The sequence below is a fragment of the Phoenix dactylifera genome, chromosome 5, assembly GCF_051530095.1.
Source record: "Phoenix dactylifera cultivar Ajwa chromosome 5, Ajwa_hap1_PhDact_Kaust_v1.1, whole genome shotgun sequence".
Taxonomy (NCBI): domain Eukaryota; kingdom Viridiplantae; phylum Streptophyta; class Magnoliopsida; order Arecales; family Arecaceae; genus Phoenix; species Phoenix dactylifera.
The window spans coordinates 9,329,667-9,401,566 of record NC_143194.1 but is presented as its reverse complement, the minus strand read 5'-3'; the positions used below and the strand labels follow the sequence as shown (position 1 = coordinate 9,401,566).

The 71,900-nt window shown below is 38.0% G+C and overlaps 4 protein-coding genes across 5 annotated transcripts; 1 reads left to right on the top strand and 3 right to left on the bottom strand.

Annotated features, from left to right (window-relative positions):
* The first annotated feature begins 16,549 nt into the window (after positions 1 to 16,549).
* Positions 16,550 to 18,099, top strand: LOC103722727 (EPIDERMAL PATTERNING FACTOR-like protein 4). The gene is made up of 2 exons (XM_008813389.4): positions 16,550 to 16,865; positions 17,655 to 18,099. The coding sequence occupies exons 1-2, from the start codon at positions 16,793 to 16,795 to the stop codon at positions 17,924 to 17,926; spliced, it is 345 nt and encodes a 114-aa protein (XP_008811611.1). The 5' UTR covers positions 16,550 to 16,792; the 3' UTR covers positions 17,927 to 18,099.
* A 7,050-nt stretch (positions 18,100 to 25,149) lies between these two features.
* LOC103722726 (uncharacterized) lies at positions 25,150 to 34,016 on the bottom strand. Of its 2 annotated transcripts, XM_008813388.5 has the most exons (6): positions 33,876 to 34,016; positions 31,883 to 31,972; positions 31,238 to 31,355; positions 30,966 to 31,118; positions 26,363 to 26,473; positions 25,150 to 25,533 (listed from the first exon to the last, which is right to left on the bottom strand). In XM_008813388.5, the coding sequence occupies exons 2-6, from the start codon at positions 31,888 to 31,890 to the stop codon at positions 25,372 to 25,374; spliced, it is 552 nt and encodes a 183-aa protein (XP_008811610.3). In that variant the 5' UTR covers positions 31,891 to 31,972; positions 33,876 to 34,016; the 3' UTR covers positions 25,150 to 25,371. The 2 variants fall into 2 exon arrangements, with proteins under 2 accessions (XP_008811610.3, XP_017702066.3); XM_017846577.5 differs by lacking the exon at positions 33,876 to 34,016 and having other exon boundaries at positions 31,883 to 32,021.
* Positions 34,017 to 46,537: 12,521 nt separating this feature from the next.
* Positions 46,538 to 51,310, bottom strand: LOC120111776 (uncharacterized). The gene is made up of 6 exons (XM_088722953.1): positions 51,061 to 51,310; positions 50,069 to 50,215; positions 48,145 to 48,275; positions 47,955 to 48,108; positions 47,724 to 47,813; positions 46,538 to 47,590 (listed from the first exon to the last, which is right to left on the bottom strand). The coding sequence occupies exons 1-6, from the start codon at positions 51,137 to 51,139 to the stop codon at positions 47,526 to 47,528; spliced, it is 666 nt and encodes a 221-aa protein (XP_088579079.1). The 5' UTR covers positions 51,140 to 51,310; the 3' UTR covers positions 46,538 to 47,525.
* A 7,265-nt stretch (positions 51,311 to 58,575) lies between these two features.
* LOC103697862 (uncharacterized) lies at positions 58,576 to 63,493 on the bottom strand. Its single transcript, XM_039128914.3, has 6 exons — positions 63,254 to 63,493; positions 62,098 to 62,247; positions 59,523 to 59,606; positions 59,272 to 59,397; positions 59,034 to 59,138; positions 58,576 to 58,922 (listed from the first exon to the last, which is right to left on the bottom strand). The coding sequence occupies exons 1-6, from the start codon at positions 63,354 to 63,356 to the stop codon at positions 58,849 to 58,851; spliced, it is 642 nt and encodes a 213-aa protein (XP_038984842.2). The 5' UTR covers positions 63,357 to 63,493; the 3' UTR covers positions 58,576 to 58,848.
* Positions 63,494 to 71,900: the final 8,407 nt, after the last annotated feature.

Here is a 71,900-nt window from a genome sequence, read left to right as displayed (position 1 = left end):
TGTCTCGGGAGATACAATTAACCCCTGTCCTTCAAAAACAGATGCATTTGGCCTTAACACTCCCTAGCTACTAGTTTAAACGCTTCCCTGGGCTCCATCCATTAGATTCGAGATGAATTTCATTGATCCTATTTCTTACAGAGCCACTTCACTTTTTTCCTCAAGCATGTAAAGTCTCCTATGTAGTTTTTTGATGGAAGAAACCCTCCTATGTAGTTGAATCCCATTAACCAGCTCGAGCTCATTTTTGTTTATTTTTAAAATTAAATAACTTGTTATTAATTTTGAAATAACTATTGAAGGTCATAGCGGAACCCAGTGCTTTTTTGCTTTTTTGTTACAATTAGAATAGGGAGCAAGCTTCAAAAAAAGAAAAAAAGGAAAAGGGGAGTACAAAGCAAGAACCGAAACACTAACTTCTCAAGAAATTGCACCCATAAGCCTTAGCCTCAACTAATGTTTTGAGCTGAACTGGAATTAAAGAATCTTCCATGTAATCTACATCTCCGGAATTTTTTTTCGTTAGCCAGCCAATCTGTTGCTTGATTGCGTCCACGGAATATATAAGAAGCCTTAAATATCTGAACAACCTCTTCAATTTGCCGTCTCTTTGAATAGAGGTAGGTGAAGAGGACCAGAATTAAAGGAGAAGTTAATCTATTGTACCACTGCTTGAGAATCACCTTCTACCTATAGTTGAGCTGAGTGGCCTTGACGTGCAAGTACCTTCACAGGCTGCTTTTGTAGTTCACTGTAGTGTTTTTTAGACTAATTAATGGCACCGATCTGTGTTAGTTGCATGGTTCCTTCAGAAAAATAGAATAAAATATTATTTTTTGTTGGGAGAGAGGGGTAGTGCTCCCAGGCTATATTTGTTTGTGGTTGGCGTGTGGCGTACTTGAAAGGGAGAGAGCCGAGCAGAGGCCTTTGATAAGAAAGGTCTTCTTTATATATGATCGTGTGTATGTGTGTTGTCCTCTCAAGAGATGCTAAAGCTAGAGCTGGAAGTGGACCTGAGCCAGCCCATAGCCTATTTGGCTGGGCCGACTTTAGGTCGGAGTATGGGCTAGACTCGGCTGAATTTGGAGTTGATTTGGGCTCAAAATTAGAGCTCATATACTTTTCGAGCCGAACTCAGATAGTTATGTGGCTCTAGCTTGAGCCTAAATTTAGGTCCGAAGCTGATCCGGTATATGGCTTGAGATTTGGCATGAAAACTTTACATATGATGTGGTCTGATAGTACCAAACCCACTGATGCAGGGCCCAATGGAAGATTGGATTTGCCTAATCGCCTATGAATTGGAGTTTGTTGGGCTTTTCGAAGTCCCGAATACCCCCAATCGCTTAAACATCTTCAATCAATTATGGTTCTAACATCTTCTGATCCTTGATTGCCTCTATGGCTCCATGCCTCCACCAGTCTACCACCTCCGGTAGCCAATCGTCAATCCACCTCCATCGCATTCACCCTCTTTCCCCTCCCCCCTCTCCAAAAATACATCAGATCTTCCCATTATACAGGTCATTGTTCTCCAACACCGGTAGCTACTTTACACCATCTCCGAGCTCCAGCTGGTAGACCCCCATCCCATTCAAGTAGAACAACCCCTAGTGCTGCTCCATCCCTAGCTTGGGTCTCTAGTTCTCGTTGTAGAGCATGAACACCCCGGCTGCACTAGCATCCCCACTACTAGTAGCTTCGAGAGCCATCGGACTAGATTTCGGTTGTACATCAATGCGTTGTATATATTCAATCACTAGCATTGGGCCACCCGGTCTCAGTGATGGCTAGTCGGACTCCGTCAAACCCTAGCTTCGCCATTGCTACCACCATGAAGTCCAGTGTTTGGTCAAATAGATTGGTGTAGGTGAGATTAATTTTGAGATCGAGGTAATTGGTAGCAGAATTACCTCGAAAGAGGGTGTAGCCGAGAGAGATGGAGGAGGAACTGGAGTCCTAGACAAAGTAGGGGTTAGCGTCGACAAAGTAGAAGAACAGGGTGTGGTGCCCTAACTGGTCAGCTAAAGTTAAAATTGAAAGATTAAACTACAATCAAGTTTCGGCTAGCCTTATTTTTGGCCCAAACAGATTATTCAAACTAGTTCAATCATGTTTAGGATAAGCTTGGGCTTGGGTTAGGCTTGAGGCTGGATTATCCAAAAAATTTTAAGCCTAAGCTTACCTTGAAGCCTAAAAGAAATTTTTGAGTTAGGCTCGGGTAGGGGAATGTTTCAACCCGGCCTGGCTCATCTCCAAACCTAGCAAGAGCATTGATTTTAGCTTTCATATATTTTTCTTTGAATAAAATATTTTCCTCTCTCTAGTTTTTATTATTTTTTTTTATTTTTTCTTGCTTGGAATGGTATTTTTTCTTGATGACCCTAGGTAGTGGTTCTGATTCGCCAAAGGATTGTGCTGTTCTACATATTATTAGGCAGTGCGCAGACTTGATTGTTAGTGATTTTCAAAGTTATTATTCAGCATATTTCTAGAGGTTTCATCAAGTCGTTGCAAAACTGTGCAAATGTGTGAACTCTATTCTGATGTGATATTTAGATTATGATGGCCGATTGCACCGGCATCAACATAACCATTTTTGCTACAACTAGCTTGTTCACTCCGTTAATTGAATAAATACTAATTATCCAATGTGAATTCTATGGTCAAACCATATTTGATGGGATAAGAATTGTTGGATATCTTGAAAGAATTAAAAATGATACCTACAATGGTAATGTGGATTCTCTAAGCTGTGGTAGATCGCGAGAATTGTCTTCGTATCCAGAATATAGAGGAGCTGAAGAAGATATAAAATATTCTTGTCACTATCCACTCAAGATCTAAAAAGATGAAATATTAAAATATTCTCAAATTGTCTAAAGAGTGAGTTGTTGTTCTAGATTTCCAAGCTGATCTAGATAAAGTCCCAGACTAGTTCAAAGCTAAAGATTTGAAGTAGAGAAGCAAGATTAGTTAAAGGCCTAATTGAGTTTAAAGAAACTTTTAAAGCATAGCAAGATTGATCAACTCAAAGAAAAATCAAGTTCAGAAGAAACTCTGGAGCAAGTGGAGTCCTGTTGGATGGATATTATATTTAAAAGAGATCATAATTGAAGAGCCAGTTTATTTTGAAGTTACCCAGGAAGAGTCAAAGGATGCTTCAATTAATCTGATCATAGAGATCTACATCGATGAGTCAGTCATGTCAATATGAGACTTATGTGGAAGCTATTCAAGAAGTGAATGCTTGTTGTAAAGATTTAGTCAGCCATGAGAATAAATAACCGACTAAGTCTGAAGTAACTTCAAAGATTAAGCAGCAAGTAGATATGCTTCGTGTTCATAATTTATATTGTGCCTTGATATTCGTCAAGGTCTTGACATGCTAGTTAAATTTGAAATTGCATCAGAGTTTGAACAGTTAGAAGACTCTATATACAAGGATTTGATTCTATATTAAGAAGGTGCTAATTATATACAAATATATAAAGCTACAATTGCAGAAAATAAATTATGCAGTGTTCTAATTATCAATGGGATGAAAGAGCTTGTTAGTTCTAGAGCTGCTCAGGTGGAGACAGATGAATATGGTCAAGTTTTTTATTGCTAATTTCATTTATGTGCAGGTGATGGCTAGTACTATATCAGCAGTCATTGCAGATGAAAGCTACCAGGGCTCTTTGTCTCCTGTTCAGCCCTAAAATGGGACCTGTTTCTCTGACCCAACAGTCATGAGAGATGGGCCAAGATCTTGAGCCCAAATGACATCCATTGTGAATAGATTAGGTTGGAAAATGCATGATCTATAATTTGTGTCAAGGCCTAGCATTCTATACTTACTATGATATAACTGCAATAGGTTCGAATTTGGTCACATATAGCATTGGACATTATCACAATTTTATTATTTAGATCTTGTCTCCTATCTGTGCATTCCATTTTTTTGATATAAATCCCATCTATCGTCTGTATATTCTTCATACTTTTTAATTACTCATTTTACTATGATCAATTATGTTAATAAGAAGTATATTCTAATGGTGAATTAAAAAAATAATAATAATAAAATGAGTCACATATCCTTTCCTCGAGAATCTCTTTCTCTAGGTATCTCTTATTCTTAATTTTCATTCCTCAACTATAGGCAAGATTTGAACGTGGTTCATTAGGTACTATAATCCATTAACTTTACCAATTGTACTAGTCGAACTCATGCGCATGCAAAGATCTATTCTCAAAAATTTATCCCATTGGCTGAAAACTGACTCTTTATAAGAGAAAAAATAAGAAAAAAATGGTGCTGTTATGTTCATATTGTGTAAAAACGAAAATGTTTCTAATCAAATGACATCACAACCATTCTTGCACCATTCAGCACACCAAAGTTTTAGCAGAACTTAACATGTAAATAGTTTAGGTTTTGGCCCAAGAACTAATCAATTTGAAACCATCCAAATTGTGTGAGAACTTTGTCCTTCAAGTTAGATTTAAACTGATATAATTGAATCTGATCTACAATACTTAAGTAACTTATATTATTTTTCAGGGGGACTATTTTCACTAGTTTCATTCCAGTTGGTCAGTTTTAGCTGCAAGCTAGACTTACTCCATATGAGTAAATTGGTGTGCATTTTATAAGTCCGACGTTCATCAAGTAGTTCAGCACTCTCTATCTTATGAGAGATATTTGAGGTTTGATTCTCACATTAACTGTATTAGAATATCTGACATATAATTGATTTGAAGATTTGTCATATTAAACAAAACATGTTGTAGTATATGTGGAACTAGAGAACTTCTGGAAGCTGTAACTTTTCACATAAATATTAGATTCTTGTCATAATAAACTCATTAGATAAGTGTATTCAAGATCAACAGCTATTATATATTGACATCTTTTGATTAAATTTTTATAAATTTCAGACAAAATTTGTAGCCATAGTTTGATGACGATTGTTTTTTGATTTGTAGCCACAGCTTAATGGTTTTTTTTTCCAATTTTTGAAATTTAAATCATATATTAAGACCCTCTAATTAGTTGAGTATATGATTATAGGGTCAGAATTCGACCACTTTATATAGCTTGCAAAGGATTCCAAGTGTAGCTTTTATGACTCGGCTATTTATATGAAGTAAAAATCTATCTTCGTGTATTTCCACCCAAATTTTCTTTTTTTTTCTTTAATCTCTCTTTGGTTTCTTCTTCTCTCTTCTTCTATGTCAATATTTTCTTACTTCTCAAGTTCTTAAACATCTTTTTGAGATTGTTGAGGTTTTCAAGAAAGAACTATGGTATTATTATTCTTCTTGCTGATGCTGGTATTGTTATTGTTATATTATTATTTATACAGTAAAATGGAAGAGTATATCACAACCATCATCATCACATTCATATATTCACAAGCCTAAGAGGAGACTATCCCTCTGTGATCTTGGACATTGGACCATCTCACATTTAAGAGGTGGGATTCCCATGGTTAGGGTTGTCTCTGTTGATGGGTTTGTTCATCCACAGCATCTGGCATTTCCTCTCTCATGTGATGTACAAAAGGGAAAGCAAAGGACATCCACAATGCTTGTGGGTTCTGAGTGAAGGTTCATCTGTTGCATAGGGATATGGGATGTGGTCTGTTGAGTGTTAAAATTTTCTGTACTTAAAGGGAGAAGGGCTTCAGATGTGGCCAAAGTGGATTGACAAAGGAAATAGGGAGATACCAAACTACACTTGTTTAATTGCTGCTGCGCTAATACTTTTTTAAGCCAACTAGTATGTAGAAAACTTGATGCAGGAACAAGTTATTCTAGATGTGCATCGTATTTGGATCGTCGCTTGGGTGTGCCCAAATTACAGTGGATCCAAAATTTTCAGCACTTAGTTACATTGGATCCTTAATTTGGGTTTGTAATTTGCTGATTTGTGTTTGATGATTGAGTCCATGTAATTGAGTGCCAAGTGGAAATTAGATGGCATGAAGATCAAAGCATGATGTGAAGCATTTGGCTTGGTCAAAGTTGAGTTGTCCTAGGAGTCCTAGATTATCTCTATTGTCAAGAGATTAGGAGTTGTTTATTTGGTCCATGTGTCATTTGGAAAAGAGTCCTAATTGATTTGGACTTTCTTCCATGCCTCATGAAGAGTCCTAGATTATTTAGAGTTTTATTTATTGAGTCCATGTGTCGTTTGAAAGAGGCCTAACTTATTTGGACTCTTAGTCCATGTATCTTTAAAGAGTCCTAGTTATTTGGGAGTCTTAGTTGGTTTAGTGGATTTCGTCAGTTGATTTCGTTAGCTGATTTGTCAATTAATTTCGTCAGCTAACTTCGTCAGTTGATTTCGTCAGCTGATTTGTCAGTTGATTTCGTCAGCTAACTTTGTCAGTTGATTTCGTCAGTTGATTTCGTCAAATGTTTGATTTGATTTAAAAGAGTCTATGTTTAGTTGGAGTCCTAAAATTCTGGTTGTAAGAGTTTATATTTTTCTAACCTCTTACTCTATATAATGGAAAGTTTGAAGAATAAAATCATAGAATATTTTGGGGTTTTCAATTTCTTTTGAGATTAAGAGGTGGGAGACTTCTTTTTCCTTCTTTAGTGAGACTCTAAAGATTTCTTCTTTCTAAGTGAGATGCCTTGGAAACCCTTGGTGAGACGTCAAGGTTCTTCATTGGTAGAAGCGGGAAAGATGAAACTCCTTCTCCTTCTTCATGCCAACCTCGGGTTCTTGAATGAAAGTGAGACTCTTTCAATCAAGATCTATTTATTTTTCTTATATCTTTCTTGCATCCATCATCACCACGCTCTAACTCTAGCCCTAGTCTAATTATTCGCCACTTTCTTAACTTGGCCACCATCCATAGAATCTCTTCATCATCATCATCATCATTTTCCTTCATCCTTCCATCAATTAAAATCCTAACTGCCACTTGAGAAAAACAAAAGAGAGAACAATGATCAGCCCTTTCGTCCGAGTCCACCATATAAACCCCACTCCCGTTCTGCATCAATTGGTATCAGAGCAACCATCCCATCACGGTTCTACGTCAAAACTACTCCTGAGATCTGAAATTCCGGGTTTGAGAACTTAGGATGTAAGAATATATAGCTTGTTTCCCACTAGATGTTATTGGTGGAGCACTTTCATGTCACCTAATAATCTAAGCTCAATCATTGTCATGTGTTGTTTGGCAATTAGAAATAATTTGTGATATTTTGGATTTTTTTTTCTCAAGATCAAGAAGGGTTAATTCCCACTCGTAATTCAATACCAGCTAGATTAGAGCTAGATTAGGCTCAGGGGTCGAAGGGGGAGGCTAAGACATCCAAAATCAATTAAACCTCCGGCGTCGTACCTAGAGAGCAATAGAGGGTATCATCCAAACTAAAGTTTCTCGGTTACCTTGAAGCTTATCCAGATGGTTGAACATTTATAATCATTAAGTCGTTTTTAAGATGAATTTGGCCTATGTGGAGATGCAACATACTTGCATCTGTTCTTAGTTTGCACCGTAATATTTCAACATCAAATGCATCCGCTAGAGGTTGACTGCGGATATGACTCGAGTCATCCAGATATACAATATCAATCTCATGGCAGTCTTTGTTTTCTTAAAAAAAAAAAATGCGCAAATACTAACAAATTAGGGGATCATTTAAGACTTTCTGAGTGAGCTTTTACTTACAAAAATTATAAAAATGCATTTCACTTATAGCGAGATCTACCTTAATATATGCTAACCTATTACGCCATTTTAATCTTTCTTCACCAAACATTTTATTATTATTATCGTTGTTGTTATCATCGTCGTTGTAATTTTTTTTTTTGAATATATTTCATGTAGGGATAGCCAAGTTAATTAGGTCAAGGCTAGATTGATTTTATTATATTTTATTTTGAGAATTATGATAGGAGAAAATTTAGTTGAAACCCAAGTGTTTTCTCCAAACACCAAATGATTTTATCAACAACAGTAGATAACCACCGATTTAAGACTAGATTAAACATGACAAGCAATCAAAGAGAGAAGTTCTTCCCTCGACTTTCGGCTCATGTCCGAACATTTATATACCATCTCAAGCTAAGCTGAAGCTAATTTCAACCCAATACATGATGAACATGAACAAGTCAAAACATAGGGTTGATCCGGCCGAGTCCTATGAATACCAAACCAACCTTGGGTCCCTAGGCTGGGCTGGACCCATTTACAGTAGTGCTTCCTATGCACTCTATGTACAACCAAGAGATAGGAATACATGTGATACCTACCTAGAGTTGAAGACAAGATGTGGTAAATAAATCCCTAAGGTAAAGACAGGATGTGGTAAAATATATAACAAAGGTAAATATAGAAAGCAATCTGCAGACTATACTGGCTCATATGAATGCATACATGGGACATCATGTCCAACATTTCAATCTGCTGGAGTGTGGAGGAGAACTTTGGTATATTTGTTGGTGGTTGGAGGGTAGGAACCATCGATTCAGTATGAGACTAGACAAGAGGAAAGGCCAAAATGGCAAAGAGTGAATCACATGCTTGCGTGGACGTACGAAACATCTACAGCCATGGCTAGGTTTTGCCGTACAGCCGGTACAAGCCTTGGATACGTTGTCCCATCATCACCATGGCACCCAAGGCATGGAGTAATGCATAAATAATTAAAAAATTCCACTTTGGGAAACTTTACGTTAGGATAACCCCTGTTCGAGGGATATCCACATGTGGATGCAAAGTGAGGATTGTAGGATACGACGAAGGAAACACATGCATCCCAAAAATTTAGAGATACTACGTACAAATCTTTTTTTTTTTCCCTTTGAACAGAAGATTCTGGCAAATTTAAGGAAGGTGTTATCCAAGTATGGAATTAATCTATGGACACATGATTCTAGCATCCAAAGATGCCCAATTACCTTTCTTTGTGGAAAGAGGAATTGATTGTTCTAAGTTAAAAGCTGTTTCTTTCCCTTTAGTTATTGGAGAATTATTAAAGATCAAGAATTTTCTTCTTAAAATACTTCTTTACTTTTATACACTCTCAATTTTTTCGTAATCACATGCATGTACATTCGGTTGAAGTGAATATTAATTAACTCATTAGGTGATCAAATGGCATTATTTCAATTAGGTGTTCAAATGGGAAAAAACGCACTTCTTGTAGCTGCATGCACACACTAACAATTATTGTCGATATATAATAGAAGAGCAAAGGCCGGATCTTGTCTCCGTAAACTGTATCTTATACATGACATATCATAACTACCTCTCGACAAGCACCCATGGATAGGCAACCGAATAAATATAGATAATTTATGCTATGACACTTAGGCATCAATCTAATGCAAAATATTATTTTGAAATCAATGTAGAGTATCCCGATATTTATTTCATCGCTGGATTATTTTGGGATTGATCATAGAGAAGCGAATTTTACTGTTGATTGCCTAGCATTGCCTAGCTGGAAGATATTTTTTTTCAGATTACTCTGCGGACTTTGCCATCCATTCAGAGCTTCAAATGCGGTTGAAATGGTTACTATAGGATTTGTTTACTTTCAATTCTCCAGAATAATTTGTTCTGAGTTTCTTCTTCTGTATTGTAATTTTTCTTCCACTTGTATCCAAGAAAAAACAAAAAATCAATGCATATTATAATTTATGGATTGGAAATTGTTTAGCAAGCTCGAGGAGTTCCAAACTAGCAATGATATTTGTTTGAAATGCTATAATCTAGAACAATAAACTATTAGATTCACCAATTCAGGATAGAGCAAGTGGCAATCAAAATAATTAATAAAAATAAAAGAAAAATGTAAAAATTGAAGAGAAAACTATTTTTAAAGAAAATATAAAATTAAAAGCTAAACAACATGCTCGGATTATCACTCTTTACAGGATGCCACACCAAGTCACAAAATGCTTTCTCTCTTAAAAAAAAAAAAGAAACAAAAAGAAAACAAAAAAAGCAAGCCCCTCAAAACAGCAAATGAAACCGCCGAGCATATAGCCTGAGACCGCTATCCCTCTCAAACAAAGAGATCCTAAGCAAAAAAACAAAAAACAAAAAACAAAGAGACAGAAAATAATATATTTATATTATTATCTAAACCCACCGAAGGATTTCTACGAGGAATAGGCTTGAATCCATTGAGCCCAGACCCACTTTAACTAACGTGGTCCAATACTTCCCCTCCTTATAAATTTCATGGTAATGATGCCAAATTTATTGTGCAAAGCTTCAAACTGCCCAACCGCTCGTCTTTTTGATAAAAATATCCACCGGCTGATTCTTTTTGTGAAAACTAGAATCAAACTAAGTTATTCATCTGTAATTTTTTTTCTAATAAAATGACGAAGAATCTTGCCGTGCTTCGTCCTCGGCATGGGACACTATATTTCTCGCCAATTGGATAAGACTTTCATTATCACAGTAAACGAAAACAATATAATCAATATCTAAACCTAAATCATCATGCAATTTTATGAACCAAGTCAATTTCTAAATTGCTGTTGTAATGGTATAGTATTCTGCATCTATAAAAGACAATACAATAATAGATTATCTTTTATTTCACTAGGAAACAATGCCAGATTTTAATTTGAAAGAATAACCAATGGTAAACCTGCATGTATCAACATTACCAACATAATCTTCATCTATAAGACCTGCTAACTCGATTCAATAATTTTTTAGTATGTCAAACACTATAATCAACAATTTCAGTACTATATCTCGAGATTCATGAAATTGTATCAAGATGTGACTGCCAAGAATTCTTTCTATCTCGGCCCACAATGCTAAATATATAAGAAATATCTTTTATCTCAGGATGGTCAAGTAATTTAAATTTTCTATTACCTATCTATTCACGGTAAGCTCATCTAGGACTTTCCATTGTAAACGTTGTTCCAAATGACTGTTGTTTTATTATCATGGAATCTAAACTCGCAGTTGAGGACTGATAATATGTGTTGAATGTTTTGAGATAAATATCACATACGAGGAGGCTTACTCAGACTGGGTTGCGGACTAGATAGCGTCGTATATAGCCAACCACTCTAAAGGTACTCTATAGGTCGAAAAGAATGTGAGCTGCCTAAAATATTCTAAATTTTTTTAATATTTTAATTTTTTTGAATGTATTCATATTAGAATAGTATAAATTATCTGTTTGCACAGAGCAGACAAATACCCCATCACTAAAGCAGTCTTTGATATAGGATTGTTAGCGAAGACCAGGGCTGGATAAAAATTATGAATACAACCACTTTCCTCTCATTCTCATTTAGGGTTCTTTGCGATTAATACAAGAGCAAGTATGCAGCATCTGATTCACCGAGAAAAGCAGAGACATTGGTCACAAAAAACCGGGAGAAACAGGAAAAAAAGAGAGAAAAAAAACTCAGGCCGGAAAAGGCCTCTGGGTCCGCTTCATTCAATAAGCCGTCGCGGTCACCGTGGATTCTTCCGTGGCCCCCGCTGCCCTTCGCAGCATCACGGATAGACCAAGATCACTCCTGAAAGCTCAATTATTCTCATTCTCTCTCTCATCTGCATCGTTGTGGCCGTACGAGACAGAGGGGCCACATGCACACATTCACACGAGTGACAGCTACGGCTCCTTTACTGCAATCTGTGTTCCGGTGGGTCCCTTCATTCCTTCTCCTTTTCTTACCGTGATACTTTTTTTTTTTTTCACAATTTTTTCAATGGGGCAGCAATGGCAGTATGGCACCCTTGTGTCGTTTAAATTTGGTGCATGGTTCCAGTCTAGGATCGCTACGTGCTGGAACTACGAAGAACTATGATAAGTTTAGAAGGAAAAGCAACGCAGTTGATGCTCAAGTAGTTGCACTATAAAGATCCACGTGCATGGATATTAGCGGGCCATGCTAACGTACGTAGAAGTTTTCTTTGAACCTTTATGATTCGTTGCTTTTGTTGATTAATTTAGCTTTGCTTAGGAAGTAGTAATCAGCAATTCTCATGCAAATATTATGAATGTCCGACGATATTATCCATTATGTATTTAGTGTACTAGTTGAAATTTGGAGCAGAAGAAAGCACAGGAGCTATTGCCTTTGCTTATCATTCTAGTTTCGAGATGAACAATGTGATAGGAATAATTCTTCTAGCATGTAATCAGAGAGACCAGTGCAACTCATATGATTTGTTGCCAAACAGAAGGTTGATTGAAATTGGAATTACCAAATCAGCATTGTTACAGGCTAAAAATTTTATGTGCACAAATAATGGGCATCCTAAAACTTTTTATTTTCCTTTCAAGATATTGTGGTCTATCTGAAAATGTAACTTTAAGATTCTAGATATGTCAATGTTAAGGACTCATGAAGGCATCCTTATTCCTCCAGTTTCCATGCATTCTCATGATCTTTACATTCCCTTGCACTTTTTTTTTCTGTGGAAACATCATATATATATATATATATATATATATATATATATATATATATATATATATATATATATATATATATATATATATATATATATATATATATATATATATATATATATATAGTTGGTGTACTCAAACATCTAGCTAGGCCCAAAATATCCTGGTGATCATATTTAATTAGGTAATACTCTTTCTCATGCCACACCATTTCTATTAACAGCTACTAAGACGGTTGCTACTGCGAACATCGATGGTATATGTTGTGGTTCAAGTTTGGCCGGAGGGTGACCACGCCAGTGAAGTCGAGGGAGCCGCCGTTGGTTGGAAGGAGAAGACGAGAGCCACCTTCTGCGCGACGGCCGTGGACCTGCACAAAGCCTCACCGGTGTTCCCGGTGAGGGCTCTCCGACGATCAAATTAGGATGGGATCCGTTTAGTCCAGCCAAAAGAAGGTCCTTTAAAAGTTATATGACCGAGCTATTTATAATCCCGGTGGAGAGGCCCAGGTGGCAGAGGCACCGCCGGCCCTCATCATGAGGGAGCGTGGCTCTGAGCCGGATAGCGCGCAACTTAGGCTAGTTGGTGGCGTGTAGTAATGCTTGTTTTTGAGAACGGTAGGGTGTTGACAGTCGCAGCAGGGTATGGCCGGAGTAGTCAAGGTGCTGTCTAACTGTTGAGGGCCGGCTATGAAGATATAGCACGGTAGTGTTATAATATACGGCCACGTAGGTGGGCATAGGTGCACATATGGGTGCGGTCGTTGGCGAAGCTGAACTCGTAGGGAGGTCACATTATATGTTTGACGAGGTCGGCTTGACGGGTGCCGTAAGTAGCTGAGCTTTCCGGTTCCGAGGTGTGCTCGGTGGAGCGCCCCGAGCTCGAAGGTCGGGGCGTACTGCTGAGGTAGGCGCCCCGAGCTTGGTCGGGGCGGGTCGGCGAATGTTGGAAGCTACCCTGAGCTTGGTCGGCGGAGTCGGTGAATATCTGAAGTTGGTGGAGCATTTGGCGGAGTCCCAAAGTCGAGCTGTCTCTGGGCCGAAGTGAAGATTCAGCCGATTGGCGTTGACGTTTATTGGGCGGAAACTGGGCGGCCTTTTAGTTATGGGCCGGATGATCTTTTTTTTTTTTCCTTATCAGTATATATATTAAACGCATAAACGTAGAAGATAAAGATTCGGTTAGAATTGAGGCTTGAAGTCAGTATGCACCATGAAGCTATTCAAACTATTATCTGCAGTTGGAAATGGATTCTCTACTCATCTTATCATCGTCATCATCATTTTTTTAAGAAAAAAAATCAATTTAAAATGATTACATTAAATACCATTTTTTCTATCATCATCATTATTATTTTTTCCAGCTTTTTAATTTACCAATCTACCAGTCCAGGATACGGAGCAACTACATGCACTGGTTATCAAACAATGCCATTATTTTAACAGACTTTGTTAATCAGCATGTATGTTTTGAAACAAAGGCTTATTTTTGGGTCTAATTTTAAACCTTCATTAACGAAAATAAAAATCCATGTTAAGTAAGGCAACTGGAGCGACAATGATTTTCCCAAGGACTTATTGCGTTTTTCTCAACTTTGTAACATGTTCCAGCGAGAGACTTTACCTGAGTCGTGTCAGAAAAATAGTTTAAGAGTCGTACCAAACTAGTGCACACACCTTTCAAAGCGTGTGGCTGCTCTTGAGTCATTCATCCAAACAGCAATAATTAATTAATTGTTAGATACATTCCTCTGTGCCACAGTTTTTTCTCCCATATTATCTTTAACTTTTTATTTAATTTTTTTATTAAAATAATTTAAGATGTCTTAATAGTTTAAAATAACTTTTTATTTAATTTTTTTTTTATAGTCTCTGGTGAAGCATCCTTTAAGATAGTTTTGTATCATGTCCAAGCTTAAGAATATGCCACCATGACCATACTGGTGATATTAATATATTATTGCCTATTTAATAAATCTATTTAATAGATTTGATAATTTTATTTTAATATGATGATTTATAATGTTTAGTTAATATTTTCTATGACATGCATTGCATGTGCCAATTGCTAGCATATGGAAATAAACTTTTCAAATAACATGCTTATCTACTAATTTATTATAGTAATTGTTTTTTAACCTTTCATATTCTACTTGACAAAAACAAACTTTTAAAATCCAGAATCTTTACCCCATCTAAAATAATATGTTTTGTTTTATAAATGATATTTAGAAAAAAAAAATCTTCTTTGCGAATAATGACTCAAATAAAGATGGCAATTTTTTCATTATTTCTGGAGTGGAACCCTTTTTTTTTTTTGTTCGTTGTTCTCTATTTCTCATTAGGGCAACTAAGAACGGCCATTAGCATAGTCTAATGATTTAGTCTTGAAAATTCCTTTTTATGGCCAATGCACCCATGCAAAGATCAACATTTCTATTGTAATGGTAAATAGTAGTTCAGGAGAAGGCTTAGTTGTGGATGCTACCATCATCGAACCTTGCTTAAAGTTTCTGCCACACAAAATCTCTCATAGTAAAAGATGTAATGGAGGAAAATCTTCTTTCAATGCATGGTTAAAGTTTTTCTTAAATGAGGTGGATCTAAATCTAATGAGCTAAAAGCATAACATTGAGCAGTGCAATCTAAGGGTATTTATAGGATGATCTTAAAAAGAGCCAGACATATCCTAAATGAATCATTCATTTGGAGGCTAATGCATCGAATGCAACCATGAAAGAGGACAAGTCCACAGTGTTTCCACCCTTTATGGTGCCTTTCTTTACTGTGGATTTGACAGAATTCCTTTATAGGATCAACTTGATCGCCTGCGTAGCTAAACTGTTATCAGCCAAGTTTGGCTAACGTTTAACATTCACTGGCTAGACGTTACAAAGGTCACTTTAAAGAAGAAAAGAAAACAGAAAAATGTAGATAAAATTATATTGAAACTAATAAAAAAACTGGTCTAAAAGCTTCTTATAGTTGGCATAAAATATGACTCCATACCTATACCGGTGGTGGAATTAGAGCTGGTTGACTACCATCGCCCATCAGGGTAGATAAGAGGTATAATTCAGTGTTCTACCTAGGGTTACAATTTTTAATCTTTTAAGAGAAATGGAAAGAGACCATCCTATAATTATCTAGGTTCCTACTTGAGAAAGACATTCCTAGATTTGAATTCAAAGTATACTAACATGGAATATTTCATAATAATATTGATTTTTTTAATTTTTAAAGAAACCGGAGGAGACTCAACCATTGTATAATTACCTAGATCCTTGTATTTAAGAATATATTTCCAAGATTTGAATTCAAAACCTTTATCTAATTGCTAAATAGATAGGTATGACTATTAGGACAAAATCCAACTTCATTGTAGCTTATTAATTTGGGAGAAGAAACTTTAATTAAAAAAGTTGATTTGCAAGACTGATGGTCTAACCTGGTGACTAATTGAGCTAAGCAGGCAGTCAAATACCAACTACTATAGATATAATTTTAGTTTTCAAACTCATCAGATTATTCTTGCTTCGAATCTGATCGAATTAGACCTGACTTGAGTAGACCTAATTCGATATATTTTATATTTTAAATATTAATGACCTATCATCTTAAGTTGTCCAAACTAGTCCACAAACTTTTAGATGAAATATAAATGAAACTTTAATTAAACTTTTATTAAATTAGTCCAAATTTCTTGGAATCCAATATAAATTAAAATTGATCTAACCCAGCTCGCTTACCCTCTTATCATACGATACAATTATGTTTTAACATCTAATTAATCAAGATAAAGTTCCAAACCTCAAACATATATTGAAAAATATTTCAAGGTGTCCATAAAATCAACATGAAAAATATATTAAGTTCACAACTGCTAACTTAGCAATTTTATAAACCAATAGAAATTTTACATATTTTATAAATATAGAAAATATATCATGTTTCAAATATCTGCTGAGATTTTTTTTTATTCACTTTAAAGTTATTTTTAGATATTTATAAATATAGATTTAGCTCAGCCTAATCTGTAATTCAATGATTTTGATAGTTATACTAATTCAGCCCATAAATTTTATAAAATTTTCAGCTCCATCATCCCAACAATGCCAATGGCAGGGGTATTTAGCAATCAACCCTGGCCCCAAAACTCCCCAAGCTTCCCCACGGCACTCTGCCGGTCTCCTGCCTTCGCTAAGCTCCCTTCCTCTCTATCTCTCTCTCTCCCTCCCTCCCCCCCCTCTCCTTGACTTGACTCGCACGCCATTGCAATTATATCTCCCACATTTGCACCAGTCTCTGCTCTCCTTTCTCTCTCTCTCTCTCTCTCTCTCTCTCTAGATCTCGTCTTACCGCATACAAGCTTGGCCATGGGCGTTGTGCGCCACCGGAGCCACCGTCTCTCCGTCGCATTCGCGCTCTTCTTCGTCGCCACAGCTCTCGGTAAGTTAAGAAGCTTCCACTCACTATCTCTTGTTCCTTACTTATTTCCGGAGTTCTTAATGCCTTCTACTATAAAAAATCCCTCCTTTCGTTCCCACTCCTTGCTTCGATCTCCTGTTCCTTGCTCTGTTTCGATCTGAGAAAGAGAGAAAAAGGTCTCTTTTTGTTTCCCCTCTTTGGAACAACCATCAATGCCCAATAACCAGAGGCTTTCCTTTTCTTTATGTTTGATACTGGCCAAAGGGTGAAACAGATCACTGAAACTCCCTAAGAGGACACCTTTCTGAGTTGTTGTTTCTTCTCATTAGTATTTCCACTGAGCATGGTTCCTCAAAACCACCAAAACCCTGCTATCAAAATCCCATTTTTATCACAGTTCTGGAATTCTTATTTGCTATTATATATTAATGGCCAAAAAGTAAATGTGATGACCAAAACTCAGGTAAGTAGATCTTTTTTCCTCCAAAATGCGTTCAGTAATAATTTCTTAAACCCCTCCAATACTCTGTTATCAAATTCCCATTTTTACTATCATTGCTCGTCAAAAGAGAGCAAAAGAGAGCACCAAAACTCACTTATAAAGCTGACATTTTTCCTTAAAATGGCTTTTGATGATTCTTAAATAAAAAAACATTTTTTCTCGTTCCTCGGTGCCCAAGATGGCAAGATGCGATTTTTATTCAGTAATAGTGATGATTCCATATATCCATCAAAAACCTGCTATCAAAATCCCAACTTTATCACAGTTTCGCAGCCATTGGAGGCCATTTACGAGTAATCTTTATACAGGGAGCGGATTGGTGGTGGAAGTGGTTCCGGAGGGGGAGGAGGCGAGAACAAGGCATTATTTGGAGCAGTGGGAACAGGCGGCGGCGGCGGTGGTGGCGCGGCTGCGGGTGGTGGGGCCGGGGTCGTCGCCGCCGACGTGCCAGGGGCGGTGCGGGCGGTGCTTCCCGTGCCACCCGGTGCACGTGGCGATCCAGCCGTGGCGGAGCACGCCCATGGAGTACTACCCGGAGGCCTGGCGATGCAAGTGTGGGAATAACCTCTTCATGCCCTGACTCCCTCTCCACTTAGTATTATTAGTACTTACTATTCTTATGAAACCCCTCGACTTCCATTGATCCCTTCGTTGGAAACCATGTACATATTCTAGTGTTTGTAAGAAAAATTTTCCCCTCTTGGCTCAGATTTGGATGATGCGAGCTTTGACGTTGGAAACTTGGAATGGAGATGGTATTCTACGGTTGTCTCCTTTTTATTTTACTTTTTTGTTTTTACCGAGGGAGAAAATGGGCGGAAATCATGTGATTATTTTATTTATTTTTTTAAGGACTTCTAGTTAAGCTCTGATTGATATTTGACGAGTTTTCAGGGTACTCAAAGGTTGAAGTTCATGCTTGTCAAATTAAAAAAAAAAAAAAATCATATCCCATCCAATATTTTGGTGATATTATCTATTAAATCTCTTATTATTCTTATTAGCAAACCAATCCTCGCTAAATATTATCTTTATTTGCAAATAGTTCTTTTATTAGGTTTTCATTTTTTGATGCTAATCATGGCTAAATAAGAAAAAGCTATCTTGCTTGCTCCTGGATAATCTAAATCGGAATCCTCAATCCTTCCACCCCATCCTCGCTACTTTTATTCGCCATTCAAACTGACTTCAGCTTCACCTAGCCCTTCAACATTTGCACCCTGATTAACTAATTTTGCTAGTTCCTTCTAAACCCCGCCTTTCTTCACCTTTGTGACTCTCTAATGTCAGCTTTGTTTGCACCACCCTTGGCCTCGCCCTCTTCATCTTGGCGGTTCCCTCCATAGTATCCTCCCACTGCTATTTAGCTCTTGAACACTGCCTCTATTGCTGGTCTCATTCAACTCTCACATATCCATTGCCCATGGGTTCGTCGATCATAGACACCCTTCTTGGCTAGAAGTATGGTGTCAACAAGTGCCTCATTCCCACACCTTCATGAGAAGTGGATGCATAGCAACGCCATGGCAAAGCATGGCGAGGTGCTTTATGTCCTAGTGGCAAAGATGTCCTGCAAGTTGTGTCGACGATGCTCAGCTTGGGGTAGGGAGGAGGGCAACGATGATAGGAGGAACTTTGTATTCTTATGATTACCCTACCCCTAGCAATAAAGGTAAAGAGAGGGAGAGGTAACTTTCTCACCAAACTACAAAGAAAATGGTCATCCACTCATATGTTAAAGTAACACCATGATCATTTTGCAAATAAACTTATTACATTATCTAGGTTGTTTTGCAAATAGAAATAAAAGAAAGTTTAATACCTAATATTGATAAAATATTGGGTACAATATGCAAAAAAAATCTCAAAATTACAATATCTAGAAAAACATCTCAAAAAATGAAGTCCATCTTTAAGTAGGGGGGCAATCCGGTCAGGTCGAATAAGATATAGGTCAGGTTAGATATATGATAGACCAAAAATCTATCAACCAAATCTAGCATGCTTATTATACAAGTCATAAATTCAAATCCAAAGCTGGCCATTTTGTTAAATAAGTAATCTAGCTCAATCTACAGTAGATTGAAACAAATTAAACAAGTTAAATGGTTAAGCATTTCCACCTCTATCTTTAATAGAAATAGTGTATTTTTAAAAGAAAAGACATTGAAAGGAGAAAAGTCATGCCACCTCTCAAAATTGCTATATCAAAGAAGTCAAGCATAATTTTTAGGGAAAGTCAAACTCCTATACTAAACCTTATGTATGATGAGTCGAGAGTCCAAAGTTTGACATTTCTAATATAGTTCTATGCTTAATTTGCCTCTGAATTTTTTCATGTAATTCATTGATTTGATTGGAGAGAAAGAACAATTTTCTTAGATCTGCTCAACTCGTATCACTCAAAGAAAATTTAGAAAAAGATGAAAAATTTGCGCAAGTAGGGTTTACATCCTCTTTTTCTTTACTTCATGATAATATAACCCAGGTGCATAGCTTCTTTTTATAATGGTGAGATCTGCCCCTGCATAATTCAGATTAGATTCCTTTCCTAGTTTGAATAGGTCTATCTTTCCAAAAATAATTATAACTAGTAGAAATAAACATCAAAAAGTTAAAATTCTAAAAGAGGTGGATCTCTATTTTTATATCAACTTTTCCTATAGTCGCTCTGCCAAATTCTTTCTAAATTGATAGATATGCTGGATCAAAATCTTTTCTGAAAAGAAAATTTTTAGTTTGACTGTTCATTTTAGGGCCCAAAAAATAGAATTTGGGCCTGATCGCTAGGCACGCATCCCTCCTTAGGAGATGGTACCACATCGTACATCTTGAAAAATTATCTGATTCAAAAAAGAAAAAAAGATCATCTTAATCAACCATCATATGACCAAGTTATGGCCTCGAGATATTTATTGCATAATTTGGTTTCTTAGTATGTCCGGTCTCACTTCGGAAACCTATTCAACCCTACTCGTAGTAGCCAAAGTAATTCATGTCGAGTCTGATGATCCTTTTGGATTACTCATATGTGCTATTGCTTAGTGGTTGCACCTTCCAACCATTTGCATGGAGATTCATTCTTCCACCATCGCTCATTTTTCACAAGAAATATTGATGCATTATTAGTTGTCGTTCAAAACTTGTTGATCCACTAGAACTTAATTTGAGCTATTGTTTGCTAATCAGCATATACCATTATAGATGTTTGTATGTTTATCATCCTAAGTTATTCTCATATATGACTTGTAAAATGTTATCACCTTGCTCTGCCAATGTCTAATTATAGATATATATTTTTGTATTCCACTTAATAAATGTTGCTTAGAACACTATACTATTATGTCTGCCTTTGGATCATCTTAAAAGATTTTGTTCAACTTTTGTCATCCAACTCTCAGTATTCTCATATTTTGTCGGAAATAGATCGGGCAAAGCTTGACTACTTCCCTAAGACCTATGCTTAGCTGGTAATTATTAAGTTTATACAACCTTTTAGGTTGTTATAAAAACAATGGAACGAAGGCATGACTGTAATCTTTTAAGGCAAATACATATATATTTTTGTGTTCCACTTAATAATTGTTGCTTAGCAAACTATACTTTTATCTCTGATAAAAGTGTTCGAACATCTGCTAAGTGTAACAACCCAAGCTCTCACCTAAAATGACTAGCCAAAATGTATTATTTGGGTTCTTTGATCGTGTATAAGTACCCAAGATCTATCCAGCTAGGAGCGGCCAAATGTATTTGGAGGCCTAAGGCCGTTTTATCTTTGAGGCCTTTTCTAAATGGGCCGGCCTAAGGCGAACTTATAGGAGGGTCTTTTTCTTTTTCATTTTATCTTTAAGGCTTTTTTTACGGTGGACCTTCTTTGAGCCGGAGCCTTAGGCGACTTAGGTTGAGTTGGCCCTGTACCCAGCGATAACCGATGTGGGACTAAACATACTCCTGTATGGGTTCTTGCACTAAGCCCCTTTACTAACTTCTTTAGTGACCCAATGATTAGAAGAAATGGTAAAAAGCTTTGGTAGCCCTTATATTTTTAGTTCGGTTTTTCATTAAAACCAGCGTGTGCGTGTGTGCGCGTGTGTGTGGTTGTTTGGCCTTTTTTTCTTCTTGCCATCGTTTCTCCAAGACTTGATGCGGGTTTTGAGACTCGAGTGAAAAGTTGCGCTCCCTTCTTTCCATGTTAAGTCGAGGACTCTGCATTAAAATAACACGGAACCCGATATGTTAAACTCTAAACATCAATTAATCACTCAGTTGCAGCAGTCAGGTATGAATCCTAGTTTTAAGTAGGTGTGGAAATTGGCATGGCATAGAAGGGGAATTATTGGATATGTACAGAAGTATTGTGATATTTGCCTGGATATTATGGAGGACTACAATCATGCTGTCGTTGGTTGTTCCTGGGCTTCGAGTTGCTGGCAGCAGCTGAGATACACGTCGAGGTTCCCACTTCTTTTCTGTACCTTGCGGTTCAAATATCTGCAGCTATGGTAGAGGTGGAATACTGTTCTTTGCTTGCAATTATGTCTTGGCTGATTTGGACGGCTTAAAATGAAAAGGACTTTGCACTGCATGACACCGTCCTCTACTCAATTAGTGAGAAAAGCCTATTCTTATCTTCTGTGTTTGTAGGTTGCGCAATGCCAGCTTACTTCTAAGATTCCGTCAAAGAACGGGGCATATATATCTAATCAAATTGTGTCGTGTTGCCCTCTCCCTTTGGAATCTTAAAAGTAAATACTGACGCCGCTGTAATAGTGGATAGAGCAACTTCTGGTTTTGTAATTCGTGATAGTTTGGGCCAGTTCATAACAGCCGGTGGTAAGATTTATGCTACCCTCTTCAGTCCCTTATGCTGAACTTGTCGCTGCCTGGATGGGGGCCATGGGGCTCCATACTGCTGTAGTTGATTTAAAAGCTTCGGTGGCATGGCTGAAGAGGGGATTCCATAACTGTGATTTCCTGGTTTTCTAATCCTTTTGTTTGCAGGAACCTGAAGCTTCCTTTACTAAATGATATATCTGAATGGAAGGTTTTTGCTCTCCCATATTTACCGAGAAGCCAACCAAGCAGCAGATTTTACAGACACAGCTGCTTTGAAGGGAGATTGTTTTTGGACAGCAAAGGATTCTATTCATCTGAATCTCTTTTCTATGTTGCAGGCTGATGTTTATGGGATATCACACAGGCGAAGAGGCTGGGTGTTCTACTACTAATATAGTTTGAAGTGTACATATAATCTGAAGATTGTTCTGCTATGATGGGGTGCTTTCCTACATATGCTTCATATTTGAGTCTTTTCTGTATCTATGGTGTTTCAGCTCCATTTGTTTCACTACATCTGTGCATGTGCTTCTATGAAACCATAGTTCAAACTGTCGGTTTGGTTTGATTAGGCTGAAGAGGTATTACTAGATCTGTCGACCGACGAAGTACGGAAGGTATTATTCTCACTTCTTTTTGACAACTTAGTGAATAAGGTTAGATAGAGTAAAGGCAATTGGAAGTGATCCTTGTCAGGCTGAATAGAATTTTGCCACGATAAATCATGCTAGATTGTGGAGGTTTAGGCTGAAGAGGCAAAATTCGGCATAATAATGATGAGCAGGCTGAAAGATCAAGACTTAACTGTGATCAACCATAATATAAGGTATATACAGTCGAATGATAAGTAGAAGGAATGAATTGAAGCAACTGAATTGATCTCAAATATATTTTCTCTAAGTAAAAAAGACTGTATTATAGGACAAATAAAGAGAGGCGACCAATGCATATATGTTGGATAAGCCAAAAACAATAAGATATGATTAATGATTTGGCAGTTAATGCAGAGCAACTATGCAAATGAATGTAGAGTAGTAAAAGAGTACTGGTATCAGCTATCAGAACTGCTAGGAATGAAAGTGATAAGAATCATCTAATTATTGACTTCCAATGATTCTAACGACGCTTAACAAAAAGCATCGGCATAGCCCTTTCCTTAATTTCTGGCGCTTTTAAGCGTCGTAATATACCGATGCTACTAAAAAGTATTGACAAATTTTGGTGCGCGAGCCAATTACAAACATTTCTATTTTGCGTCGGCATATCAAAGTCGAGAATTACTCTTTTCCCTATAGTATTCTAATGCTAGAATGGTTGTTTTTGTTAAGGATCACTAAGTGGGTTGGAACCATTTTTACTTTCGATGTATACAGCATGATTCCTCCATTGTTATCTGCAATCCAAATATATCTAAGGACTCATTTGATTCACCCAAAAATTTTTCCTTTGCTGAAATATTTTTTTTGAAAAACTGATGCATAGGTATATAATATCTGGCAAAATAATTTTGCATATTTAGTTGACCATTAGAAAATGTCCCATTCCAGAATAGTCAAGGATCTATTTTTTAACAAAATTATATAAAATATTTATTATGTCCTTAATAAAAAAATCTTATCTCATACTTTTATAATAAAAATATCCCAATTTCTAACCCATGAAAAAGTTACTTTCCTATATTCTATATATATATATATAATAAAATATAAAAATCTTATTTTTATAAAAAAATATTTTTTTTGTTGAATATTTTTTTTTCCTCTGCACTTGTGGTGCTCCTTAGGAACACAAAACGATCGAGGTTGCAGGAGGTCGGGCAAAAGGGAGAAGAACAAGGAGGGATCTTTTGAGGGGTCCCATATTAAAGGCGTAATTTTAGACTTCAGTTTCCATGCAAAGAAGATAATTCGACACGACACAAAGAAAATGATCTCCACTCAAGAGAAACACATGAGCATGCAAACTTGGCATCGTGAGTTTAATATTTTAAAATATCACAAAAATCAACAAATACCCTCTTACCTTTTTTTAGATTTTTATAAATAATCTTTCTATTTGCAAAAAAATATCAACTTTTTATCTGAGTAATAGATTTTTTTTTCTGATAATTTGTATCCACTTTAAAGTACAAATCTACTGTACTACATGATGCCAACGCCTTTAATATGATCATGCATGAGATGCATCTGATCTTTCCTAAAGTGCATCGTTGTTAACTATCAGATAAAAAATTTTATTTTTTGCTCTAATATTTAAATAAATTTTATTATTTAAAAAAATAAAATTTTGTCCTATAGATGGTAATTTAAATAAAATATATAACAAATATTGAAAATATACATCATGATTTCAATCGATATACAAAATTTATAAAAGCCTCTCAACATGTAAAATTGTTTTGTAGTAAAAAGAAAATGTTATATTTTCTTACAAAATCCAAAGATTAAATGATTGTTCATATAAAATTTACACCTTTGTTGATATATTTTCCTCACCCTTTTTATGTAAAAATATATTATTATTGTTATTGCTATTATTTGTTAATTTGATTGTCATTATCATTATCATTATTAATATTAATATTAATGGATTAAGGGCCATTTTGCATCATAGTGGAGGTGGTGATAGGAGCCTCATGTTCATCTCATACCAAGATTAGATGGTAACCAAATAACAAGTTCTAGCAATTGAATACCATCCATTACTATGAAAAATTTATTATTTGGGGCCATTTGGAACATAGTGGATGTGGTGCATACAAGCCTTATGTTCATCTCATACTAGGATTAGATCTGAGCCAGATTAACATGATTGAGCAATTGAATACCTTCCATTACCGCGAGCGGTTTAGGCCACTGCAGAAGGTTTAACATGAGCATTACATTGGTTTTATGGGTAATCTCCGGTTGAATCGACTAACAAACGCTACATAAACCTTTAGAAATTGAATACCTCTCTAGGATAGACTTTAGAAATATAATATCCATTTAGGCATCGCTATTATTTCACAAAGTTAATTACAGCCCAGCATTCCCTAATTGTCACCCTAATGAGAACAACCATCATTTCTATGCTGCCTCATATGAGAAGTGTAGAGCCACCGAGGGTCTGAGAGTTTGTCCTCAGCACACAAAGACATGGCCTTTGGGACCCCAAAATGCAATTTGCTTTTAAGTTTTGATGGAAGCTTCAATTCTGTTCCAGTGTTGTCTCGTTGGGCATTTCTTGGTCATCCACTATCTCCTCAGGTTTTGGAGGCAAAACCTCAACCACCAAATCCACCAACTCTTGAACTTGGTCTATGCCTTTAGCCTCATCTCTTGTGAGACGCTTATCGCAGTGCTCTATAATCTGCAGGACCAATAAGCACAATTAAAACAAATGAAAAAAAAAAATAAAATAAAGAATGATACTCTTTAGAATACTTTGTGGACTTCACTAATACAAATGATAACAACTCACCATAACATTACTTTTCCAAAAGAAAGGGAAAAAAGTCGCGGTAATATCACGGCAACTTAGTTGTTATCCTAGAAATGGTGTCTTAAATTGTGTTAGGTACCTTGCTGTCGAAGTCCAATCACAAAAAAGAGTTGGTTTTGGAGAATAAATGGTGCCGGCCTGATATTCCTGTTATCATCTCTACCCTTGTTATATGATCGCTGATCTAGGCACCCAAATATGCAGACCAACTCTAAGAAATAGTCTCAGAAAAAAATGAGGAAGAGTGCCAACAACCCATTTTTGAGTTTAGACATGTTATGAGCCAACCTTTTCTCATCCTAGTTCATAATAGGGCAAATCGGAGAGTCTGATAATATGGATACGACTTGTCGGGTGATTCTGGAAAAGGAAGTTGCCCCTCATCGGTGTCAAATTCTAGTTTGGATACAGATGATGCTAAGGGATCGGGATATTTTGTTTCAAGAGAACCTAGATATGGGCAAGAATTTGTTGGTTTTTCTGACTCAAGCCATGAGGGCATGACAGGCCTTGATTTTTTTTAGGAGATTCTCAAAGGAATATCCACACATAAAACAATAAAATCAAGTTTAGGTAAAAACTCTGCATATAAATGATTTCACAGCTTGTTGCAAAGTTCTTTGATAAGACTCCATTAAAGATATCAGCCACTTCTTAGCTCTGTACCCTTCAGAGCTAGGAAAAGCAAGCTTCATACCTTCAGAACACCAGGTTGACAGTCCCTTACTGGCCTTCGAATGACAAGCTTACTGAGACCATTTCTGTGCTGATTCTGAAAGGACTTCATGGACAGGACATGGATATCCTTCTGATTACACAAACATAAATTTCAGAGGCAATTGATCTTTTCATGTGCAAACTGCAAAAAGTGACAAAACTCAAATGAAAGTGGATCATGGTATTCGATCCAATGAGGTGCTGATGACACAGAAACATGAGCAGAAACGGAAGCAGAGTACTCTATAACAGGGTAACAGCTAATGGACAAAGTGGCCGACAAGCATTACATGATCATTTTGCTGAACACAGATGAAAACCTAGGTTCTAATCTCTGTTTACGAAGCATGTAGAGTAGGATTCGCATGATGAAGCATAACTTCCTTACTGAACTTTGTTAACTTTTAAAGATTAAATTTTTGGAGAATCTTTGAGAGGGATCTAAACATTAATAGGACAAAAAAAGGCGGGGCCATCCCTGTAATCCATTATTTGGTAGAAAGATTTAACATGCATGAATCCCTGAAATAATATCCAAGGCATTTCAGCTCCTGGAAGGCCAGACTGTCATTGATGGTAGAGATAAAAAATAAGTAAATAACCTTTCATATTTCTTTCCTACTTGGCTCAAGCATGGGATTCAATTTGCTAGGTAAAAAAAAACTGTGATTAAATATTCTTCTGAAGAGCATAGAAACACGATTTTAATGGGCTGGCTTGCTAATCAATGTGATCCAAGGACAGATTGATCACCATTACATTTTTTTTTAAAAAAAAGGCTGGCAGGAATGGCGAAATGAGTAACCTTTAAGTTCTACAGAACAGTAAAGAATGAACTGGAGGATTCAAGTTTTGTCTTCATCTGTATTCATTACTAATCAAAAGTTTGGTTTAAACTGCTAGTAGATGATAACAAGTGGTTTTGAAGAACAAGCTATCTCATATTGTACATGTCTGTTTTTATTTAAGATATGATTGTAGAAGTTCTAAGAAACATAAGGAAAAGGGAAATAAACATTTTTAAAAAGAATGCCCAGAAACTATTCTGCATTCCAACTTCACACTTCAGAATTTATCATATGAAAGTTTAAAAAAAAATAGTGCCAATTGCCTACAGTATTCTCTATCTCGCATAACTTCATACAAACCACTAATATACAAGTCCTGTAATAGATGGAAAATTTCTCTCTCCATTGAAGACTCAAGTTTTCCACGATGTGCTTACAAAAGTTGGATGATTTAATGTTAAAAAGGATATGCATCTTTTGGCATTTCTGAGTTTTTCCAGAAGGTTCAAAACAAGATTGATTTTGTTTCAACTTTTACAAACCCAACATCTCAAGTTCATCAATCACTTCAATTGAAGGAAACTTAATCCCTGAGTTTAGGATAGATTAATTTTGACTACCTCCTCAAATTTGAAGGATTTGAAAGTTTGCATTCTTCCAGAACATATTGACAGGCCCACCACCACACAAACTAGTAGAGTTGCACTCTCTAGAGACCTTTACTGGTGGTCAACAATCTACTGGTCCCACATCAGGAAGCAATATACGTTTCTTTGATGTAAGCAGCTATGAGGAGGTCATTACAAACCTTTGTATTTGCCCCCAACTGCAGAAGAAGTTAATGAACCACTATACTGACAATAATGTCTCCATAGCAGAGGCCAATAGTTCTACACCTGTTGCTCCCCATGGAGGATAATAACTCGCTTTGTGGTCAGCCAGGATAAATATAAAGCATTATAGGCAATATTGAGGTATGTTGCTCTCGATTAACAAGCTGATATGATTCTTTTAAGAAGACATCTAATTATAATCAATGAACAAAAGAAAATAAAGACCAATTATCATATTTTTCTTTCTATTTATCGTCCTTATAAGAATATCTAGTGTTTTAACATGGAGACAATCTCTCTATATGACTTGGGTGTCACATATTTGAAACATGGAGACAATCTCTCTATATGAAAGGTTAATGCTATGCACATCTAACCCTCTCCACACCCTGCATGATGGGAACCTCATGGACTAGGCCAACCTTTTAGTCTCTTAACAAGGAGGCGACCACGTGCACATCCCATATGTATTTCAAAATAGACACTAACAGAAATACATGCATAGTCAGCTTATTGGTTACAAATGTCCAGCTATTACCAATGTCTTCAAGCACAGTAACAAAGCAGAGGGGCAGCAAATGTATACTAAGATGGTTCTTAAAAATGTTTGCAACAACAAAGTTGGCAAAAACATCACTGATGCCAACTTACAATCTATCATCCTCCACTCTTTTAAAGCATTGCTCAACTCATAAACAAGTCTAGTGTGTGATAATTTACAAGAACCAAGAGATCTTCTAGAAAATGTGAACATGAAGGCCATTGTTGCCCAACATCTTGTGTCCTTACAAGCATCGGTCATAACAGAACAATCATATCATTCCCCATATTTTGTTATGGCTTGCACGACTTTATCTTTTCAATGCTTGTCAGGTGAAATGTTGAGGATTTATACCTCTGGCCATTAGTACAATGGCTTATCAATAAGGCCAGAAATCAAATAAATGGTGGCCACAAATCATTTTCACGTCACATACATTTTCATCTTTTCGCTTTCCTAAGAAGGCCTAGCACATTCAAGAATCCTTTTATTGTTTCTACCTTAGATGTGTTTTGCTTTGTTGCCTCTAAGCACTCCCCAATCTCCTTTAATTCAGTTAAAGCTCTCTCCTGATTCTTGACCCCAGCAATCTGACACCTGAGTCCCATGACTCCACCCTTTATTTGTCCCTACATTTTTTTTCGCCACATTGTGTTGAAATTTCTGACTCTGGGTTAAGCCCATACTTCTTATCCAAACTATTCAAGTTATCCTATAAAAATCTCATGATGATATCAAAGCCAAAAGCTGAAGAACACACCACTGTAGATTAGCATTGTTATACTGCAGTTCAAATAATCCATAAATCAATGCACAAATTAAAATTTCAATTCAACCCACCTGTATAATAGTCAACCTTACATAAAACTGATTGTGTATAAGAATGCATCTTGTAAACCTCTTAGCATGCAGTTGAACTGTGATAAATGAACTGTGAGAAGGAGCTAAATTTTATGCACAAAAAACTTCCTTTCTTCCTCCCCTACTTCCCGGCTTTAGAAACTGAAATTATTAAATTGTGATTCATAACCCATTCCAGAACCACTCCCACTCCTCTTACTCCAATTCCCCATGTCACTTCAAGCTGTAATAACAGAAGATTGTGATCCATTCATCCCCTCTTATTCCTACTCCCTCTTACATTTCACTTCTAGCTACTCGATTCCTAATGCCAGTCCTTACAAAATAAGCAATGGTTTGATCAGTTCGCAGACCCAATCAGACTGAACAGGATACAGGATGACAGGGTTGTATGTGTATGGTTTGTCCCACCTACCCCAGTATGCATTGAGAGAAAAGGAAGAGGTTGGCTAGACTGGTATTGCATTTAAGAATTAATACTGATTAAGTACTCATGAATACTATTCTAGTGCTTGAAAATGTGGATTTGCAAGAAACATCCTTCATGTATGTGATACCAGAGTTTTGCAAATCATAACAAGCACCCCATTCCAGGTTCCTTTTATTTTTATGTTTCCATCACAGTGTTCTGTCGAAGTTTGGACTTTCTTAGTGGGAAGAGAAATAAAATAGCTTGACCCAATCAGACTGAACAGGATACAGGATGACAGAGTAGTACATGTATGGTTTGTCCCACCTACCCCAGTATGCATTGAGAGAAAAGGAAGAGGTTGGCTAGACTGGTATTGCATTTAAGAATTAATACTGATTAAGTACTCATGAATAGTATTCTAGTGCTTGAAAATGTGGATTCGCAAGCAACATCCTTCATGTATGTGATACTAGAGTTATGCAAATCATAACAAGCACCCCATTCCAGATTCCTTTTATTTTTATGTTTCCATCACAGTGTTCTGTCAAAGTTTGGACTTTGTTAGTGGGAAGAGAAATAAAATAGCTTGAACCTCAAAAGATACTTTTAGACCCTAACTAAACAATTCTCAAAGGTTCTTGGGGTGGAAAGGGAAGAAAAACAAACAATTCAAGTATCATAGGAAGGAATATAAAAGATAATGTTCATTGAGTTTCTATCATCTTAATACAGCGAGCTCTCTTTTCCATATAAACAAAACAAGAATAAGACAATGACATCCAGGAAAGCAAGTATTCCTAAAATTACATTACTTTAAGGGCTCAAATGTTGGTGCTTTCTGTTACAACCTAAACCCAATAAAAAAACAAAACTTTAAGGGCTCAAAGTTAGATTTTAAAATTTGATCCCTCCCAAATTTTGTGTTAGCATGGAAACTCGCAAAAACTTAATCGTATCAAGGAATTTGACATATCTATTATACTGAACTGCTGCTGATTTTGTGGTGAAACTCCTTTTTGTTTAGCAAATGGAAATGGCGTATTTGTTGGCTTAATAATAAAAGTACAAGCATGCTTAAACAGTTTGATATGTACATCAAAATATCATAATATTACAAAAAATATCTGAAGAGATTATGAAAACTTTACCGGATAGATTTCAGCTTGGCTGGACGGTCTTAAATTGATAATGTTTAGCTTTTCAGCTTTTGCAAGCCTGAACTTTTCACATCTTTTCAGAAATTCATTAACTGCATCTCTTGTCTGATTGGAAGCAGCACTGTGGAAAAGGTAGTCAAAAACCTGAAATACCAAAGCCATAATGGCATCCATCAGATTTCAACACATCATTGATCTACCAAAGAAGAAGACCATCACTGAATTAACATGGACCCAAGAAAAAGAGTAGATAAAGCATGTACCTTGCACTCTGATGGTGCAACGGAACCAAGGCATCCCATAGGATCACTTGTTGCCCCTCTAGACCGTAAGAAGTCAAGGACTTCAAAATTTGTAAGCGCCCCTGCATTGGCTTGTTTTCTGCAATGTAGCAACTAGCCTCTATAAGCACAACCTACCAGCATGCACAAGACATTCACCATAAAGCATACTGCACACAAACTCACTTAAAATATACATCTCAATCCCAATGACCAAATAAAATCATTTTGTCTGTCTTTTCCAAGTGGGATTTTATTTGCCACTCTCAATGATAAAGTAGAACTTAGGCCATCTAATAGGGGAGTCTACAACCATGAAATAGGACACCAATTTTCGATAAGAACAGCTACAAAGCATAAAAATATTATAGCAAAACATTGTTTGTTGTAAAGAGTCAAGCTTCAACATGGTAACACTAGAAATGTTTTTCTTTTTTTTTCTTGCTTATTGAATCATCATAGTGAAAAAAAAAAGCTAGAAATCACCCATAGCGAATAGGTTAATATGAGGACAATCATTGTCTCATCTATTAGGGCTTCTGCCCTTGTGAATCCTTCTTCACCTATCAACAACTAATCCAAGGTGCTTCGAGACATAAAAGAAGCAACCATTACATATCAACTTACATCTTCATTTTTGAAGGTCAATCAAACTGCGAAGAACCTCTAAAAGACTGCAATTCCTTTTGAATTCATGCCAAATGACTGCACAGGGAGCTGTTGCCAAGATTCCAGATTTAACTATTAGAAGGAAAGAAATGATAATTGGATTCAACTAATTACCATGAGGCAAAAACTAATGCAACAATGGTAATCAAGAAACAGCACCTTTCAAGTCATAGAACTGAACATCAAAAGAAAAAAAGAAACAAAAGAAATGATTATTCAAATCTTAACTTCAGATCGCCAAATACCCCAAAACACCAATCTAACCATGTTACCTTCTCCAAAACCAGGAAGTTAATTAAAAAATTAAAATAAAATCTAAAATCACAGTATTTTTGCCATCAAAATATACCAATTCAAGAGCAAAACCCATACTTTACCCCAAAGAAGAGCAAAATTGATCCTTTACCTCCCCTAGAAAAGGGAAAAAAAGACCATAGTTTAGTAGAAGGGATATGGGCCCAAAACAAATTATTTACTGCATAAAAAACATAGTTTCATTAAAAGTTAAAAAGGAAGAGAGGGAAATGTAGAGCTTTGAGGAGCACGGTACTTCAAGCTAGGGCTTCTGACGCTCGAAAGAGTAGAAGTTCCAGGATAATGACATGGTTAGGGAAGGTAAAAAGGCCAGGGTTCCCTCAGCTTAGAGATCGGGCGGGTCCTTGGTTTGGAATTTGAATGGAGGGTTTTCTAGGTTTTGGTTTATCTAATATCTAGACTTCGTTCTGTTAATATTTTGGGTTCAGGTTTGGCAATTCTAAATCCACTTAAACAGCCAATCAGGTGTAATTTTCTAAAAGTTCATATTTTTGGGTTGGACTTGCCTCCACAAAATGAGCTGGGTACCATTGCCACTCCTAGGTTAAAGATACTAGGCACATGAACTCATGGCTCTACCAACCAAAAATAATAAAGACCTTGTCGTTTCATGGACAGTGATAGGATGCATACTCCACCATTTTTTTCACATGATTATTGCTACACCAACAACTCAATGTAGATGAGCAGCAGCATTGACATGAGAAAGAATAATTAGACAGATAACTATAAGTGATGCATTCAGTCTCTCCACCCATACCATTAAATACGCGCAATTCTACATAGGAGATGGCATGGTCTGGATTTGAGTGAAGGTGCCAACCTAGCCTACTGGAAAAGTCCTACCAAAAAAGCCACAAAAACTCGAAACAAAACCCAAGTTTGATTTATAGAATCCATATGCTTGATAAGGAAAGGGTGTCACGGGCCTAGACCCTGAAGAATTATCGATAAAGCTTGAATTATTCGAAAAAATTTTGACCAGCAGAATGATTACTCTAGGTACTTGAATCAACTGTCTAATAATGCATGAATTACAAATTTCTTTGAAAATGAAAGAAAAAGGAGAAGCAACATAAATCAAAACCAAAACCACCCTTAATCAAGAAGATTATCATCATCAACTTTATACATCACAGAAGATAAATTCACAAATATTACATACTTCATCCCATGCACAAAGATGAATAATGCAACTGGTGCGGCAATTCTTCTCTCACAAGAGCTCGCTCCTACTATTGCATGGATTTCGATTATAATATACAAAACTATTTATAAGCAACAATTCCTAAAGCAAAAATTCATGAAGAAAATCGGCAAATAAAAAGCGTAATTAATCAGAAAAATCCATGGTTCACTTCACCACAGTAAAGCACAATAAAGAAACATAAATCCTTAGAAATCCACTACAAGTACGAAAACCCAGACCCAAATCTGCATCCATATTCCTTTCACAACCAAACCAATATATCAGGAGTAGCTTTCAGTTCTGTACTCAACACCGTTAGGCAAAGCCCCAAATAAAAACACGAAATCAACAGATAAAAGCACTAAAAATCGAAAAAAAAAAACTACAAACAACTAAAGGACTAGCAGAGCATTTCATCAAAAAAAGGAAAAGAAGAATGCGATCCACCAAGCAGCAGAGAGGGTTGCAGCGGCGGTCCGGCGCATGCCCCGCGGTGGGCGACGGAAAGGGAAGGGGCGAGGGACGGCGAGGCGGTGGGCCGAGTCGAAGTAGGAAGGAGGCCAAAGACAAAGAGGAGGAGGAGCGCATCTCACCTTAAAAATATTAAAGGTTTTTTTTTTACACTAATATCCTTCTAAAAATTTCAATTTGTGGCAATACCTTCCTAAAATTTATATATATTTCTATATCTCATAAAATATTATTTTTTACAAATATCCTTAATACGATGATTGTTCTAATTAATAAAAATCATATTTATTTTAATTAAAAATAAAATAACTTTTAAAATAACTTTTTTATTTTTTTAATCTGATCGCCTTATAAATGTTTATAGAACCAGACTTTCAGCAATCCCAGAATGCGGGCGGCAGTGGGATGTCCTCAATCCCTTTGATGAATCCCATCCTTAAGATCAAGTTAAGGTTGCTCTAGAGCTACACAGAGGCTAAAAGGGAAGGAAAAGAGAGATGGGGAGAAAAGAGAGTCTTTGTCATTGGTTCACTAGCTGTGCCTTCTTCCAATTTCTTTTTCGTTGCCTAAGCACTTACACACCTCGGAGGGTTTCTATTTCCAGGTTTAGATCCATCCTATAGTCGCAGAACTCATTTCAGATCCAAATAAAGTGAATATACAATCTATAGCCACCACGGGATAGACATCTACGGGCAGGCCCTATCATTTATATACCAAAAATGATCGAATCTTCGGGCTGTTCCGGTTCCACGTTCTATATCCAGTGGTTAGAGCTTCTCTCCAATAGTGGTGTCCCGTTATAGGTATAAATAAATATCGTATAGAGTGCAAAATTCCTTTTAATGGAAGTAGCTAAATTCAAGCAAGCATTCCAGCGAAACGATCCTTTGACAATGGGCTCTTCCTTCGATTTGGCTCCACGAACGCGCCACCTAGGAGCCCCACTCATATTCATCAATTAAGATAATCTTAATCTTATTATTATATCCTCGGCGTGAGAACAGTTGAGGGTTGCTTTTTTCTTCTTTTCCAGCGTCGTATAAACTCCTTCATGCAAGAACCCATTTCTGTACTAAGGGTAGGTTGATAACCCACTGCGGAAGGCATTCTCCCTAATAAGGCGGATACTTCTGATCCTGCTTGGACGAAACGAAAAATATTGTCGATGAATAGAAGCACGTCTTGTTCATTAACATCCCGGAAATATTCCACCATGGTTAGGGCTAAACTGGATCCAATAAAAAATAGGGATGAATTTTTGAAAAGGGATAAGTACAATGGGATTCAAGATAAAAAAGAAATTAGTAATAGAATATGGATGGATAAAAATATTATCCATTTTTTTTGGATCAGATTTGGCGGATTCTAGACTAGACTGGAAATAACGCGATGAAACTGACCTGCTTTCCTTTTCTTCATCGGCTCTAGCTCAACTGATACGTTTTTGGTAAATTTGGGCATGCTCAGCGGCACGTAGGCCTTTCTGGAAGAGGACGATTGGCCGCACCGGTTGAGGAGAAGCGTAAGTAGTAAAGTCTTTTCTTGAACCTTCGGTCATGCAATGTGCTAACCATCTTGGTTTGAGTTAAATTTGTTAATTTTTTAATGACGTTAAAAGACTTGGGTACATATGCAAAAGATAAAAATAAAAAAAAAAATAGTAAAACAAGTGTTTACGAAGATATATATATATATATATATATATATATATATATGTATGTATGTATGTATGTATGTATGTATGTATGTAAATATCAATTTTAGAGGTATTCTTGTAAAATTTGATATTGATGAGAGTATTTATGTACAAAAATTAAAATTAAAAATAAAAATATGAGTACCGTTTATCAATGGACGGCTGAGATTCTTCCAATGATTTCTAGAAAAATAATAAAAAAATATCACTGTAGAAAAGAACCTTGTTTCGGCTTGAGTCCTGAGGAATATTATATCCACTCTAGTTTGCCTCCTATCTTCTTTTATGACTAGATTTTGACATTAGTTGTTAATAATTTTCTTTGAGAAAAGGTGTATGTTTTTTTTTTACCAATCGCAAGGTAGGTGGTGAAATGTGAGTAATCATGCATGTTGGGACAAATATGGAGGCAATTGGAATTGTTTTTTAAATTTAAAAATGAATAAAAACATTGCTAATCTTTCTATAATCCATATATTTTACTTTTCTTATCCTTCCTTTTTTTAATTTTTTTAGATATTTTACCTATTTTCCACATGCATGATAGCTAGTTTCTAATTAAATTAGAATTAAAAGACTAGTTTTTTGAAAAAAAATAAGAGTTAAAAAATGAAAATAGACCATCATGCTCCCAACAAATAGCCTATATTTTTTATGGAAAATATTTTTCTTAATTTATATTTTCTTTTTATATGGTAGTTTTATTTAGAATCAAGATATTTTTATGAGAATCATGAGATCTTTATAAACCATTTCAACCCAAGTCTTATCAAAAATCCTAAAATCAATATATTTATTATTTTTTAATATTTATTTTTTATTATGAGGTATCCTCATAGCAGGCTAACCGGCTATTTTTCTAAGTTGAACTTTTTGAAATGGTTTGCTTCTTTTCTTTTTCTTTATAGCAATAATACGATACACCATGGGACGGTGCGTTGAACCAACAAAGAATGTTCAAAAGTTTCATTATATATGCTTAGGTTTTGCTTTCCTCCCAAAACGCGTCTGCAGGATTTGGAGACACCCGCCTCATATGTCCAGGCTCTGGAACGAATCTTTCCGATGTGGGACTATTGGGCCTCACATCCTTCCGACCATCGACAAGAGCCGTCCTCGGCTCTAATACCAAATGGCATGCCCCCGCCTGCGCGGGGCACATAAGGCACCCAATGCCCATGTGGGGGCCACATGAGGGGGGAACACAGGGCTTCCTTGCCAGATATTGTTCAGTCTGGAGCTTTACGCAAGCGTCCTTCATCCCTCCTTGGTTTTATTTTCCATCCAAAATGCGTCTGCAGGATTTGGAGATACCTGCCTCATATGTCCAGGCTCTAGAACGAGTCTTTCCGATGTGGGACTATTTGGCCTCACACCTTTCCCACCATTAGACAAGAGCCATCCTCGGCTCTGATACTAAATGTCACGCCCCCGCCTCCATGGGGCACGTGAGGTACCCAGTGCCCACGTGGGGGCCACATGAAGGGGGAAACACGGAGCTTTCCTGCCAAATATTGTCCGGTTTTGGGGCTTCACGCAAGCGTCCTTCATTCCTCCCCGGTTTTGTTTTCCTCCCAAAACATGTTCACAGGATTTGGAGACATCCGTCTTATATGCCTAAGCTCTGGAACGAGTTTTTCCAATGTGGAACTATTGGGCCTCACATTTAGTGTCTCTAAGCAAAGGTCCAATTCAATTGCTAAATTAGTATCAACTACTAAGTATGCTTTCAATTAAAAAATAGCATCAGGTAACAGTTTCTTGCAAATTATTTATTTTTCTCTAAGTCTTTCCAAAGGAAAAGAAAGACTAGAAAAGAACCTTACCGCTCGTGAACTTTGAGGGGCACTGTAAGAACTCCAAGGAGTAGATACTTGTTTTGATACCCTTCCTGATACATTAGAAAATCTTCGGTGCTTTTAGACAAATTATATGAACTCATTTATACCACTAGCTATAGCACAATATCTGAAAATCAATGATGCATTCTCATCATCAAGATTTGAAAAAGAATCCACTAGTGCTCGCATCAACCATGGCACGCTTTCAATCGACCGATAATAAGTTATCTAATAAGAATCATTCTGGCTCTACATTTTTTTATTTTTAAAAAAATTACAGCAAAACCCTTTCAAGTTTGGATGAGAAACATTTTGACCTCAAAACTTTAAACTTTTTCGATTAGCCACCATAACTTATTTTTTGGTTTCAACATGGTCTAGCCTTCAATCTAAATTAGGATTTGTTATTACATCATCATCATGATAACATAACATGCTTCATATTTCTGAAATACCCTTCTCATTAATTTAGTGTCAAGATTTAGTTTTGGCGCGAAGAGAAGGAGATGATGTGGCACTCATGTGGCAGTCTTCACCCTTCCCATTAAGGGCTCGTTTGGTTCGTGTGAAGCATTTTCCCTCCTAAAAATATGATTTCTGGGAAGAAGATTTTTAGAAAAAGAATGCCTGAGAATGTACTTTTGGCATGTTTGGCTAAACATGAGAAAGTGACAGATTTACAGAGTGCTTATGTTTGGTTGACCATCCACTTTTATGGGAAAGTTATATGTAATTCCTATTATATCCTTAATAAAAATTAGGTCTTTAATGCCTCTTTAATGCTGAAAAGCCTTTTTGGAAAAAAATAAAGATCGAGTGATTTCTGCCTCATGGGAAAGTAACTTTTTCATGTTTCTTATAGAAAAGATTTTTTCATGAAATATGAAAATTATATTCGCATGAGAATATATTTTTTTCATCTTTTCCCTTTAAAAACTCCAACATCTCATTATTTTTTTCGTTGACCGTACTTTTTCTCCTACTTTTTTCACGAACCAAACGAGCCCTAAGTTTCTTTTCGACTAGGATTTTATGGCACAATTTGGCTGACTGGGTGAAGACAAAGAGAGGATGAGAGAGCCGGGGGAAAGAGAGGAATATGGAAAGCTCTAGCCAAAGCTCTAGAACCTCGATGGCTTCGAGCAAGAACTCCAACCAAAGCTCCATGCAAAGCTTCGGGCAAAGCTCCAACTAAAGCCTCTTAATGCATTGCAACTGTGAGTTGAGGGCTCCATTGAAGACCTCGTGGACCATAGCTATTCCTGGATGGTGGTTCTACGGGTGCTTGATATACAAGGTAAAGGGCTTGCTGATTTCTAACTACTTTTCCAAGCACGATATTTCACAAATCTATTCAATTTGTTATTATAGACAAGATGATGATGTGGGTTTTTTTAATGGCATGATCCACATTCCTCACCACGTACAAAAGAGGAAATCAACAAGTTGGTCCAGAAAAATAGAAGTTTGGGAAACGAGAACTAGGTCTACAGAATGAGTAGAAGTGTTTGGCATGGTGTCTAGTTGCTTCTTAAGTGATGACAAGAGATTTGTTGGCACTTAAGTGGAGTGCTAGCGATGCCTAGGTTAGCATGAAGGGCTTCAATCCATAAACACCTGTAGATAAGGAAATCAGGGGAGGGACCAAGTGAAAATTATTTAAACTTTTAAGGTGCAAGTATATCTCGTTTAAACTTTTGAAGTCCTAGTGTTTCTAGTATAAACTTATAGATTCTCTTTGTAATTTACCAATAATGTAATGAATAGAAATGCTTACTATTTGGTATTAGTTTTGTATTATCTCTCATTTTATAGATCAGAATGATATGTTACAATACAATTGACATCAATACAATTTATTAGTACTAGGTTCACTCAAAATGTTCCATGTTAGATGCTACGGCTGATACATAAAGCTACTACGAAGACTGACTGACTATTATTTTTCAGTCACTCATCACTTTGCAGCATTGGACATCTGGGAGGAGTATCAGCTAAACCAAATTGACCGGCACTGAAGCCAAACCCAATTGAGCGGCACAAGACTGGCACAGAGTGCTGGCACAAGATCGGCATAGAGTTGGTACAAAACTAAGCTTTAAAATCAGCACATATCATTGTACAATAATGACTAACATTGAGATGAATGGATTGTTTGCTTTGTACATGCTGCAATGTTGAGAATAGGGAAGGTGCATTAAGTTTGCTGTTAAATGCATATGTTTAGAGAGAGTTGTGATATCTACTCACTCGTATCTAGATCAAGCTTGAAGTAGTTGTAATGAAATGAAAGAGAGCTTACAAGGCAAAAAATTAGCTATGCTTGATGGAAAGAAGGAAGTCGAAGTGCAACTCAGCTGTGATATGATAAATTGACCTGGTTGAACTTCTAGCAGCGGTAGTTTTACAAAAGGATAGTTAAATTATGTATGCCTTTTCTCTTAAGCATTAGGTGAATGAAAGATCTTTACTACTCTAGTTGGTGGTAGGGAAGTGGTTTGAAGATGCAAAGATTGACTGCTGACTTAAGACATTGACTTGATCAAGCAAACCTTAAGGAAAAAACTTTAGATCTTGTGACTTGGTTAGAATCTTTTTGTAAATTTCTTGTAAATTTAAAAATCATAGGAAAGAACAAGGTTATTTTGGAAATAAGAAAAGATTGGCAATGATTATAATTCGATATTATATCATATTTGACTAAAATAAGAATTATATTCATCATGATTTGACAATTGTTTGGTCAAAGTATTTGATGGATATGGATGGAATAAATTAAGAGTTGAAGAATGGAAAATAAACTAAGAAGTCAGCAGCATTTTCTATTAATTTTAAGCATGCCAAACAAGAAACTAATGTGGGAGGATAACAATGACTGATTTAGGTACTTCTGTCTCAAGATTCATGCATACATTTATCAAGCAACTAATTTGTATTAAAAAATACATGGGTAGATAATTTGGTGTGTTATTGAAGATTTAATGTATCTTCGGTATATGTTGCAAGGATTTCTAAATTTGAACTACTTAGTAACACATCTTAAGTTGTTGATTATGTAGATTTTAATTATTTTAGAATGTTTTGAAGTGTATAGATGCCTAGTTACAGACTTGCAGTTCTGTTTGTGGGTTACTAATTCAAGGTCATCACGAACTGTAACTTTTATTCTGACTAGTAGTAGAATCCACTAAATTTTAGAATTGTGTAAAGACTAGAATCAGATGATCCAAGGAATTAGATTTGAAATTTGTGTCCCCAAACATTGGGTTACTAATTCAAGTTCCTCGTGGACTCTAATTTTTATTCTGGTTTGTAGTGTGAAAGAATCCAATAAATTTTTATCAAAAAATAACATAATGCAGCGACTGCATGCAAATCACACAAGGAATTATAACTGCATTTTTTTATCAAAAAATAACATAATGCAGCAATATTTGCACAATCATTTGGCACAGAAAGACTGATGATGTGAATTGCAGTTCTCTGAATCAAATGCCTTCCTCATCAGGTTGTAATTTAAGTCTGTTAATATATTCACTGTGAAGAAGGGGGGCGGGGGGATTTGGGTAAGCTTGGAAAGGAGGAGATATAAAACAAAGAAGGGAAAGAATTGCATGAAATGCCTTTTACCAATTTACTAGCCGTCATTGAAGATAATTTGATATCTTAATGGAATTGTAAGGCCTATATTTATTAATCTGCATGCTTAATGAAGTGAACGAATTTTTGCTGTTAGCTTAGTAGGTTGCCAGGGGAATCACACATTTAAATACAGCAATAGTTTAATATATATATTTGAAAGATTATCTTGCTTTGTTTCAATTATATATATTAACGCATTTATGAATTTAAAGTATAAACATTGTCAAGATAATATCTAGATGACAAAACTTGTGAAGTCGCTTGTGATAATTTGAAACTTGATAAAGTTTCTTTAGTGCACAAGTTAATTTGAGTCTCAAATTAAGCTTATAAGTCTCTAGCGAAAATTTATTTTGATTCTCAATTTCGCCATGTCTTTGATTAATGTCATTGAACTATACTTATGTGGGAATGATGGCAAAGATGGAGATGCTAGATGAAGAAAGTAGGAGTAGAACAAGCTGAGAGAAAAAAAGGAGTCGTCGTCTTGGGAAAAAAGAAGGTGAGGGCAGATTTTTTAAATTACTTATCTTCAATAGACATGCATAAATAAGGATTGAACAACTATTCTAGAATAAAATCCTGATGATTCTATCATTTTTCAAATATTAACATAACCTAGGATATCTTTTAGTTTTAGCCATGAACAGGACCTTTAGACACCAAATCTCTTTCTAAAAAATTGAACAAACTGAGAAAGTATAGATTTCTGCAAGCCACTTTCACTATCTATAAACTTTGTTATAACTTTTTTAATGTTTCAAATATATAATGCAGACAAGGTCCAACTCTGCTTATCTTGCTGAATGTTGCATCTAAAAAGCTGAATGTTACATCTAAAAATAGTCTGTCATGTTAAATCATATAGTAGCTGCCAAAAGGTAGATTAACTTTGTTTTGGCAGCCCAGTTCACCATTTAGTAAATGGTTTACTGCTTTGCAGTAAGGGAATAACGCAAGAAACTTTGAACGTATAATTGCAGCTAATGGACCATGTGATTACTAAGCTTGATGCTGCAATGAGAACAAATTGAATGTAAATACATTTTAAAAAGAGGAGGGGCAAATGTTTTCACAGTTGTAGTTCGGGCCAGAATGTGGAGACAAGTGCCTAGGTGGTGAGAGGGGACTGCATGGTGCCTAAAAGTAAGCTTAGGATCATAAAATGAGAATTATAGAAAACAATCCAATTGTTGAAACACTTTCTCATTTATTTGAGAATCAATTTTCATGTAATATGACATTTTCTAGACAAATATACAACATTTGTTGATAGATCATATGAAAAAAGGAAAATATACTTCAATAGTTAGCAACCCTGTAAGATGATAAATAGTCAATATCAACTTATAAGCAAACAATTAACCAGGATCACTAAAATCTGCGACTAAGATAAGATGTAAGGGAGCCAATGAGAGGGTTATGCTCATCTTCTAACCCACTTCACCTAATATCTTGGTCTGCCCCAAAAGCCAAGAAAGAACTCGAGGGTGAACCCATGCCTTCGGAGGCCTTATAGATGCACACAAGAAGGCCAGGCTGCATCTAAGTGCTTCCGGGCTGCTGTTATTTAAGCTGGTCGACCAAGGGCTTGCCTTACCGAAGGTGGTGCTCATGAAATTGTTGTTTGCCTTACCATTTATGTTGACATAGGTACCACAACCACATCCATGATACTAATGGTATGCCGTACTGGCCCAAACCGGACGGTACAGAGAATACCATACCGTATCGGTTTGGTACCGGTATCCGATACGAGTGGTATACTGAGTGTACCGACATTCGGTACACCAAAAATATTCCATATCATACTGTACTGACACTATGCTAATGTGGCACTGGTATAGAGTTCGGTACCGAGACCACGAATATTGCTTATCCTCGACATGGCTTAATTGGTTATACATATCTTGCATTGGAGGTGCTTGGTCTAGTTAAATATATCTAGTGAGTCATAATTGGATTATCTATTTGAGCAGTGTAAGCCTTAACATTCTGATTCAGTATCCAGCCAGCTCAGCTCTTTTTATCAGGATTTTGGCACAAATGAGTGCCACATTCCAACTAGAAACCTGACAATTGTCACATCACCAGGGAGTGCTGGCATAGAGATGCATAATAGTATTTGTGAACATCAAGAAGATCGTAACGTTAAGTCACTTTGTATTCTGTTGTAGCCTTGTATTTGTCTTTGTGCAGCATAGTAGGCTCTTCTATGGTACCTATCTGCCAAATGTTGAGCACCAAAAGAAAATTAGCAAAGATGCTTCAAACATGGGGTAAGGCTTGTCTATTTGTCCTTCTAAATTATCTCTATCTGCTTTTGTTGGTTTCTTCATCTTAGTATGATATGCTTTCCACTAACATAGATTGCAATGGCCATCTGTGGGTGTGTGGCATCCGTCGTCTTCTCTGCCTTCATTGTTTACGACCCCTATGATCAATACATTTGCGCTGCCATCTCCTTGTATCTTGATGCCATCAATCTCTTCATGTCTGACTTGCTCTGCTGCTGTTAAGTGATCAACCTAGCTACTGTTTTGGCCCAATATAAGCTTAAAAACAAACTTGACCCTGGAGTCATCTGGCTGGTATGCAACTTTAGACCCTGGCACTACTTTTCTGCTGATATACTGATTGCCCATCAGGGAGAAATCCTGATACTTGGATTGCTTCTCAGCTTTCGAAGTGCAAGTTGTTTCAGAGTGGGCTCTTGTGTGATCATTCTCTTCGTTTCGATGTGCCTGATTGCTGTTGAATTGGGAAAGCTATGGCTGATGTGTGGTAAAATAATTATATAGGATTTTGCAATCATAGCCTCTATCAGAGTTATGGTAAGCTCTCGTTGCTGTCCTCTTTCTACAGAATGGGTCCCTCATGTCATTGGATTTGTCAAGATGCCTACATATCAAAGTGAAAAGCCTGTAAACTTAAGCGTTCTATATGTGCATGGATCAAGATATTTTCTTATTTATAACCAAACTAGATGCAAGGGACACAAAAATATATATATATATTTATAATCCAGGAAGGGCCCTTTTATTTGATAACCTTTCTTCCTTCTACCTTCTTTTCTGTACAGGAGATTGTATTCAAATCACAGATTTCATTGCAAATGTCCTTGAGAAAGCCAGTGCCTTTCAGTTGCTCTGCCCGGCAGTAATACCACTGCATGGAGATGGATGTTTTATGCTTGGAGCATCTTCGCCATCCTTTCTTATGATGTCCTACTGTCTTTTTTGTTTTCCTTTAATCGCCTCGGCTTCTTCTGCCTGTTCCAGGAGGTAAATGAAAGCTAAAAATTATCAGATTGTCTTCATTACATCTCTGAAAGATCCATAATCTCAGAACAGTAGTTGCTTTATCTGCTATTGAGGGTGCCAACTGGTTCGGTAATGGTTCTGGATGTTGAGCACTGGTGAGTTGGCTTCAATCCGGCACTCACGTGGATTTGGATTGGTTTTATCCATCTTAGTTAATGAAAAATGTAGAAAGAAAATGTTCTAACCAATCTCCTTTTCGTTAACCATCTTTGAACAATTAGATTTGATAGTCACAAAAATTAGAAAAAAGAAAAAAGGAAGAAGATTCGATCTCTCTTGAACTGCTTCAAGTTCAGAGTCCTTCGAGTTGGTTGTTCTTCATGGTAAGCAGCACTAGGTTCCCAAGAATATTGGCACATATTGACCTCCCTGCTGTGTTGCTGCCTCTCCTGTTCGACGTTTGGCTGGCTGGGTTGCTCACCCTGTAAAACTGCATGCCTTGCACCATTTACAGGCTATCTGTGTATGTGCACAGGTGCATGCACGTAAGCGGTCTATTGCTGTTGTTGTTGCTGTTGACGCCAAAGCAAACAGGCATGGAGGTGCTCTTGGTTACAAGAGACAAAGTATGCTCTAGGAGTATGACTTCAAGAACGTTACCAATGCTCCAGTTGATGTGATTTCAGTGAGCGAGTCTAATCCAATGTTTTAGCCTGTTTTTATTAGATGGATAAGGAAACGATCCATGCTTATGGATTCTTAATTTCCATCAATTTTTGCCAAGGATGATAGAAAAATGATTGTTTGACGGCAAAAGTTAACCAGAGGGGTGCATCAAATGCGAAACTTTCTGATTGTTTCGAATCATTAGCTGCTAGGCCTGGAAAGGCTTCTTCAGTCAGGCAGAGTAGATTTAGTCATCCTTGGTGAAAGTCTTCGGATCGAATGAAAGGCTCGAGTTAAACTACTAAATTTCATGCCTATCCCATTCGAACAACACGTTGAGTCTTTAGTCTAGGACCATGATAGATAGGAGGAGATCTTCTCTCTCCGATTCCAGTTTGATCGAAAGAAAGAAAGCCTAAAAACGACAGTAGAGAGTTAAGAAAGGTTCTTCCAGACCCTCCGAACTCTTAGTTGCGACTGATCCAACGTCTCCGATCCAGCTAAGACTAGCAAGTAGAAAGCAGGGGAGAGTCAACATGTTGCTGTAGCGCACGATGTTGTTATATAAAAGGTAGAATTCTGCTTCCAATTTTATGCAACCAAGAAAAAGAAAGGGCATTTTTCCTTGAGATCCATGTACAAATCATTTGCAACATCTTTCAAAGTTATCAAAGAACTGGCCATCTGATCAATCCACCCTGCTGCCCATTAAGTCTCGCAAATATTTGTATGTCTAAAACTTTACAAGTAGGAAATTAGTTGCAGACATACATATTGCGCCTCTATAGGTTAGGCTAACGTGTTCATATATAGGGAGGTTTGCTGATTGAACCAACATAGTCACAAAAATGTTGTCAAATCCTTGCCACAAGGTTGATTGTTCCTCAGAGGAGTTGTTAGTTAGGGATGAAACAACTAAAGATAGTGCCTCACAAGAGGAGTACCAAACATTTGAATTCTTCCAAGGGTGAAGGGTGAGAAGCTTAGCATCAGTATCGTTACATTTTTATTTTACATTGAAGAGGTGCTATGGTGGAGCAGAATGGTGTTAAAACAACTATAGAAAAGTAAGTGCAAGCTAGCTGACAAACCTTGCTGATGGTAAGACCTATACATGAAATATAGAAGAATGATAAGGAACAATGAATCAAGAATTGCTTAGAATAGAAGAGAGGAGCCATTTACAACCTTTGTTAGCTGCAAGGTTTAGGAAGACCCCTTCCCTTCTCGAAGCCATGGCGAAGCAAGTTTTGGGCTTGACAGCAACGCAAATTGCAAGCAAATGGGCTTTTAAATAGGCCTAAACCCATGGGAAACAGTTAAGTCTGAATTGGGTTCTTACAAAGAAAGACAGCTCATTTGAAAGAAAGAAAAAATGGGCTATAGCAAACTGAAGCTTAAACAAAAATGGACCATATCAATCTTGTTCTAAGCTCACTTCAGCTAAAGTATTTCAGATGCATAGGAGTTCTTTGTTTGGGCCAATTTCGTCCATGGTGAATTGGAAAGGCTCATCTATTACCTTTCATATCTTTTTAAGGCAACTTTACAACAATGGAAGGATCAACTACTTGACGACTATCCAAGCAAAACTATCAAACAGAACTATCAACTTTGATAGAATTGGCGCCAGACTTTGTCCACTAAGGATGATACTACGAGTTCTCATTCTGAGTTTCCCGTGAAGCCATAATTAGAGATATGAAGCAATGAGAGAGTTGTTAGATGAAGATAATAGAATAACCATCTCCACAGTAGGGCTATGCTCATCGGAGCTATTAGTATTTCGAAATCTTCACTCAGCCAGATGATGTATTCCGAAGGCTGTCAAATGTACCATTCAAATGATTTGGAACAGCCAGATGAGTTTGATTAGACGACTTTAGTTTGCATCTTTCGGAGCAAGCAGTAATTCCGTCCTTCCAACGGGACCACTACCTTGTTGAAATTTTCTTCTGTGAAGGAGCAAAAGTTTCTTGCTTCCCTAGCAATCCAGTGTAAGTCCGACGAACTTATGATCGCATGCTTCTAATTAACAATGCTAAAGGGTTATAGGTAAGCCTAGATAATTTCATGGGAAAGTTAGAAGGGCCACTTCACCAACACCTTAATTAAGAGTTGTTAGATCGAACACATGAAATCTAACACACGAAATCTGACACCTTATTGAAGAATTTGGATTCAGAAAAGTTCAACAAGTACAGGGTACTTTAAATATTGTTCACATGAATTTAAACAAACACAGAGAGGGAGGGATTAACAATGAGATGATGTAAATATCTTCACACACATGAAATCTGACACCTTAGTGAAGAATTTAGATTCAGAAGTCCAAGTTCAACAAGTACAGGGTACTTTAAGTATTGTTCCCATGAATTCTAACACACACACACACACACAGAGGGGCTAACAATTAGTGAGATGATGTAAATATCTTTTGTAGATAAAAACTGCATGTTTATATGCCGAAAGCCAGGCGAAGAATCTCATCTAACAGTCTGAGTTCCACCTTTGCTCAAAGCATTAAGAGACAAAACATTGATGCGAAGAACCATATTAAGCTGCTTGGAACAAAGGAATCTGTTGCATGAATACAACAAAATGCTCAATTGTTAGGTGTCACTTGAAATGAAACAGTAGATGCGGCCTACTACTAACTAAGAATATCGGAATCATATCAGCTTAGACAGCTGCGAACTATCCTTTCCATCACCTGATGAACTGCCAGTGGGAAATTGAGATAGAGATGGAAATGAAGCATTTGTCAAGATCCCTTTCTCTGCACAGTCTATACCAAGAGAACCTGCAACATCCTAACATTGTTTAGGAATATCTGCTTCGAAAGTTAATGCTGAATTCTTCCTAAATTTCTTCATTCAATCCCTTGTTCACTTGGTAAAGATTATAATGACGATAACGACGATGGTCTTGAAGTTATCCTTACAATTTTTGATGCATGGGAGGCTACTGACGTTGAGAAGGTTGAAGTAACCGTCATTGCACTCACAACAGTGATGGAAAGTTGATGTCTTTACGCACGTACCGCCTCCACAGTAGGACCAGTGGCATGCTATTGGAAATAGAGAGAACAAAAAGGAAGATCAAGAAATCACAACAATGGCCTACTTGTCTTAATGAAGATTCTGCAAAAACAAATAAATAAGTAAATAGTGATGCTTATGCATGCGATCAAAGATGGGGAAATTAGGTGGTGGTGAGGGTGCAGGAGCTGAGGACTCATTGCTGCAAGAGTAATTGATGGAACCTGGAAACAACAAAAACTCTGAATTAACTAAGAAGAAAAAGAACAGATATGTTTGTAAATGGATTAGACTAATCAAATTATTTCACATGCACAAACGCATTCTAGTAAAGTAAATAACTTGTTCTTAAGGGAGATTGTCAGCCTATTGTAGTCGGGCAGCAGCGAATGAGCCAAAGCTGAGATGAGCTTCAAGTGCTCAGGCTTCATATAGCAGTTGAATTCTTTTGTCAATCTTTCCTAGATAAACCAACTGGGAGGTTCAAGAAGTGTTATTTCACTGGGGTTATTCCTATTTGCTGGTTTATTAGGTTTAGGTTCAGTTTTTGTCTTCTATTTTTTAGGTTTAGTATGTTTGTTTGAGCATCTGATTTCAATTCTGGAGCCTTAGATGAGTTGAAATGACTTGTCAAATGAAAGAGTATTCAAGATGAGCTGAGCTTAATGACAATTTGTAGGCTTGTTTCTTTTTCTGAAAAACAAGCTTGAATGAGCATTTGCTTCTGCTTGCTTTTGCAAACCTAGTGTTTTGGAGCTTATAGAATGAGATCTTAGAATAAGGATTGAGCTTGGTTTTGTTTCCTAGTTAGACAAGCTTAGATGAGCCTGCTATCAGTCATGCCTGAGCTCTTCATCAAAAGTATGGTTCATTTACAGCTCATCTGTAAAGTTAATAGGCTATTGGATGATGTTCGGCCTTCTATTAGGCTTGAATGCACCTTGTATTATTAGTCTTCTATCTTCTAATAGCTTCAATTCAGATAAAATTTGGCCTATTAGACTTGAAACTGGTTTGATTCCAACATAATTAAAATGAACCTAAATTAATCCATATCAAGAGTCATTTTTTAAGTGGGTTCAAGCTGGAGCCTCCTAATTTGCTTCCTCTGTACCAGCACTAGTATGAATTTACCTCAACTAGTTAAGCCTTTTTTCCACAGGTTTTATACTTAAGCTAATGATGAATGATCCCCCATTCACTTTTTATTTAGTCTTAATTAATTTATTTTACTGCAAAAAAAAAAAAAGCTTTTACCTTTCAGACCAACATATTGACTTGCTTCGATAATAGATTGCATTCATATTATGCGTTCTTTACTCAGTAAATATAAGCTAATATATTCTAACATAACTATGGAATATATTGATTTCAAACTATTTTTAATTTTTATTGCTGTTTTTAAAAAACTTTCTAATCTCTAAATATAAAAATAATCTAAATATTAAAAAAAATTGCTTCACAATATGTTGTGATCATAGTACAAGAAAATCAGTGGATGCGAAAATATGGATCAGATATCATACCCTCCTTGTATTGCACCATTTTAAGGATCACATATGCCAAACTGTGAGAAACATGGGGCTCCATTTCCAATCTAGCATCATTTCTGATCTAGAACCTCTCCTTTAACCATTCCCCTCATGTACTAGGGTTGCGGTTTCAACCGATTACAATTTGAACTTGTTCTAATGCAAAATTCAGATTTATTATTGATCTTTTTCCTTATCATACCAGATAAAATTTTAGTCTCCAAATACCTCGTTCTTTTTTCTGTTCTATTTTTACCTAAACTGATGTTTCTGGTTTTTGTAATGCACCAGCCTAATGTAGGTACCTAGCCTTTCAAAACTTCTTTTTGAAATTGTTGATATGCATCCTCTGAAAACTAAAAAGAGAGAAAGGAATAAAGAAAGCAAGAAATTATTGTCATCTGCTCTCAAATTCAAGCTAAACTGATAGTAAGTAGTTATGGTATTTTTCAAAGAAGAAACTCTTGGTGAGATAGAGAACCTACACTCGGGAATTATGCAAGGGAGGAAGCGCAAATGGTTTCCAATGTGGAAATGAGACCAGTTGGGTTTGCACTCACACACATACCCAAACATACTGTCTGATGGCTTGCAGGTTCCCTGCCCACAGTCCTTGCCGTCGCAAACATCAGCTGACCAACAAAAAACATAAATAACTCATGTCAGCAACAAGAAAAGATAAATGGAATTGAACCTCGAGAGAGAACTAGTTGTTTGAATCCTATTTTTAGTCTCTAACATGTCATCTAGCCAGTCATTAGTGTTGTGTATATATATATATATATATATATATAGTTTGAAAGGAACTGAAATATTGGAGAAGGGAGGATCATGAAGGAGTTTTTGGTTGGTAAATTTTGTAGGTACCATATAAATCCATTAAGTGAAAAATCACAGAAGTAACTCATGTGGAACCACGAAAAAATATGTGCTATTTAGGATGGAATATGCACAAAGAAATCAGTTTGAAGAAAACATAGGCTAGAATGAACAAGAACAAAACAAAACAATAGGTTAGAGCCTATTTGGCTTTGTTGCTCTTTTGTGTTCTTGTTTCTCTACAAATTAGTGATATACCATATGGAGATAGATGCTATTGAAGATAGCATTTAAGCAAAACTTTTTCTATCTTTGCTTTTATTTTCATTTTAAAAGCAAAAAAGAAAATTTGCTTCCAAAAGCTCTAAAGATTTTACAAACCATTTCAGAAAAATACAGAAAAAAAAAATGTTTCATCATACATGCTGCTAAGTCTAATTCATTTTTTCTTCTCGAGTTTTTCGAAAACAAAAGTAGAAAACGAAAGTAATTCTAAATGGTGGTCCGAATCACATATTTAACAACATTATTCTCTTCTTCACTCAAAGAAGGAAAAGTTTTTTAAAAAAATATTAGCAACTAGAATTACAACAATGAAAATACTTCAGTGATCAGAGCAGTAATTATCAAGGAGAGAAGAGAGAGGAGAGCAAATCACCTGCATTAGCTCTCTTTGGCAATGAAAGGGTGATGGCTTGGAGGGCCACTAAGAGTAGTAGTATGCTAGCCCAACCCATTTCCTACGTCCTTGTCTTTCTTTGTATTTGCTCGGATCAATCAAAGGTGTTCAGGGAGGCGGAAGACAAAATAGAGGTGGTGGGTTGCGACATTTAGAAGGATTTAATGGGGTTCGGGGGTTTTGCACGCAAACAGCGAATATTGGGTAAAAAACGAGGGGGAGAAGATGATGCGACCATTCAGGTTCCAAGAGATAATAATCATCATTTGATAATATCAACGTTCATTTAAACAAATCAAAACTTTTATTACTATTCTTCTTCTATAATAAGTAATAAACACCAGTTTATTATCAAAATAAATTCGTTACAACTATGAATTGGAAAAAGAATGGTAACTATTTTCATTATAAAAAAGAATTTACTTTTATATGGTGTTCTTTTATTGGATAATCTCTAAGGAAGCCTTGGACTCCATTCAGTATCTTTACTAAAGGTGGCAATTTGACATAAATGAATTTGGGTCGTAAAGAAGTCAATTCATCTTATTAAATAGGTTGGGTCGTAAAGAAGTCAATTCGTCTAAATTTGGTAACATTGTTTGAAACGTACTTAATCTCTTTCTAATCTGTTTAATCCGATCCACTTAATCTGTTTAACCTATTTAAATCCATTTAATCCGTTAAAAATCTATTTAACCTGACTTAATCTATTTAATAAATGGGTTATGTGGATTAGATCGGATTATCTGTTTAATAAAATGATCAGATTCAGATTTAAAATTTTAACTTATTTAATAAATAAATTATATTTGGGTTGACAAATTTTTAATCCAACTTGCATCTAATCCGACCTGTGTATGATCCGTCTCGATTTGATTGCCACCTCAAATATTTACTGAGGCAATCACTTACTAGATTTTCTTGTTTTTTTCGAAAAATTACATATACCTTGATGGCCATCATTTGCCATCACAACAAACGAAAACACATTACAATTGCTATAAACAAAATATAATTTTTTTGAATATAGGTCCAAATGTATGATGACGTGAGTGAATAGAGAAGCGTGTTCGCTGATATGCCAATAAGCAGCAAGCATTTAATGCGTGTATCAAGCGCGAAATTAGCTAGCAAATATGGTGTGGACCGTGTGGTAATCAAGTGCCGTGGAAGGGAATATATCAATGAGGGCACCAAATGCGTATAAAGTGTGCATGGCATATCAAAGAGTATATCAAGTATTACATAAATAAGAGGAAGAAAGCTTACCCAAAAAAGAAAGCAAACAAAGAGAAGTAGGAAAGGAAGGGAAAGGAAGAAGGAAAAAAGAAGAAGGAAAGAGAAAAGATAGGAAAAGAAAGAAACAAAAAAGGAAAGAAAGAAAAAAAAGAAAGAAGAAGGGAAAAAAATGAAGAAAGAAAAAAAGATAAAAAAGAAACAAATGAAAAAGAGAAATATATAAAGCAAAGAAAGCAGAAAGAGATGGTGGGTACATAGTAAGATGCTTAAGCTGAAGAGATGAGGCACATGGGATGTCCCATTCTATGGAGAAATCAGGATGCCCTTTTTCTATGAGATTTAACATCTTGATTGTATTATCATTTAGAATATCATTGACTAGTGGATGTCAAAGTATTTTTACCTATGAGCATGTCAAGCATATCAAGGTTAACCAAAAAAAGTATGAATGAATATGTGGAGAAGCATAGTGAAACCTGTTTTGTATCATTTTTCTTTCTCATTTCTATTTTTAAAAGCAAAATCTCATAAACCAAAGCAAAAACAAGTATGCTATTATTACTTTTAGTTTCTATTTTTTTAAAATATTTTTATTATTTCTATAAAAATTGAAAGTAATAAATGCTTAGTTTTACTATTTTAAAAAAGGAAACAAATGTCTTTTACTACTGGTGTCATCAACACCACCTCCATTGCCGCTACCATTACTATTGCTATTATCGGCATCGTCTTCATTGCCGCTGCTGTTGCTACCACTACGGTCGCTATTGTTTTCATCATCATCATTACTTCCGCTACAGTTGTTATCTCTACCACCATCGCCGATGTTGCTGCCAACATCCGGCTCAACCACTAGGCACTGAGCTGATGAGGTCGACAAATACTAGTGAAGTTAGTGAAGATCCTAGTCAAACGAGGTCGGTCAGATCTGCGGGGTCAGTTCAAGCTAAAGAAGGTGAGCTGGTTGGTGGTGGTTGTCCTTGGCAAAGGATGCCAATGCCAGTTGTCGACCTGAAACAGAAAAGGAAAGTTCACTTGATGGAGTTTGTCTAGTAAGGGACCCTCTCATGCCTAAACTAGACAAAGACCTTAGGAAAATAGTAGAGACTCGAAAGATATAGAAGATAGAGATAGAGAGTGGTAGTGAGTGTGGAGAGCATATAAAAAACATACCTGGAGGTCCTCCGAGCGCAACCTATATAGGTTAGGGTAAGAGTCCATTATCGAGTAAAGCAGTCACACGCCTTAACTACTTAGTAACTGCCTATAAATTACGCCTGCCTGTTATACCCTCACGTTGCACACGTGGTGCTTAAACACACGCGATCGTGGGACGAGCTGTAATGGCCAGCCGTTGGAGAAGATTTTAGTATCTTTATGGCATCTATAATGAAGGCCACATGGTGAACTCCCATCAATCGACACATTTAGATCAGTTGAGGTCGGTTCCATGGTATATCAGTTGCCCCCCACTTCCAAAGCCGAGCTGACTTCCTCAACCCAGGAGAAGGAAGTAGATGTCATAATCCAAGGCTGGGCCGATGTATTGTAGTGAGCAATTGAACCAACCAGGCGTGGTTATTCTGGTTGTTTCTGGAGCTTTCTGGAAGATTTTGGAGATAGCATTTATGGTGTCTGTTGATCTTCCCAAAACATCATCATTTGTGGTGAGATTTTCTAGTGCCAATTAGACTTATCAAGAAGATTTGAAATGGCAAGAGTCGCTCAGTCATTGGTGAAGAAAGCGATGGATGGTCAAGTCGAAGGTCCAGAGTCAACTCATGCGGCAAGCTCCTTCCTAATAAGGTTACTACATCAGCACCAGCAACTGACTGGCCTTTGCCTGACAGACAAGAGGAGATGCCGCTTCCTTTTTAGCCTATTAAGCTATTTATGAAAAGCTTGCCTTCCCACCTGTTGACTATATATTGCCTTCTACTGATGGCAACTTCAATAGATTGTTACACTCGTGCTTGGAAAAAGATCGAACATAATAAAAAAAATTAATATAGAAATAGTATATATAAAAAAATTCAAACTGAAAAAAATTTAGTAGTCATATGGTCATCGCTCGAGGTCAAATGCCAGGGCGACAAGAGAAAAAAGACCAAACTGAGCATTCGAATGGTTGGATTGATCCAAGCTATTTGAGACTATATGTAAGGGGAGTTGCCTTCCTCCCTTTTCTATTAAGCATTTATCCAAAGTGACAGTGAGCAAATGCCTCTAAAGCCCCTCTTTCTTCATCGAAGCCTCCTTTTCTACATCAGAGCCTCTCTTTTCTTTAGATTTCCTAGTAAGTATTCCTTCCCTTCCAATGTTCTCCTTTCTTTGCCCTATTTCTAGTAATTCTAGAGTTTTTTTATCCCTTTTTAGGGTCCTTCCCCCTTTTTTATTGCTCTTTTTCCTCTTTCTCCTTCCCTTCTCTCTTCTGTTTGATTTCCTCGGTGAGGAACCATAAGTCTATCGACCGAGAATTGGTCTCCAGATCATGAGGTTTCCATTCAACCATCTCCTGACCAAGCTTTCAAGGCCTCGGGAGGATTTTCTCTGGAGGTCGGCTTCCCCCTAGATGCTGAGAATAACATCCTATGGGAAGATGATATAGAGAGGACATGAGCCGAGTTTTTTGTTCCTCTGAGCTTCTCCTTGGAATTGTCCGCCCCTTCTGATTAGGTAATGTCAAACCAGGATGACTAGCTATGCCTATATAAGAAAACTCTAAGGGCAAGTACGAGGCTTCCGATCCTGATTTTTTTTATCGAGCTCTTGAATGAGTATTGGCTAGTTCCCACCCAGCTCGTCCTCAATGCTTGAAGGATGATCTTGGGTTTCTTCTCTTTTTTGTCACTCCATAGATTCTAACCTTCCACGTGTTGTTTCGAGCCTTCTTCTGGCTAAAATAGAATCCTCGGAATAAAGGTTAGTGATACCTTTCCGACATGACAGGTTACCGCCTCTTCTAGACCAACTCTTCCTCTCTTAATAGTTGGAAGGACTAATTCTTCTTTGTGACCTCGAAAGAGTCACGGTGCTTCTCCATATGTTGGACAATGCCGAGGAAGAAATTAATGAATTATTTCCCTCATCTATCCGATGATAAGCGAGTGACGGCCGACATCCTTCTTCGGATGAAGGCTTCGCCTTTGGCCGAGTTGTTGGTCGAGATGACCTTGGTTAATGCTGGTCTCAGACTGGCTATAGCTAAAGGTAATTCTTCTTCTTCTTTGCTTGTTTTTCTTTTAAGTATAATTGCTCGGTTTTTAAACCTATTTTTGCAGCGATGCAGTTTGATCAGGAGGCTTAGCTCTCTACTAAGCCATCCTTAGCAAAAGAAAGCCTAGTGGAGCCGAGGCTGGGCCATCGAGGAAAAAGAAGGCGACAGTGACTCCATTCGCTTCCAAAGTTGAGCTCCGAGCAGTACCGAGCTTGAAAACTATTCGTCAAGCCGAGGAGCGGCCTAAAGTAGAGCAATCACCTAAGGTGGACGTAGTCTCCCCAGTCTCTAGCTACCTACCTACCTCGAAGGCAACTCGAGAGATAGTCCCTCTCAGCACCTCTAAGGTTATACCAACGGCCATTCCTAAGGCCACGTAGGGATCCGTAATCTCTAGGTTACTATTGAATTAATTCGGGACATCATGCTTCCTGAAGACAAGAAGATTCTCTAGAAGCTACTGAATTAATTCGAGACATCATGCTCCCTAAAGATAAGAAGATCCTCAAGAAGTAGAGGCCCGAGGCAATGATGGCTGAAACATACAAAACAACTTTTCAAGTAAGAATCTAGACCTTAAGAATTCATAGCTTTGTTCAGTTTGGCTTTATTATTCGTACTGACTTTTTGCTCAATTACAGCATGCCCACATAGTCAGCGTAATGAACGACTGCATCATGGACTACCAACACAAAGCAGAGATAAGTGCAAGTTGCAAGGGGCCGAGCATGCACAGGCCAAGGTAGAGAAGAAGTGGGTGGCTGCCAAGTAGTCGAGGGAGGATGTCGAGGTCCAAACACTGCAAGGCTCAAGCTCAAGCTAGTAAGCTCCTCCTCTCCAAGATAGAAAGGAGACTTAAGGAGTTGAAGAAAGATGCCAAGGAAGTGATTGCTCGGCTAAAAGATCAACTGATGGAGGCGGAGTGCAGGGCTGCCCAGGCTGAAGAAAGAACTAGCTAGGCCAAAGATAAGGCAATCCATGCTAGGAAGGATGCTAGTCAGGTCAAAGAGAGGGTCCGACGGGTAGTCGAGGATCTCAAGACCTTCGAGGAGTTCCGCAATGAGCTGAGGGACACTACCACAGACTCCTTTAATCAAGGCTTCGATGATTACAAGGGACTGATTAGGAGACTACATCCTTAGGTCAACCTAAGCCAAGTCCTTGCAGGCAAGCCACAACCAAAGTGGTCTCTTCCTCCAGGGAAGAAGTAGAAGTGGAAGAGTAAATTATTTCCTTTTTTAGCTCAGCAACATGGCAAGCTTATTTTTTGTACTCTTCTTTTTTTATTTGATAATGACCTTTGTAAATCTTTTTGGATGAAATAAAATGAAAATATTTCTTGTTACACCATAGGCAAACTGCTTTAATTTCTCACAAAGTACTTGTTTGGATTTTAGTCTTTGTAGCTCAATGGTAATATAGGCATAGTTTATTGACTAAGTCTTTTAGGTCGTCCATTGTATATTAGGGTGAAGTAATCATGACGACTTGTAGGTCTTTTGTCTCGGTGCAACTGAGTCGAGATTACAGGCCCTAAGATTTTTTGAAGCATCCTTGGTTGTCTAGACTTCTCTGCCCCCCTTCGTCGGCATAAAGTTTAACTTGGAGCTCCTAACCTAATAGGATTGGTTTACTGACTCATCGGTTGGATTTTTGGACAATTGACGCTCAGACCGAGCATGTGTCCTTCCATCCAAACCTAACTCTTTGCTAGGTTATTTCATCGACTCTTTTGTCAGTTGAACGAAGGTCCCAGTCATTTCTAGGTTGTCTCCAAGAGACAAACTGGTTCTTTAACTGGGTTCGATTTTAAGCCGTGTAGTCTCATGGAATGGATGTCCCAAATATTCCTAGGGTGTATCCATGATAGTACTTAGAGTTCAGCTCTCAAGTTTTGGCTCCCTAGCCTCATGGCTCATAGAATAGAGGTCCTAGCTAATCCTAGGGTATTTGTATGGAGTACTTAGAGATTGGCTATCTGGATTTAGCTCTTTAGCCTTGTGGGCTCATAAGTCAAAGGTCCCAAAAATTTATGGGTTTTCCTTTTTTTTTTTGGAGGGCGCTGGTCTTTGAGAGATAAGTTTGACCTATGATACTTGGTGCATTTGGCTACTTTAGAAGAGGGTATCTGACTTGAAATACTTGAACAATATCCGAAAAAAAATACTTTTATTTATTAGTGATCAAATTTACAAGGTGCCTCTTGCTGGCACTATACTTAGAGGTTAGCTGAATTTCAAGTCCTAAAACGCATGTACCAATATAGCTATACACCACGCTAATCATCTCATCTCCTTCTTGTGGGCTAATTATTGAGACAAGTGTATGCTGAATGGAACTCTCACAAAGGAGGAGAGATGATTGGCATGGTGTATAACCACATGGTACATGCAGTATAAAATATAATTTGCCCATGTACTGGGTATGAGCGGGCATCATGGCTCAGAAGTGATTAGAAGTTGGATGGTTGCTGCAGTAAGAGGTGAGTTCTCTAGATGGAGAGGCTTCAAGGTTTGGGTTTGGTGGGTTTAGAGGAACAGGTGGGACATGGACTAGAGGTGGTGGGTCTGATAGACTGCCGGAGATAAAAATGGGTGGGGATTTATGTGCCAGCTCGCATGTCTCTCAGGAATATGAAGAGATGGGTCCAGTGGTGCTTTTAGAAGCAAACATGGTCTCATCAAAAAATGACATGAAGACAAATATAAGCCTTACTCATGGATGGATTAAAGAACTTAAAACCTTTATGAATAAGAGAGAACCCAAGAAGTATGATGGCTTGCCTTGCTTAAATAATGTATAGGCAGTCTTATAATGAGACATCGTAACTTAAAAAAACATCCGGAGCAGCTGTTTGCATCAGGATATATGTTTAAGCTTCATGATACTGATTTGCCTCTAGGTTCTTTTCTTGGGTTCAAAAATGAAGCTTTTTTTTGCTACCAGAAAAAAAAAGGAAAGCACAGAAAAGGACTGTTGCCTGGTTAAGATTAACGCAAGTACACAAATTTGCGCGGACGCTAAAGACAATTTGAATATCAACTAAAAGGCTACAACGCAATCTCCATATTCTATTAACTATAGATATCCAATATACATTATTGTTCCTATCTGAGAATTTGGATCAAGGAAACAGAAAGCATCCAAATTCGACGAAGTATGGTTTATTGTAGCTGTTATTTACACAAAATCTCAAATAAGTAAATAAAATAAACAGCGAAAAGGTGTAAATCTCATCTGCAGACGAACATCACATGTATACTATCTATGTATCAGCGGAAGAATCTCATCTCTGATGCTCTATACTCTATCTATGTTGCTCGAACCATGATGAAAGAAATCATCAATACCAACAGCCATAGCAAGTTGGTTGGAGCAAAGGAATCTGTTGAATAAACACAGCAAAAAGTTCCATTTAATGCGTCGCTTCAGTTAAACTGTTAGTGTAGCAACTAAGAAATTAAACCATAACAGCTTAACTACACAATTATTTTACCTCCAGCAAATGAACTGCCATTGTCAGATAGACTAGGTGGAGATGATGGGGTGGTAGCATTCGACAATGTGATCCCTAAATTTGCACAATCTGCCCCAAGGGAACCTGCAAGAAACCCCCACATTATTTAAGAACACAGCGTTGTTATAAAGTAAAGCTGAATTTTTCTCCCATTTCTTTTGTTTTTTTTTAATTTGCCATTCTCTTTTATGGCAATAATCGATGATGGTGTTCTTACAGTCTCTATAACATGGTAGTCTGGTTTCGTTGAGAAGGTTGCTGAAACCCTCCTGGCATTCACATCTGTGGTCGAAACTTGATGTCTTTACACACGTGCCACCTCCACAATAGGACCAGAAGCATGCTGTTGGAAACAAGGGGGAAAAGAAAAGAGAAAAATATGACTGTATTATACTCCATGTTGGACTAATACTGAGATTGGATTCCAAGAGAGAATACGAAAACGAAGAGGATGACGGTGATGCTTACGGTCCAACATGGAGGAATTTGATGGAGTTGGCGGTGAGGGTGCTGGAGTTTCAGAATGGTTGGAGCAAGAGTAATTGATGCTACCTGGAAGCAGCAACTATGATCAGAATTAAAAACAGAAAGAAGAGCTACAAGCAGAAATCTAAAAAAATTATTTAATCTTTTGACATGCATGAAGGCATTGTACTACATCAGAAAATTTATCCCCTTATCACCAAGACATTTATATCTCTCTCTCAGATGCTTCAAATAGTAATGTCTTCTAGCAAAAGCAGAACTCTACTTAATTGGACACGTAGCCAACAGGTATTTGACGGCAAAGATGAAGTGTTCTAAGAGAAAATTGTTCTCTGTTCAATCTTAATAACGAAAAGGACGTCTCTGCCATCATTAGTTTGTAGCATAATTCTCTTCCCATAAGATGTAAGAGTTTGTCTCAATGATCTGTCTTCCAAAGCCTGTCCAAGCTCTTCCCATAAGATGTAAGAGTTTGTCTCAACAGATTTTCTTCTTCAATACATTGCTTGGAGGGTTGTGAAGTTGAGGAAAAATCGAAGCATTAGACAATTTGCTAAAGGAAAAAAAAAACATTAAAGAGAAATGTTTTCTGCTTCTAAATATTTCTTCAGGAAATATTTCCTTCTAAATATTAATGATGCCAAACTCTATTGTCTAATTGTTCGCTTGTGTCTTGTTTCTATGTCGATGTAGTTCCAGACCACTTGCTCAAGAGAAAAGTAGTTTTGAACCATCATATGGAATGGGAAATATTATATAATTTAGGCCCCAAAAGTATTCTGTTAAATAGTTTATCTACAACTATGGTATGCAAAACTTACCCTAACTGCCCAGTTTGGAGTGAACTGAATCGAACTATTACAGAATCGGGTTGATTTTGCTGGTTTGGTTTGGCACTCGGGCCGAACAAGTCCAAACCGGTCTGAACATAGTGGAACTGCCTAGTTCCACTCAATACCGACCCATACCACAATCCTATGATTGCGACTGAAAAAATGTGGGGAGCTGTCTTAGTAGAGGAAATGTATCACACTATATAGACTGTATATATCGGACAGATAGCGTACATGTACGGTTCCCAATACTGATTTTATGGACCTTGTCTCTAGCATATTTTGTATGAAGAACTGACAATTCAGGAATGATTAATAGAATTTCATGACACTAAGGAAAATGGGAGTTACTCTTTTATCCAATTAGCCAAGGGACTAAAGAAGTCAGCTTGTGGAAAAATGAGCTGATTGGACCTAAAACAAGAACGCATAAACATTTTAGCTAAATGCAATTAAATGATGAATTGATAATGAGTAGAAGCCCATAAACCAGTTGACGCAGTCAAAAGAAATTTACCACTTGCTTACACCCGACTATTTAGCCAGCCAATGCATCTCTTCACTTTACGACTCTTTTTGACTCATTCCCTCACTTTGTAGTGTCAAATTGGTATCAATCATGGACCTAAGGGGAGGCTGGATGAGAAAATACTAATGACTTTAATGATTGAAAGCACCCTAGTAAATCGGATTTGGCTTCTGGCAGAAAGCCGGAAGCCAGTGCTGAAATAAACCATAGATAGGAGGGTGCCAACTGAAATAGTTGGTAGGATATCTTGTGCTGATACAAGATATCTATGTTCGATACCCATCCATATCCAACAACAATAGATGAAGCCTCTGTCCCTCCTATTCTTAGAGAAAAATAATAATTAAATGAACAAATAAATAAATAAACCATAAAAAGATGATCACAAGATATAGAACTATAGATAGGACATTTCAGTTTAGTATTACATTTGCATCCAAACAGGTCCATGATTTAGCATAGGAACCAGCTGCTGATTCAGTGGAGCTGTCAAAGTTTAGCTAAGTATTCAACTTTTCATTATGTCACTAAACCTTGACTTTTCCATGCTATATTTATCAAGTCTAGAAGCAGCCCTTGAAACTTCGCAGCGCTAATTAAGCACCATTCTGCACCCCAGAGACCAAAGAACCAATACACAGGTAGGCGACACTTTCATCTAGACTCAACCAGAACCCAATTTAGACTATTCCCAACTGAAGAAGAATCTATGGAATTAAATGCCCTTGTAGCTACAGTGGCATTAAAAGACACAGCACGCTACGCGTGGTGCGCTGTGAAAACCGAACTTGGTGCCGGTTCGCACCGAGTCCTGGCCGAACCGGTCCAGTTCCGTCCGGTTCGGCCTTATACCGGTCGGGGCCGGAACCATTTTCTGTGACCAAACCGGACCGGTCGTCGCCGGTACTGGTTCGGTACGGGCTGAACCGGTCAGTACGGACCGGTTTAGCATATCTTGGTTACCCCTGCTGACTTTGTTTTTGATTTAACAAGAGCAAATTCTAACAAAAAATTAAGCCTTGTCTCCATTATCATAATGGTCAGACCCATGTTAACAATGTTTTCTGCCTAAATATCAACTCCTTTTGCTTGAGCCCCACCTAACAAGTGACTCTAAAGTCCTTACTATATTACATGGATTAGTCCATGATGATGGACTCTACCAATTGGAGAGAGAAGGAGAGAGAGATGTTACAGTTGGGGATGACGCAGGGAGAGAAGCGGAAACTGTCACCAACGTGGAACTGAGACCAGCCCGGATTGCACTCGCAGACGAACCCAAAGCTTTGGTCGACTGATGCGTTGCAGGTCCCCTTCCCACAATCCACATTAGCACAGGTGGCATCTAGCAAATCACCAATACAAACACAACAAGAGCACATGTTAAAAGCTCTCTACTTCTTGAAAGTCTATATATAATAGAGACAAGTCATACAAAGCAAAGAAAAGATTTTAGAATAGTAAAGTTAGATCATGTGAACTCCACTTTAACATAAGTAAGTTCAAAGAAACTTCAAGATTGGGGAAGAAGAGAGACTCATGAAAGGGACTCTTTAGATGGAGGAATTGCAGGACTGGACTCTAGAGGGAAAAAAAAAACTATATTGTAAAAGCAACAACATAAACTTCCATTTTTAAACAGCCTAAAGAGAGAAGGAAATCATGAGAAACATAAATAAACAAAAGAATTACTAATTAGAAATTGGAAAAATAGGCTAATTGAACTTTAATCTGTAGAGAGGAATCAAAAGACTGGGAATTGGATTCTAATCAGTTTTGTGCAACAACATAAATTTTTACCTGGAGAAATCTTGGAAGGTGTCCCTGTAGACTAAAGATCAAATTCTACAGATAATTCAAAAACTTTAAGATGAACTTATTTAAGAACAACGGTATCACCCATGTCAGCAAAATTAAATCATCAAGGATTACAACTACAAAGAATCTTAAGAAAAACTTTGACAGAAAATGAAAACCCATTCAACTTTCCTTAACTGATGAAGCAAAGAATTTCTAAACGCCAGAACAAGAACTATCTCACCAAAATCCCAAGTTATAAATAGATAAAAACCGAGAAAATTAAAAACAAAAAGATGAAGTAGAAGGTTTATCCCAATAGAATTGTTCACAAAGCAGGATGACTCGATGGAAATTGTGAGGAAAACCCATACGAGTAGAACAACAAAACATCCAAATTGTAGCAAAATATAACAAACAAAGGGTGATCCATATAGTTCGAAGCAAAGAATACTATGTCCAAGTAGCAAACATCACCAACAATCAATACAATTAGAAACCCCCCCAAAAAAGAAGAAGAGCACATAGGACAGATAGAGAGATGAGAGCAGTACTGAGAATAGGGGATAGGAAGTCTCCTGCAGCTGCTCTCTGCGGCAACAAAAAGGTGGTGGCTTGGAGTGCCACCAAAACAAGTGCTACTTTAACGCATCCCATTTTTTATCCTCTCTGCTATTCTGAGTTCGGATATTAACCAGAGCGAAGGAAGGAAGGAAAGAGAGGTAAGATGGAAGGGAGTTGGTGGTGGCTTGAGGGAGAATTTATTGGAGTTTTGGAGCTGCAGGACTCTGTAATCTTGGATGAAGTAATATAATAATAGTAACGGAGGGTGCGAGCTTAGATCTGGTCACCGTAGCGTGGAAACGGGCAATCTTTGACAAAATGTGGGCTGTTTAGTTCCGGTCCCCTCAATGGCTTGGAAGCTTTGGAGAGCACGGCGGTGGCTTCTGTCCGTAGCGTGTAATGAATGCCTCGTGGGATGGGAGGGGGAGCGGGTCTGTGAGAAGCTCCGATGGATTGCGTCGTATCTAAGTCGGATTATGTTCAGACGAATTTGGTGAATCTAATTCATGTTTTGTGGTAGGGGAGAAATGTTTCACCGCACCGCTCCCATTCCCTGGGTGATTTTGTAAGATGGTATACGTGGCCTGTCCTCTTATGTATCATACCAATCGTCGTTTACCGTGGACGTCCAGCAGTTCTGCTGGGGAATAAAGTGTGTTTGTGAGCATGATCGGATTTATGGAATTGTCTCCATGACATGCATGATATATTTGCTACGGTAGCCTTGCAGTAATTTATTTTTGCAAAACTTAATTTCCGGGTTCTTCTTTTCACCACATTTTAACACGGCGTTTTAACTAGTGCCATTTAATTTTTAGTCCTGTACATATTTATGCAAGATACGAAGATATTTACACTTACACTGTATATGCTTATACTAGTTGTATATATAGTTATTTGTAACTATATTAGTTTTAGAGGATAAGAGTGTATTGTTGCTGAGGATGGGGAATATAAAATTTTTTGAAACTTGGGATGGGTATTAAAGTTCTACTCAACAAAAATTAAAAGTTATATCTAGTTAATGAAGGACCAGCTATCAATTTACGGTTAATTTATTTTAATAAAATAATAAAATTTATCATCATATATTTTATAAGAAATAAAACAAGTATATAGAAAGAAAAAAAACCAAACATCAATAAAGAGCCCAATCCAAGAACATAAATATAATAGCTGCATCTAGAGTCCCACTACTAGGTAGAAGAAGGAAGTGAGCAGGAGATCTAGCCACTGATCGAACAAATTGGATCAAATTTGGCTACCAAGAAACTTGGGACAGGTATTACAGTCATAATCAACAAGGATTAAAAGTTATATCTAGTTAATGAAAGGACCGACTATCAACTTACTATTATTTTTTTAGTAACATAATGAAAAATATTAATAGGTAAAATATTGGACACTCGATCTCGGACAAGACCGGCCTCACTGTGACCTCGGCATATGCCGACCTTAGATGACTTCGGCCCCATCCGAGGAGCTGACCAGCTAAGATGAACGGCTTCGTCTCCGAACGATGAATCAATCGACACGTGCCAATAAAGACTAACAGTCTTGGCCATCAACCATCATGACATGCAGCGACTGGCCATTGCAACAGCTTTGTATCTGACGTTCGGTCAGTACTATATGCCACCCACTTCGAGGCCATATTACTGGCAACTGTCTAGCACTTGGAGCGCATCATGCCGACCCAAGTAATGACAAATCTGGCTCTCCTATATAAAGGGGCAGCCCGAGATACCTCAGGTACGCAATCACACGCGAGAGCATGCAATATGCAATACCAAAACCACTCTTTGCTGAAATTCTCTTCCTTCCATGTTGTTGCCTCTCTATTCTAACTTAAGCATTAGAGAGTCCCCCATCAAAAATTCTCCGACGAGCGGACTTCTTATAGGCCATCATTGAAGGAGATCTACGCCCAGCGCCTCAACCGGCCTGCTCAGCTAGCCTCGAGCCAACTTCCGAGCCACCTAAGTTATACTCTAGCCTTGGTCCATATTCAGCGGCAACAGATTAGTACTAGAGGAAAAGCTCAGCACCCAGCTACATAGATATTGAGTGAAGGAAGAAATCACCAGCATGAGGTCGCAAGGAGCCCACCATGTGTTGTATGCCTCGCAACGCCGTTCTCCAACCTTGCACGGATCTCTGCAAAGCCCATGATCCTCTCCACTAGAGCAAACTGCCGCACTAGCAAACAATGAGCAATTCAACCTGCTCATTCAGTAGGTGCAGGCGCTGACCGCGGCGGTTCAGGGCTTACAACAAGCAATAGCACGTTCGGAACTAGTCCGACCGGAAGCTAGTTTGCCCAACCACCATTCTCAGTCACTGGCACACCACATGCCCCTAGTCAGCCACCACACTCGGGGCCAATACCTCGAACAATCTTGTCAGAGTCGACACACCCAACGGAGCAATCTTGGCTAGGATAGAAAACGACATACCCCAAGTTTCCATTCTAGCAAGGACTTTGTTGACAGCCTCTCACCTCCTTGTCGCGTGGAGCCCCTGTTGATGCCGACCTCGATAGGACAATCAAGAAGATGGGCCAATAGATTTAGGCCCTCAAAGGACATGCTCCAAGGACAAATGACAATCATAACTTACCCTCGGAACCTCCTTTCTCTTGGCAAATCATGAAGGAACCGATCCCACTTCAGTTTAAGATGCATAAAGTAGAGCCATACGACGGTACTTCGGATCCACTGGATCACCTGGAGAGCTTCAAGACCCTCATGATGTTGCACAGAGCCATCGATACCATGCTTTGCAAAGCGTTCTCTATGATCCTTCGTAAGGCAGCTCGATTTTGGTTCTTCAGGCTTTGGCCCAAATCCATCCACTCTTTCGAGCAGCTCGCCCACCTCTTCGCAACCCACTTCATCGCCATCCAAAGATAGCGTCGCGGTTCAGACACGCTGCTTGATATCAAGCAAGGGGAGAAAGAGTCTCTCAAAGGCTATATCAACCGCTTCAATGCGGTGACACTGGAGGTCCGCAACTAAGATTAATCGGTTGCGATATCAGCAATGAAGAGTGGCTCATAGCTGTTGCACTTCCTCTTCTCCTTGGAGAAGTGCCACCCTTCCGACTTCGCCGAAATATTGGCACGGGATGAAAGGTATGCCAACACGGAGGAAGCCATGGCCTCCTATCGAGAAACTATTGGCAGAGAACCTCCCCGAGGAGGAAAGAGGGGGTGCGAGCAGTGAAGGCAACCAAGGATTATCTCACCTCAGCTTGAAAAGAATCCGTGATGGCCCAGGAGCGCCCTAAGAAGTTCGAAAGGTACACCCCTCTCACTACTTTGAGAGGGCCGAGGCTACTTGCACCCCTCGCAACGGATGAAACGCCCGGAGAACAAGAGAGACTAGAAGAAGTACTGGCACTTCCACCATGACCATGGCCATGACACCGAAGATTGTATCCTGCTCAAGGATGAAATTAAGGCACTCATCCAATGCAGATAGTTGGAGCAGTACGTGTGTGCTCGGTGAGACCGAGAAGTGCCCGCCTCAGCCTTTGATCTGCCGCCCCCAAAGTCGATCGATAACCGCCCGACAGTAGGCATAATCAACACCATTCTAGCAGACCTCTCAAGGCCCCAAGTGCCTCGAGCAACCGAGACCCCCACGAGGTTGAAACTACCTCGAAGAGATAGCACATGAGAGATATCATCACTTTCTCCGACCTCAACCTAGGGGGAGTCTAGACTCCTCATGAAGATGCTATAGTTATTTCTTTTACTATCACAAAGGATGTTATAAAAAAAATACTTATCAATAGTGGAAGCTTGAACGATGTGTTATTCTATGATGCTTTCCAAAGAATGAGGTTGTTTGTCTAATAGCTCCAAAAAGTCAACACCCTTCTAGTCGGCTTCTCGGGAGACTCAATTTCCATATGAGTGATCAATCTACCAATCGTCGTGATAAAGAACCCCGAAGTAACACTTTGTGGCTGGACTTTCTCATGGTTCGAGTTCCCTCGGCCTACAACGCAATCTTAGGCTGACCTAGTCTAAATGCTTTTCGAGCTGTGGTGTCTACCCACCACCTGTTCGTGTGATTTCTGACAAGATGCGAAGTAGGACAACTTTGAGGTGACCCGATGATAGCTCTCTAGTGCTACATGGCCACCCTCAAAGAAAAAAAGTCGGTAGAAACCCTACCAATCGAGAGGCTGGACATATAAGATGAGCTCAAGAAGCAGTGAGGAGAACTGACCGAAGAGTTGGTGCAGGTCTCCTTATAAGAAGATGATCCTGATCAAACCATGCAGATCAACTCGAGCCTAGATGAAGGAGACTAGGCTAGGATGATCAGCTTCCTCTGGACTAATATCGATATCTTCACCTGGTCGGCTGCTGACATGCCAGGCATAAGCTTCAAGGTGATAATTCTCGAGTTCAACATGGATCCGACTCACCGACCTATGTGGTAGAAGAAAAAAAACTTCGCCGCAGAAAGGCGGCAAATCATAAACTAGAAAGTTGACAAATTCTTGAAGGTCTGCTTTATTTGCAAGGTAAACTATCTCGACTGACTAGCTAATGTTATGCTTCTCTGAAATGCTAAGGAAAAATGACGAGTCTGCATCAACTACACCGACCTGAATAAGGCTTGTCCAAGAGACAACTTTTCGTTCTCGAGGATTGATTACCTTGTAAATGCGACCTCGAGACACCAACTGCTAACCTTCATGGACTCTTTCTCCAGAAAACAACCTTCCTTAATGACAAAGACCACTACTGCTACAAGGTAATGCCCTTCATCTTAATGAATGCAGGGGCAACTTATCAGTGCCTCATCAAAAAGATCTTCAAGGAGCAGATCGGCTGAAACATTGAGGTGCACGTGGATGATATGCTTATGAAAAGTCGAGCAGCAAAGCAGCACATAGCCGACTTGGTGGAGACCTTTGCAATGCTCAGAAGGTACCAGATGAAGCTCAAGCTAACAAAGTGCACCTTCAGAGTCACCTTAGAAATTTTTTTGAGATTCATAGTGACAGTGGAGCATCGAGACAAATTCCGAGAAGATTCCAGCAATGCAAAAGATGCAGCTGCCAGGGAATGTCAAAGAATCTAGCGCCTAACTGGTCGGATAGCGGCACTAGCGAGATTCGTCTCTAGATCGGTAGAGTGTTCCCTTCCATTTTTCAAGGCCCTAAAGCACTTGAATGACATTCAATGGACCGAGGAGTGCCAAGAAGCCTTCGACCGACTAAAGGAGTACCTCAGTTCGTTGCCCTTCCTCACAAAACCACAGGTCAGAAAAATGCTTTACTTGTATCTGGTTGTTTCTCCCTCTACTGTGAGTTCGATCTTAGTGCGGGAAGAAGGGTACTAGAAGTCGATCTACTATACGAGCCAGATTCTATGGAATGCCGAGACTAGGTATGTCAAATTAGAGAAGACGGTCTATACATTCATCATCTTAGCTCAAAAGCTCTACCTATATTTCCAAGCCCATTTAATCATAGTCTTCACCAACCGACCAATGAGGCATGTTCTATAGAACGCTAAAAATGCAGATTAACTGATAAAGTGGGCAGTGGAGCTCAGAGAGTTTGTCCTAGAGTATCATCCTCAGCCATCTATCAAGACGCAGGTGTTGTCAAATTTTCCGGTATAGTGTACCGTCCCCAATGAAATCCTACTGAGCGCTCCAAGAAAATGAAGGTGGCAGAGCAACCATGGATCTTGCATGTCGATGGGTCATGAAGCTCGGGAGACAGCGAGGCTAGACTTATCCTCACCAGTTTGGATGGAGTAATCATGGAATATGCCCTACACTTCGAGTTCTCGGCCTCAAATAATAAAGCCGAGTATGAGGCGCTCATCGCGAAACTCAAGCTTTCTAAGGTGCTCGGAGTCCAACAACTAAAAGTCTTCAATAACTCACAACTGGTTATCGGCCAAGTACGATAAAAATTTGAGGCTCGGGGACCGTTGATGATCAAATACTTATAAAAAGTAAAAGACATCACCTCAACCTTTTGTAGTTTTGACATACAATAATTCCTCGGATGGAGAATATGAGAGGCGACTTGCTATCAAGATGGCAACCTTAGAGACTATCGAGCTGACCAAACCCACCTACCTTGAAGTCTTGGAGATACCAAGTATCAATGAGCCCTAGGTTGTGCTGAACACCACCATTGCACCGAGCTAGATGGATCCTCTCATTGACTTATTGAAGTATGAAAAGTGCCTGCAGATCGGGCTGGAGTCCACTGGACAAAGCAACAAGCCTTCCGCTACATCCTCCTTGAAGACAAGTTATATCGAAGGTCATTTTTATTACTGCTCCTTGGGTGCCTCTGCCCAACCAAAGCAGATTATGTGCTCCGGAAGGTACATGAAGGCATCTATGGAAACCACGTGGGGGGTAGATCTATGGATTAGAAGGTCCTTTGGCGGGGGTACCAATGGCCGACCCTGCAAAAGGATGTGGCCAACTTTGTCAAAAAGTGCAACCGATGTCAATGACATGCGAGCATCCAACGACCACTAGTCATGCCATCGATTCTGATCAGCGCTAGTTGGCCATTTGTCTAGTGGGGAATCAACATCCTTGGGCCCTTCCCATTGGTGACAAGGCAACATAAGTTTCTCTTTATGGTAGTGAACCACTTCACCAAGTGGGTAGAAGCCAAGCCGGTGTCCTAGATCACCGAGGTCAAGTTTTGAGACTTCATCTAGAAGGCCATACTTTGCCAGTTTGGGTCCCTCGAACGATCGTCGCCAACAATAGAAGTCAATTCGACAATGCCCGCTTTAAGGAGTTCTGCTTCAAGCTCAGGATCGACCACTGATTCACCTCGGTAGCACACTCGCATGCTAATAGAGAAACCGAGGTGACCAACCAAACTATCCTGTAGAGGCTGAAGGTAAGGCTTGATCGAGCAAAAGGGTTATATGCTGAAGAGATATATAACATCTTGTAGGCATACTGCACGACACATCAAATTTCCATCAGAGAGACACCCTTTAACCTCACTTTTGGAATAGAGTTAGTGATCCTATTGGAGATCGGGCTTCCATCACATCGTGTAGAAAGCTTTAATGACCATACAAACTCAGATCGTCTCTAGGCCAACCTCAACCTACTTAAAGAAATCAGAGAATGAGCTCAAATCTATATGGCGGCGTATCAGCGGAAAGCAACTCGATACTACAACTCTAGGGTTAGGGGCAAGCTCTTCCAGCCTAGCAACCTCGTCTTGAGAAAGACTGATGTGTCACAAACCAGGGGAGCTCGAAAAGCTGGGCTCGAACTGGGAAGGCTTGTACTGGATAACTGAAGTTGTACGGTTGGGAGCATATATATTGGAGTAGTTTGGCAACACTTCGATCCCACAAACTTAGAAAACCAACAACCTTCGCATCAATCTTCAGTAAGCCTCATTGTAATCCGAACTTATTTCCAAAAAAACAAATCTTGTCTTGTTTGCCTTCTAGATCGAACAAATATGGTGTACATGATCGACTTAGAACACCCTAGGGATGCTTGGGGCCTCCTCAAGACCGAGCCTACTTAGAATCCCTCTGAGACCTTAGTCCAAAGATGCCTCTGCGTTCGTAGTCCAGAGACGAACAAGATCAAGCCCACTCGAAATTCCTAAGAGACTTTAGTCTAGAGATGCCTTTAGGACCATAGTCTAGAGATGAACAAGACTGAGCCTACTCAAAATCTCTCTAAGATCTTATTCTAGAGATGCCTCTATGACCATAGTCCAGAGATGAATAAGACCAAGCCCATTCAAACTTTTTTTGAGATCTTAGTCTAAAGATGCCTCTACAACTATAGTCCAGAGATGAATAAGACCAAGCCTACTCGAAATTCCTCCAAGAACTTAGTTCAAAGATGCCTCTGGGATCGTGGTCCAGAGATAAACAAGATCGAACCCACTCAAAATTTCTCCGAGATCTTAGTCCAGATATACCTCTGGGACCATAGATCGGAGATGAACAAGATCAAGCCCACTCGAAATCCCTCTGAGACCTTAGTCTAGAAATGTCTCTAGGACTATAGTCCAGAAATGAATAAGATTGAACCCACTCAGAATTCCTCTGGGATCATAGTTCGGAGATGCCTTTCGGACCGTAGTCCATTGAAGATCAGCAACTAAAGAGACACCTCGAGCCAACTCGGGGCCTCCTGAAGCCAAGCCCACTCTGAATTTCTTAGGAGTCGTACTTTGGGAAGATCACCAAGAAGCCCAAGACAAGCTAAAGCTCCATGAGGAGAAAGGTTCGATGCAACAACCCGAACTCAAACCAAGAAATAAATAATGCAAGTAAAGATCGAAGTTAGGTTCTTTGAAAAATTCTTTACTTTTTATTATCTTTTAGTATATACATTGACTTCGGCAGAAGCCAAGCAAAAGAGCTACAAGAGAAGGTCGAAGCTTAGGGCAACGACCTGGACTCAAACAAGAAAAACAAACAACGCAAGTAAAGACCGAAATCAGGTACTTTAGAAAATTCTTTACTTGTCATTATCTGACTTCGACAGAAGTCGAATAAAAGAGCTATAAGAGAAGGTCGAAGCTTGGGGCAACGATGTGGGCTCAAATAAGAAAAACAAATAATGTAAGTAAAGACCGAAGTCAGGTACT

What these genes read in the sequence shown, in the direction of transcription:
- LOC103722727 (XM_008813389.4), top strand. Translation starts at nt 16,793, where the DNA reads ATGGGCGTTGTGCGCCACCGGAGCCACCGTCTCTCCGTCGCATTCGCG. An exon ending in CTTCGTCGCCACAGCTCTCG is followed by an intron (nt 16,866 to 17,654) that starts GTAAGTTAAGAA and finishes ATCTTTATACAG; the next exon opens with GGAGCGGATTGGTGGTGGAA.
- LOC103722726 (XM_008813388.5), bottom strand. An exon ending in TTGCACCATCAGAGTGCAAG is followed by an intron (nt 31,119 to 31,237) that starts GTACATGCTTTA and finishes TTGGTATTTCAG; the next exon opens with GTTTTTGACTACCTTTTCCA. An exon ending in GCCAAGCTGAAATCTATCCG is followed by an intron (nt 26,474 to 30,965) that starts GTAAAGTTTTCA and finishes TTGTGTAATCAG; the next exon opens with AAGGATATCCATGTCCTGTC.
- LOC120111776 (XM_088722953.1), bottom strand. Translation starts at nt 51,139, where the DNA reads ATGGGTTGGGCTAGCATACTACTACTCTTAGTGGCCCTCCAAGCCATC. An exon ending in TGTTTTTGCAGAATCTTCAT is followed by an intron (nt 48,109 to 48,144) that starts TAAGACAAGTAG and finishes ATTTCTTGATCT; the next exon opens with TCCTTTTTGTTCTCTCTATT. An exon ending in CCTCCCATGCATCAAAAATT is followed by an intron (nt 47,814 to 47,954) that starts GTAAGGATAACT and finishes AGGATGTTGCAG; the next exon opens with GTTCTCTTGGTATAGACTGT.
- LOC103697862 (XM_039128914.3), bottom strand. Translation starts at nt 63,356, where the DNA reads ATGGGATGCGTTAAAGTAGCACTTGTTTTGGTGGCACTCCAAGCCACC. An exon ending in CTTCCTATCCCCTATTCTCA is followed by an intron (nt 62,248 to 63,253) that starts GTACTGCTCTCA and finishes GTGATTTGCTAG; the next exon opens with ATGCCACCTGTGCTAATGTG. An exon ending in TCCCTGCGTCATCCCCAACT is followed by an intron (nt 59,607 to 62,097) that starts GTAACATCTCTC and finishes TGCTGCTTCCAG; the next exon opens with GTAGCATCAATTACTCTTGC.